The sequence below is a fragment of the Conger conger genome, chromosome 2 (assembly GCF_963514075.1).
Source record: "Conger conger chromosome 2, fConCon1.1, whole genome shotgun sequence".
In the NCBI taxonomy this organism is placed as follows: domain Eukaryota; kingdom Metazoa; phylum Chordata; class Actinopteri; order Anguilliformes; family Congridae; genus Conger; species Conger conger.
The window spans coordinates 64,554,056-64,626,144 of NC_083761.1; the positions used below are offsets into that span (position 1 = coordinate 64,554,056).

Below are 72,089 nucleotides of genomic sequence, written 5' to 3' on the forward strand. Positions count from 1 at the left end.
TGGGAGATGCTGATAAAGATGAACATATTCATTTTGGCAACTTGAGGAATTACTTTAAAAGTTTCATCAAAACTAAAGTCTAACCACACTGGTATTGTCAATTCTTCCAAAAGTATCATGGAAACTGAAAAAACAAACAAAAAAACCCCATCCATTTCAAACTATCTACTAATCCATTGCATATGGCAATGTGGCATTTCCACTTGTAGTCAACATGAAAACATATGAACAAGAGTGAACCCTAATACATACACTTTTTTCCGAGTTGGCCCATCCTTTCATTATATAATACAGCAACAATGGGCAGTGGAGTATTCTTTTAACTGAACAATGATTGAAAGTGGTATTTGAAAGGGAAACACTTGAAATGATATGGATGGAAATTTAGCCCTGATATTAATATTAAAAAGGCAATATTGATGAATATTCAAGTAGCTGATTCACCTCCCAAATTAGTAGGCATTCATATATGTAAAATATATGGCCGTTGATAGTATTTTATTATTTTGCACACCAATGCAATATCTCTCTTGATTAAAGTATTGTGTATTTCACTTTGGAGAACGAGTATTCAATTTCATCCAACACGGGTGTTTGAGCAGTGAAACAAGCCAAAAACGGTTTATCCTGTGGCAATGTTTATTGGAAAGTCATAGTGTTCTTAACTGCAAAACATATTTTTGTGCAGACATCCTCTTAAGCCGTCTCAATGTCTTTGGTATCTTCCTTTTGGAAGGACTGCAGTGCCCATTACTGTACACTTTTATAGAATTAAACTGTGACACAAACCAAACATTAAAACACAACAGTATCAAATATTATACATATCAAATACATTTTAAAAGAGCTGCTTTTTTATCAATTGCAATTAAATCTCAGTATAACTTCAGTAATCTCTGTAATTCATTTCAAAGATGACCATCTAAGAGACCATCTGAGAAACTGCTGAAATCCAGGGTTTAGCTTGTCCAGTCATCAAACACAGAATCTCTGGTATCGTCTGGAATGATGAAAATATTACACCTATTCCATTCTGTGGCTTCCAACCTTCTGAGCCCTGACCAAAAGTCACACATTTATGATATATTTATATATTATAAATGCTTCATACTGAACATAAAACAGCAACAATGGCTCAGACCGGAAGTAAAAACCCTGCGTTATGCAACTCCCGTCTCCAAACGCAGACTGCGGTCAATCCGCCGGGAAGCTGCTAAATCTGGAGCGGACCAGGCAGCAGGAAAGGGCAGGCCTCCCTGGCCCCTGCTAGCCGACCCTCAGCGATGGTGCTCTGGCCCTGCGCAGTGACGTCATCAGGAACACGGCCTGCTCTCAGAGCTAAGATATCTTGCAGCTGTTCCTGGCACAGCTCTGGGAGGGGCTCTGAGGCGCCCGAATCAGTTTGGTCTTCTTCAGGCTGTTCCTCTTGTTGGCGCTGTTGGCGGTGACCGAATAGGAGCGTCCCTGCATCATCCTGGTGTTCAGTCCGTTGGCCATGGAGAAGGACTTAAGGTGGCTCTTTAAGGCGAAGGGGAGGGGGAGCTTTTCCACCAGGTGAACGGGGGTGCAGGACACGATGGAGCGACAGCACAGGTCCTGCAGACTCAAAACTGGAGGGGGAAAGCATTCATTTAGATGAAATGATGTCTCTGGAGTATGGCATACAATCTATCGCGTTTGACTCTAGAACATCACTGCTTACTCTAATACAACATACAATATGAGTAAGAATCCATTAAATGGTTCATGGCATGGCAGAGTTAGAAAGGTCATGCAGAATTATTAAGATACTTTTTACACTATTGCAAATATCTGAACCTTCATGCTTCATGCTAAAATCCAACAATTTATTAAATTATGAAAAATCATGACACTGATCTGATCATGTCTTTAGTCCCTATTAAATAATGTTACTTCAAAACCGAAAACTTGTTCAAATAACAACAAGGGACAAGGAAGCATTGATGTGCACTCTATGGTAAGCAAAGATGTTCTGTGTGGTTGTATGCTACCCTTTAGTCGTGTAGTCTTTCAGTTTTCATCTTATGACCCAGAGAAGGCAACTTGATGCAGAAATTACATTGATATAATCTTGATATTCCTACTGAAAACATGCATTATACCACACAAGGCGGTGCCCTTTTAACAGAGATTTTAAAATGTAATTTTCACCAGGAGAGATTTGAGTAGATTATTTATTAAAAGATATACAGCATGAATGGTTACTACAGTAACGGTAAGGAATACCACATTAAATCTGAGCTTTTCAAGGAACTGTACAAAAAAAAGAAAAAAAGAAATTGTGTTCATTTTGAACAGATTTCAACAGTTAACACTAGGGGGCACAATTTGCGTGGATGTTTCAGAATTTGCCATGCCTATTTCGGGTTCAAATGTAACTTGCTGGGAGAAAGTGTGCTGTTGTGTAATCCAAACCACTCCTTCACATAATTTTCTCTGAGCGCACATTCATGCCAGAGGCAACTCTGTTAAATACAGCCTATGCCTATCACTTAATTAACTGGAGGGCCTACCAGTAAAATAACAATCACGCCCCTTTGCATTATGTTCCAAGGTTACATAATTCACAGAACGGGAGACTCCCAGTTCAATTAGTTTTAAAAAACATTGGTAGCCCAGCTGTTTAGTACAGCTTCTAATGCAGAGCAGAATGATGAAGCGGCAGACTGCTGAAATGTGCAGTACCTTTGTTTGGCCTCCAGAGGCGCTCCATGCCATGGCGCAGGAGGACGATGCGAGCCAGCTCTGTGAAGGATTCGGTGATGTTGAAGTTGCAGAGAGGGCTGACCTCGAAGAAGGTGACGCCCAGGCGCTCTGCGTACACCTGGGCCTGCTCCGTGCTCACCTGACGCTTGTAGGCCAGGTGTAGTCGATTCCCCACCAGGATCTTGGGCACACCTGGGGCATGCTGAGGACACACAGAAACAGCGTGTTTGCAAAACAGCATCCAGTAGATGTAGCACCAAGAATTAAACACCGTCTCTGAATATACAGTACTGTGCAGAGGTCTTAGGCACCCTAGATTATATATGTTTATTTTTTGTATAAAAGTATTATTGTATTATTCTAGGATATTTTCCAAAATATTTACAGACATTTTTGCATTTAATTTAAAAAAGTAACATATTACTGTAAGCAATTGACTACTTTTTACATAAAAACTTGATCAAGGCTGTCTAAGATCAGAAGCAAGGGGCCAACCAAAGTCTGCAGAAGAACTGAGCCATGTTCTCCAACATGCCTGAAACAACCTCCCTGCTGATTGTCTTATAGAACTGCAGGACAGCATGGGCTATCTCAGAGAAGTGATGCAGTTTTAACACCAAAGGGTGGTCACAAAAAATATTGATTTGATTCAGTTTTTAACTATTCTGCCAAATGACTAAAATGTAATGTCAAATGTATAGTATGTTTATTTAGGACCTTTCATTGAATTATTTTTGAAAGAATCTTATCTGTACAGAATGTCATACAGGTGCCTAAGACTTTTGCACAGTACTGTATAAATGACGTACAGAGAGAAAGTAACACAGATGTACTATGCTTCTTTTAAGTTACACAAAGATTTACAACACAGTCGTAGCCTTTTATATCATCAAACTAATCAAACTTGAGGCATCATCAAACTTGAAGCTCACTGACAGGAACTACAGTGTATTCAAAGATGAAATGATTAGTACTTCCTCTACAAGTGTCATATAACATATACTGCGTTCAACTAGAGATTGAAGTTAATTTTGTGTGGTTCAACTCAAAAAATGGGGAAAAACAAAATGTTTGTCCCCACTGTGTGACACTGATATAAACAGTTATATCAGTCAAACCCTGATATAAACACAGCCAGAATGTGTGAAAATAAACACAACTCAGCATATGTAGTGTAACTCCAGTGACCTCTGAGTTTCAAATCTCATTGGGTATAGCTACTGAAGACTATGCATACTAGCAAGGAGCTGACTGCAGCAAACATGGGACAGACTCACCCCCATCAATCGGCACAAGGAGGCATTTTCACACACTTTTTATTTTAATATTTTAATATTGATTTAATATTTATTTAAAATTACACTGTATTAACAAAATGTGAATTTACAGCTGATCAAATAGATCAAAGGGACTAGTAAAATTAACAAGAAAAAATGCATACTACTGCAGTCTGACTTGGGTGGGGAGGACGGTACTGAAATTAATCCTTTTGACTTGCTTTTGCTTGATCCTCTTCATGGTAAACTGGATTTGACCTGAGTGTTCAATATGTTTGTTCTTTTTTCTGAACAGAAGACTGCTGCACTCTTATTTACACATATGGAATTTGACAAAGCACAGCTGCTAAACATTTATGGGCACGTTTTTTGGGGAAGCAAGTCTTACACATCCACCAGAAAGGAAAAAGGTAAAATCTCATTGCTCAGTGCATTCCAGCTTATGTCTTACACCTGCCAATAGGCTGACCGTCTGCTCGACCCCCCTTGGCCCTCTTGGCCTATGTGGCCCCATGGCAAGGGCCAGCACACGTCAGCCTCAGTGGCCCCAAGGCAAGGGCCAGCACATGTGCCCAGAGTCCCTTACTGCAATGAAGGTTTTCTGCTGATAGGCAGGGAAATGTGGCCCTGACTGCAGTCAGCAGTACTATTTACACTCTGCACTGTTCCACTAGCTTGTATATGTATGTTTAAAAAAATATGTTCTTTTCTATGTTCCCTCAAGATGATATTGCATTAGAGTATCGTAGGTATTACATATTTTAGTAACTCTTCATCATATATTTATAAGAATGACATAAATAGATTAGACTTGTGTAATGAAATGTGAAATGTATTTTCTATGTATTGCTATTGCATCACCAACAAACTATGTTTCTCAGGTGTGCTTCATATGGAGATCTTAGAATTACAAGGTTTTAATTTAAAAAGTTAGCGTCATAAATATACTGTTGAGAGGGCATGAAATATTTGTGTGACATTTTACACCAAAATACTGTTTAAAAGTATTAAAAAATGCTAAATGGAAAAGGTTGTATCTTCTTGGAGACCAATCACTTTAGATTCTTGGAAGCTCAATATCTCAAAACCACTCAGAATGCAGATAGAACCTTGTATTTCTAAGGTCACAATAAGAAATAATAATAATAATAATAAAAACACAAAGTTGAACCATGAGTAAAAAAACAACACAGATGGCTTGTGATAAGTAATAACTCATAGGAACATATACAGTACAACAGCACCGTGGGCAGAGTTCTGTGTGGGTCTTAAACTGTGAACAAGAACCTTACCTCATCAATCTCTTTGATCCATCTGTCGATGCCATCAAAGGACCAACGGTTGGTGATGTCATATACCAGGATTACACCCTGCCAGGAAATAAAACATGGTGTGTTTCTCCAAAGCCTAGGATCCTTAGTAAGCTATAATGAGAAGAGACAGTTCACTGGTGTACGTGCTGACTTGGAATTGATTTCATTCGGGAAGCTTTCTCACACACATGACTGTGTACAAAACAGCGCTCTCTTCAGCCAAGTTGTTTCTTGGAATTCTGCACACATCTGAACTATGAACTGTACTCATGTGACCAGAGAAAATTCAATTGGTAGTCCAGAGCAATCCAGCAGAAGCCATTGGCTTCTGAGGTGCTTCGGTAAATTGATGTAAATATTCATTAAACAAACTTTATAAAAATCTATATGATGTTTGAAACTATGGAAACAGGGGACCTGAAAAACAGAAGTATATCCGTATATCTGTATTGGAATGTCAATAACAGCCTGCCTCAGATGATGATTCACCCCAGCTGCTGAAGAGAGGGCAACATGTAGTATGTGTGGAGCTTTGTTGTCAGATTATACTGCAGACCACAGCTATAATCTGCTCACCAAGAATGGCTCAGCCTTCCAAAAAATGAAGAAGAAAATGCACAACAAAACAATGAGCTTGTGCTTATTTCAGTCAGGACTGTAATTCGTTGAATACAACAGTGTATTGTACTCAAAACATCAACTGATTGATGTTCCAATCCATTTTATAGAGGATAACGGGCCAACTAGTGTGACGCAAAGGGGCAAAATCTGTCTATTGTTGCATTGTTCCTGTTGAATCTGCCAGCCCTGGAAACGTAACTCTTTCCGTTATCTGTCGCCTAGAGGCTCATGGGTCATAGGCCTCAGCACTTTACTACAGCAGTTAACCAATGCACAAATTCAGAATGAAGAGGCAGTTCAAATGTTAATCGGCCTATTTCTGCTAATCTGTTCAACATGTTCTGTTCAACGAAGGAGAATTAACAAAATTATTACTGCTATGGACAATGATTTCAACCATACAAAATGCATTGGGTCAGAGAAAACAAAGAACCTATTTAATGTCATATCTAAACTATGACAACAAACAACGGTCTATAATCTAAACAATATTTTGTTCAATTCTCACAGACTTGCCAACTCTTGAGTGGAATTTTACTAACAAAACCGGCGCCATACACTTTCTAAATAAGAGTGGCTGGTTTAAATCTTTATATAAATCTAAATGTTTTCCAGATTGTCTCCGTAATTAATAATTGATAATTGTGGCTGAGTCACTACATGGGACCCTGCACAAGGAGCACTGCTGTGGAAGGGTGTGCAGTTCTGCAGTGAACTCCCTGCTGGTGCAAATGAGAGTAGTGGAGAAGCACTCATCTCCTCCTGATGAATGCCGGTAGCTTGTTTCTGCCAGGTGCTGTGTTGGGCGAAGCTTATGGAACAGTGGCCCAAGGGCCCATGATTAATGCAAACCCAACATGACCCTGGTGGGAACTACAGTGCCCATTAAAGGAGACCTGCTCCTGTGGACAACTGTCAAATGAAACAGCATAGGCTCAAACCTGTGAAGTGATGGATACAGGTTGTAGCCTGCATCCGTGATCAGTACGATACCTTCACCAACTACCAGTGGGTACTGTATACTGTTAAAGTCAATACAGTATACTGCAGAAAGCTGCATGCACTGTGACTTTTCTGGAGAGCTTAAATCTGACAAAAAGATAAAACCAGTGAAACTTGTTTTAAAACATAAGTGGACCTGTGGATTCTTCTTCAAGCCTGTTTCCAATTTGATGTTGGACAGTGTAAATTGACCAGGTCCATTGTTACCAGTTTGTTTAAGACTGATGGGAAACTGTTAAAGCACCCCTTGACATTTTACACAGTGCACTCAAAAGTGTATAAGTGCTCACATAACACATTTATCACAATGTATGCACCCCCCCTCCCCCCTACACACACACACACACACACATACACACACTCAAAAAGCGCTTCAGTCCTCACCACCATATCTCACTCTCCCTGTGACTGTTCACGCTCCTCTTTCCCCAGGAATAGCCCATTAGCACCACTTTCATCACCACAGACTCTGATTGAGACTGTTCTCACTCCTGTGAGAAGCAACTGCAGCATTAACACTTTCGCCTGGTCCGTAATACAGTGGGGACCTGCAACACACACCTATGTGTAATGATTTCCATAATAAACTACTAGAAACCTAAAATGTAAAGTAAAGTAGCCGCCTGGCAGTAAAAACACAGAACCCCTCTTAGATAAAATCGAACTTTGACTGAGACAGCCTCTGCAAGCCGTAGCACTGGGCTGCGCTGGGCTTCGCTGGGCTTGTTATTAGTGGTAGAGGACACGGTGTACCACTGCAGCCCGCTCCCTTGCACGGTCGGGGGCGTCATTTCCATGGTAACCCTAAGCCTCCACGGCAGAGCTTGCTTCGGGCGGTTTGGCAGGTGAAAGTACAGTATCCATTGATCCTGTTGGTTAAACCCCTCCACCAGGAACAAGCCCATCAATCACACGTCTACCATCATCTGTCCTGCACACCTGTCCACAGATTGATTGATGGCCCCTCTCACTACTCCCCCCCCCCCCTTCTCAACACACACCAAAAACACTCTGACCATCTCGCCTCCCTTGCACAGGACGCTGGGCTGAACCCTGTTTATATAAGGAGCAGCAGCGCTCTTACACTGGTTACACTGGTTTACCAGGTCACACCTTAGACCCCATCCACAGCTACAGTAGCTTTAGCTATTAGAAGTTTCTGATGGTGAAAGACACAGACAGGTCTGGCCCATACTGCAGCATCATGTATCTGCAGCTTTGGTCTTGAGCACGAGAGGATCGGTCACAATCTACCTCCAAACACGGTGATGTCATACTCCCGCGCTAATGTGACTATTAATATGTACACACAAAGCAGAAGCTCTCATCCAGGGTGTTATATTAGTTTATGTTTTACATAGCATCCATGTATACAGCTGACTTCATGAGGCAGATTGCCCTGGATCTGACCCAGTTGCCTCCTGGGTAGAAGCTTAGTACTGTACCACCACTGCATGTGCCCAGCCTCAGATCCTGGGATCAAACTTCCATAAGCAGGGTGGCTCCGGTAAGGCCAAACAGACTGATATGGCAGCAGAACAACAAATAACTCAAGGTGACTGGTCTCCTTCAGCGTGATTTACTTTGTGACCAAGTGCACGTACCTGGCCATCTGGTAAACCGTGTTATATCTGAGCCACACATAATAACAACAAGGGAATTACAAACTGACAAAGACCTGCCTTCCCAGGACAACTACTGTATAAGATTATAGGTCCTATTACACAACCAACTGTATATTTTAATATTGAATATATTAAATCACTGCTGTGCTTGAATTCATTCATGATAGAGGTGATTGGGCTGGAAAAGTATCTAATATGAGAGTGTAACCAAGAAGTCACACAACTGATTTAACTAATCAAGGGCATTTTTTGTGGTTTGATTGTCATTAAATCAGATGTGAGTTCCCGGTTACAACAAAAACCTTCTGGCAAGTGGCCTCAAGGACTGGAGTTGAGATAAAATGCTGTATGGCACATCAATCAAGGTGCTGTCTGGGTGCTTTTCTAGCTAGGATGTCCAGCTAAAGCACTGATGAGCCTCAAATTCCAGCTATGACACTCCCTTTGTTGACTGTGCATCAGTTAAAAAAAGGTGGCACAGCTCAGCTGGTGGACTGCAGAGCTACCAAGAGTTTTTCAGGACATGAACTCCGTAACCTCCCAAACTGCTGAAGGATTCCAGCATATACAGTATATAGAATATAGTTAAATAAGGGATGAAATATTAAGTTTCTCTGTTGAACCTGATTTTAACACAAAACACAGGTCACCACTCTTCTTTAGGGTCACTAAGCTGCTCAAAGTGCAACATGGCCAAAAGTAAGCATAAGCGTATTTATTATTCTTATCTGTACATCCATTGTTTTGATTATCTCTGCTCTTAGAGCCGCAACACCAACACATGGCCCTGTTTTGCTACATAATACATTTTCCACAGGAAACACCAATTGTGTACAGCAAAAGGGTGGTGCCTTTTGCTGTACTGTCAGTAAAGATATGACACCCCCAGGAATTTCAATGTGAGCAATTCCACACAAATGACCTCAGACGCAACTGAAAACCCACCTTTTTAATTAGGTCCCTGGGGACAATTATAGCCTCTCTCTACTGGGTTAGGCAACAACACTCACCTGAATAACAAATGATAACATTGAATAACAATGCTTTATAGGGAACAACAATTTTAATGATTAAAAACACTGACTCCACCGGTTCTATAAGGTAAATCTCAGAGGTGAAGTATGTTGTGAAACAATGAATCAAGATTAGCACACACACACACAACACACCATACCTGTGCTCCTCTGGAGTAAGACCGGAATATGGTGCAGAATCTGCCTTGACCAGACGTGTCCCTGTAACAGAACAGTACAAGGGCTGAGTAGCCATTATGCACATAAAATGCATATTGATACCTTCAGGTATAGACTGCTTTCCACACACTTTTCTTTGGCTCAGCCATTGAGTCAAATATATTAGTGGACACAAACCCTTAATTTATACATTCAAGAATATTTACAACAATGTACACTCAGTGAAACATTGCAAGCATGCAGATGTGGTCTGTTGTCTGTTGTTCAGACCAAATATCAGAATGGGGAAGAAATGTGATCTAAGTGACTTTGTTGATAGGGTATCTCAGATATTCTGATATCCTGTGACTTTCATGCACAGCAGTCTCTAGACTTTGCAGTGAATGGTGCGAAAAACAAAAAACATCCAGTGAGCAGCAGTTCAGAAGGCAAAAACATGTTGTTAATAAGAGAGGACAGACAAGAATGGCCAGATTGGTCAAAGCTGACAGGAAGGTGACAGTAACGCAAATAACCACATATTACAACAGTGGTATGCAGAAGAGCATTTCTGAACACAAAATGCATCAAACCTCTGAGTGGATAGGCTACAGCAGCAGATCAAATCTTAAGTCTAAAAAATAAGTCTAAAAAATACCTAATAAAGTGCTAAACCTAATAAAGTGTATTTGCATTGAACATCAGAAATTGGGATGTGTAAATGTGCGAGTTAGTATAACAGGGTTGGTTAGCAACCACTTGTATATCTGGACAGTCTCAATTTCATTAAAGACAACAGCAACAGCTACTTCAGCCTTTATTCCAAATCTCAACAATTAAGCAGTGTCTGGTTTAAATCGGCAGTCAGCATTAACAAACCTTTCACAGAAAATGTGCTTCACTACAACAGAATATAAATTACATGAGCTCATTGCATACTCTTAATTTTTGTGTTGATTTGGAACTGGAAAATCTGTTGGTTTAGACTTCTAAGGCTCTTTAAAAATGTTCACAACATTAATACAAGAGAGGACTTAGAATGAGCAAATTGTTTTTTGCCATAATGTATGGTTTGCGGTGCACACAAGTATATAATATGACTTCATATGAATACTATGCAGTTGCCATTTCAAATACATTAAGTAGTGTATATCGTTTGGGTCCAAGAAAGCTAAGCCTCATACTTGGAGTCAGTCTTCAGCAAAAACAATCCCATTATAAATGGAATACTAGAGGTTTCATTGAGAAGCAAATATTATGAGGATTAACCTAGAAAATAAAAACATGAGGTGCTTGCAATCACTTCAGGTGTTTATTTTTCTTCAGAACCGACACTGAAAACAACCTCCTGACTACTAGAATGTGAGTTCAACACAAATGCACCCCATTCACAAGTTGCATCCTGGTATAATTAGATTAATTATATAATGATAGGTGAGAATTCATTTTACATTCTCTTTCGACAACAAAGTCATTAACTGGTCATTAGAGGCACAGGAAGTATTGGAGTAGCCAATTATAGATTTTTTTGCTAATTCTATAAACATAATTCAGCAGCTGTTTTGCATCCCAATGCCATTATGACTAAGCGTAACCTGCGTCCATGGAACCAGCACCTAATTAATTATTTTAAGCTACGGAGTCATGACATAAAAAAATGCAATGCAAACATACTGGAAAAGGATGATGATGATTATGATTCTGATTCTGATTATTATTAAGATATTATTAGAAATATGTTAGGACTCAATTATGCTTAGCACGGAGAATCTCCATTCATAATTTAATTTTGTCTAGGACTAGGCTATCATCTAGGTGTTATCATATTTTAGTTGTAAGGTATGTTCTTGATAGTCCCACACATCTGCACTTAAATTCATTCTTCCATCTGTATTAGCCATCTTGTATGTGCTGTGGACTACAAAAGATGTATTGCTAATTCATGCTCTATCATGTTTAGTATTGCATAGATTTATGTAATTTGCCATATTAGAGCAACAAATCTGCAGGTCTCTCCAGGTGGGCAGTGACATTTTTAAAATGCTGTTTTTAACAGGCAACGTCAATGAAGCTAATAATGCAAGTTAAATAATTAAGCTTATTATTATTGCACTGTTCAGAGATTCTGCAGTTAAAGTAAAATAAAGGCAAATATACTGTTAATGCTCATCCACTAATACTGACAGATCCTGTCAGAAAACATATAGAATTGGTTAACATAAACAGCTTTATTTATTTCTAATTATATTGTGAATAAAACCAATATAATTACCATATTCAATACTTATAATCAATACTTCCATATTCAATCCATACAACATTTGTTGAAACCTGATAGAGGTTAATCTAAGCATTGTGAATAACACTTGATATGGCCCAGGTAAAAATGGACCTGTAATTTATGTGCACTTTATGGGCAAAGGTGACCCAAACGGCCCATTTTTGGTCCTTTGCAGTTCAAACAAATTGATAAGCCTTTTTCTCATTGAACCCTTTTCCAGTGTTTTCCATGAAAGTCGACAGGCAGTAGACAGGCTAATTAAAAGCTAGCATCCCCCATTAGAGATGTTAGAATGATTCATCCTCGCAGCTTTCTCTCCTGTTCCATCCATCAAAGATGTTTTATCGTGAGAGCTACATCATTAGCAGCAAGCCCTAATTTCTCTACACTGCAGAGAAAGATCTTCTTTGCCTGATCTGGGCATCATAGAAAGGTCTTATATTCCATGAGAGAGAGGAGCAAGATTCTGCAAGATTCTGTTTTGGCTGTTTTTGTTCCCTGCTGTACTAATGTGTTAAATCATTTACACAACTGTGTTCAGCGATGTTAGTCTGTTGTTGGGAGAAATGGATATGGGGAAAAAAAACATTCGCTAAGGCACTGCATCCCTCTGGACATCATAGGCATTTGCAAATGAATAATTCAATATCCACTTAACTAAAAGTCTAAACTTTATTAAACAAATAACTGGATGAAGTAAGACATGTAAAGTAAAATGAATAGCTGGATGAAGCCAACGTAAAATGAATGACAAAAGGAAATGAATAGTGCCAACTGCATTCTACAGCCAGAATGCTTTTGGTCGAGCAGATCTGTAATTATATACTAAGAAACAGAATGCACATGCTTTGCATTTTCTTTCTGCTGGATGTATTTTCATGTGATTCTGTCCCTCGGAGCAGATTCAAACACAACCCCCACCCCTCATCTCAATGGCTCTCGTGCCACAGTCGTGCCACAATACGCCATTCTCTCAATAATGAGATCAAAATTAAAAACATATTTCAGGAGGGGAATAAATACTCCAAGTGTCACCAAGCAGGCCATTCCACTGTTACCTAGACCTGCAAACTGTAAGTCAACAGCTAGACAGTTTTCCCTTTTCTCATATGACAAATGAAAAGAATACACAAATCACCTGTCAGCAGTTTCTTAATGCTCAGGAAAATAACCCCTTATACAGTATTGTACAGTATACCACACTCCCAGATTCATCCTGTGAGCGAGATCCCAAGGGATCCTGGTATTTATTCAGTTTCTAAACCTTTCTGTTGATTCTTTTTACTCCTTGCAAAGTTGTCATATACAGTTGCTTCAGAAAGTATTCAGACCCCTTCACTTTTTGCACACTTCACTGTGAGGTAAATGTTATTTTAAATTGATGAAATTGCCATTTTTTGCCCATCAATCTACACATAAACCATAATGAAATGTTTGCAAATGTATTGAAAATCTAAAACTGAAATCCCTTTAGACCCTTTGCTGTGGCACAAATTGTGGTCAGATGCATCCTGTTTGCTTTAATTATTCTTGAGATGTGATAAAATTAGAATGATTTTGAGTCCACCTGTGGCAAACTGAATTGATTGGACATCGTTTAGAAAGACACGCCAGTGTATATAAGGTCCCACAATTCACCCTGCATGTCAGGACAAAAACCAAGCCATGAAATCCAAGGAACTCTCTGTTGACCTAAAATTGTGGTGAGGCACGTGGTGAGGCATAGATCAGGGCAAGGGTATAAAACAATTTATAAAGCTTTGAGTGTTCCCAGGAGCACAGTGGCCTAAATGATGGAAGAAGTTAGGAACCGCCAGAACTCCTGGAGTTGGGTGCCCTGCCAAACTGAGTAGGAGGTGACCAAGAACCCAACGGTCACTCTAACAGAGCTTCAGAAGTCCTCTGCAGAGATGGGAGAACCTGCCGGAAGGACGACCATCTCAGCAACGCTCCATCAATCAGGCCTTTATGGTAGAGTGGCTAGACGGAAGCCACTCGAGTAAAAAGAGAAGCTCGAAAACGATTTACCTGTCTGACGAGATAAAATTTTAACTCCAAGATCTGCCCAGGATCTGCCAGGATCTGCCAAGAATAACAGGATAAACTGCCCAAATCCAGGTGTGCACAGCTTGTAACTTACCCAAGAAGACTCGAAGCTGTAATTGCTGCCAAAGGGGCTTCTACAAAGTATTGAATTAAGGGGTTGATTACTTATATAAATGAAATCAGTTTTTGATTAAAAAAATATTTTCACGTTGGCATTATGTTATTGAAAAAAATAAATAAATAAATCTATAACACAATAAAGTGCAAAAAGCAAAAGGGTCTTAATACTTTCCGAAGCCATCTGTTTTTTGCATTTACAACTCTAGAACTAATGGTTAAATGCAACAGCAATTCTTGCCAAAGAAACAGCCATTAAATAATGCCAATTCTCCAAATTTACCAGAGTTGTAGTTTGACCCTCCGTCCATCGAGCAGGATGGTGGTTGTCTTGTAGTCGATTCCTGTGAATGACAAAACAGGAGAATCAAACAAACTGAGATAGCCCTTACTGGTAAAATGACTGCGTCAGCGTGTCACCCTTAGAGAATCATTCTCTGTGGCTCGATGATGCTGCCTCACACAGATACTAACTCAGCAACTGATGGGAAGAAGGACATGTAGTAGGGCTTTATATGGAAAATGAGGAGTACATTGTGGATATTAATTTCATACATCATGTTGACTCAGTTGCATGCATGAAAGCATACATAATAAGCAGTATCTCCAAGGGAACCGGCCCCCCTCTCCCCAATATCTCAATCTGCCCATCATCTGCGTAGGCCTGTCAGTCAGACATTCTGTTCCCCTTCTTATCATAATCATTTCAAGCGCACTGCTGACAAATCTGACTGCAACCATGAGGATCTTCCATTGTGTAATTGTTGCCAAGGATAGCAGTCTGCCTGATTTGAAAAACCAAGACGTCACTGGTGACTACGGCTGACAGGTCATCACTGTGACTTCAAAGCTCTGGCTTGGGGGTACTATCCTTTGAGCGAAGCCTTCACAGAGTGCATGCTTCAGCTGTCCCGGGGCAAGCCCAACACCATGCCCAAAACTGAAGCTCTGCTGAAGCCCTCTGGGAAGTGTTCAGCAAGGGGTCCGTTAAGCTCATCACAGCAACCCGCACTAATTACACCCCAGAGCTCCAGCTCACACACACACTGTACATACACACACGTGCACACACACACACACACACACACACACACACACACAGCCCTGAATTACATTCAGGAGCCCCACAAAGGCTGCACATTCTTACATAACCACTCTATTTTATTTTCTGGAAGAAAAAAAAAAATAGAAACACTGAGTAATTCAATTCAAATCCTTTTTTGTGGAGAAATATATCATTGTGTACCTCTTTCTGTGGTAATAACTTTAAAAACAGAGACATGAAAGAGGCAAACCATTAGAATTGCAGACCAGGACAATGAGACACTGCAGCATTAAAAGGAAATTTCAGAAAAAATCTAAATACAGCGTCAGTAACATAATCACCACAAACAGAGGGCATTCCCCTCCTCAGTCATGTGACCTGTGAGGCATCTATGGTAGCGTCAGGCTTCCTCTTCCCATGACCTCACCTTTCCAGCCATGAACCCAGCCCACTGGGTGTGGAATTTACCCAGAATGCCCACCTTCTTCCAAGAGGCCTGAAGGTGAAAACACAGCAGGGTTCTCAGGCACTGACATCACAGCGGCTGAGAGATGCCTTCACTTACAGCACGGATCACCTTCCCAAAACTTCAGGAGCTGTCACACATCCTGACAGGATGCCTGTCCAGAAACTGTATAGTGCTGAAGAGTAGACACTCTCGTGCCTGCTCTGGACTGCCCTAAGGGTCTGATAATGTTTCAAATGTCCACACCTGTCCCCTGTGGACATTACCAAAGCACATTACTTCCACCCTTACGTATGCAGTTACAGCCATTCGCAAAATAAAAATCTAATTCAGACTCCGAGTCCCTTGCCCGGTAATACTATCTTGTAATAATGTAATGCATGTAAGAGGCACCAAGTCAAAAATATGTGACAAGAGCAGAGTAATACATACCATAGTATATATTATATAGAAGATTAAATTTATAGTTTGAGGTTTTCAATGAATGCAGCAATGACATCACCTACAGCGGTACTAATTAATTACATGAAATCTATTACATGGCAGTGGGTAATTGGTACTGTAGTCTTGTGAATTAATTACCATAGATCCAAGATTGGACATGGCTTTACATTCTGGGAAATTGGAAACAGCATTCACCAGGGCTTGCCTTGATTCTAAGTGCCATATGGTTGGCATGCATAAAGAAAAGTGAGTTACAAGAGACAGCTGCAGTAGACTTCCAACACCTGGGAGGTTAGAAGTCAAAATTCCACAACGACTCTGGAAACCATATCCCGGGTAACCACAATCCCCATAGGTCTCTGAACACATGATGTTATCGCCGTGGAATGACACTCAAGTGTGCGCATGTTTGTGTGTGACCGATTAAATCCTCCTTCTCATATTGCTGCAACAATGGGCTACTGACAGTGAAAAATGTTGATATTGTCCAACGTAATAACGTAAGTTGTGTGGTCCCTCATTAAACAACAAACATAACAAACAAAATAGCTGATCCGCCACCACACACTATCACTCAATTACATCACACTACAAGCTTTAGTACAGACATGGTCATGTTTACTTGCTGTGCTATATTCATGGATTAAGGTACTTATGGGTGATTGACATTCTAACACCTTCCATATGAACCATTCACTAGAATAACAGTCACTAACTTGCTCAATGCCATGCAGCCTATTGAACATTGGTTTTAGAGCAAGGCCTGGTCGAGCCTAATTTTCAGATGGCAAGCCCTTAACTTACCGGTGGATAGCCGCTTCAGGATTTTTAAAAGTATTTAAAATGGCTGGAAGTAGACGAACCCAGTAAGTACCGTACATCCTGAAAGTTGATCCATGTTTACTGTCCAGTTTGCAACTAGCTTTGGTTTTGCTATAGAAGATGAATAAGGAAATCTTAAAGTCTTTTTTGATTCCACAATATGATTGCTTTGAGCAGCCCACAGTTTTCTAAATAAAATAACCAACACCATTTGCTAGTTTAGTGATCTGTCCTATGTCATGGGAAGTATCTGAATACAAAGTAAGAATCGGTTGCGAGTCCCATTCAATCCAAAGATATGGATAAAAAAACTGCGGCTATGGAGCAATGGAGAGACATGTTGCATAATAGTAATGCCCTGAAATGATATTTCAGATTAATACATGTTAGAAGAAACCATTTTGAAGTCAAGTCTGTACACCTCATCCATCAGATTGTATTATGAAGTGAATGTTCTTGGCATGTATCAGTGTTCAAGTTCTGAACTCCACACCCCCAGGCATGATTCATCATACTAAATTCCTCCGGCAATTTGGGTGGGCTTATTCCCAAACAAAGTGCTTTTATGGCCAAGCGTTACATCTGCAAGTATTAAAAAAGCCTGGCTTGAGGGTCCAGGTCTGGTCAGCTGGCGAGAGCACCGTGGAGATAAGGTTGCACACTGTTAATAATACTGCAGATATGGTTTAAAGGAACACCCAAAGGAGGGAGAGTGTGTTGCAACGATGTGAAATGTTTCTGATATCACACAACGGGGAGACAGAAGCTGACCTAATTTGTTGCATTCTGCTTTTGTTTGAAGATGCGGTTCTGTAAAACACGCGCGCACGCATGCACGTCTGTATGAAAAAGCCGTAGCACACGCTTAGGCACACGTGCCCGTGTTTACATGGAGACACGGAGGCAGGGCTGGTGCTGAGGCCCTATGAATTATGGATGGTGGAGGAAGGTGCAGCCGGTTCTGCGTGGGGAGATGAACCCAGCATCTCTCTACCCGCACGTGCGCGCACACATGCCTGCCAACGCTGCTGGAGACTCAGCGCTCTGCATCGGCTCTGCCTCTCAGGCACAGCAACAGAACGGGCAGGGGCCTTAAAGGGTCGGTGGGAAGACAGCAGTGCTGCAGATGTAGGATCCACCTGACAGAGCGCCTCACACAGCAGCCACAGGAAAGGCACGCATTGCTATGGTGAAGAGGCAGCGAGAGAGGTTCTGTGCTTCTGTGCTGCTGGGTAAATGAGATTGTGCGTGTGTGTGTGTGTGAGCAAATTATGTCATTGGTGTGAGTGTGTGTGTGTGTGTGTGTGTGTGTGTGTGTGCGTGCGTGTATGTAAATTACGTCATTAATGCAAGCATGTGAGGGTGTGTGTGACTGCATATATATCTGTGTGCATTTGTGCATGTGTATGTGTGTGTGCATGCATGCATGTGTGTGAGCGAAACATTGATGTGAGAGTGTGAAGGTGTGTATGACCGCTTGTGTGTGTGTGTGTGAGCGAATTACATCAGCGATGTGAGGATGTGAAGGTGTGTGTCACTGCATGTGTGTGTGTGTCTGTGTGTATTTGTGTGTCTGCATAATATACACATTACTGTAATTGCCAGCTAAAAAGAGGGCAGTAAAGGAACTGTTAATGATAAACACGATCAAATGCCATTGTGTTATTTTATGCATTTAATTGGGATTAATTCATCTAAGATAGAAACATTTGTTTAGAAAAAGAAAAAAGCATTAAATACCAACAGCTGTACTGCCATATAGGCATGCTATTGTATACTCTACCCTGATTAAAGAGGCGATTTTCCATTAAGATTTCAGCATAATTACATTAATTTTGCACAATGCAAATCGCACATATGGCTATTTAACTACAAGCCAGGTGTTAAATGGCAAATGGTCTCAACAAAAGTAGCAAGCTACATTTCATTCAGTTTCAATCACATTCGGAACATAAAATGAGGGCAAAAAAATGCATTATTAATTTCCCTGTTACACACCTTTTCTTGACTGCGTGGGTAGCTATACTATGTTGATTCATTCCATGCGACAGAAATAAAGGCTACAAACACTGAGAAGTCAAATATTCATGGTATGACGCTGTCCCAATTGGTGTTGGCCTTTTTTCCCTAAAGGCCTTCTGTTCTTCCCTCATTAGCAGGCAGTGCTAGGCTTCCTCAGCAAGCCTTCACATAGACTTGATAAGCCTTAAACAGCAGAAAAGACCAATATCACACACACACACACACACATGCATATGCAAACACACACACACACACACACACACACAATCAACAGGAGAGTGAAAAATCAAGCCGCATATAAATAACTGCACCGCACCCAGGAAGGCCATTTTGGATTATGCTATATCTGTTGACAAATCTGCAGTGACGGCCCGCTCAAGTACATATGCTATTAGCAGAGGACTTGCTAACAATAACTGCCTTTTTTCTTGCCAATACAACCACTAGTATAAGCCCTTTAATAGCAATGATTCTTTAAAACAAACTGTGCGGCCTGTTATTGTCTTCCCTGCCTTGCTTGGCTGACCTTTTTTCGATCCGCAATTTTTGTGTTTACCCAGAGAGGGACAGAGTAGGACTGAAGATGTTGCGTAACATCCAGCCAAACTTGTGTCCTCTGCTATAGTACAGCATAAAATTCGAAGATATGAAAAACATAAGACCAACAGGAACACTACACTATGCCAGAATGAAGCTACCTCTGTCCTTTTATAGTTAGGTAAAGTAAGGCTTAAAGAAAAGAAGCAGGGGGGAGGAGGAGAAGAGGGCTCTCTGGCTCTCAGGGTTTAGTGTGTGAGTCAGACGGACACCGGGGAGGCACGCTCCAGCCCTCTGGTGGCACACGTCCAGCTGCCTGCAGTGCCAGTTGTTCTCCCGCCTCTGTGCGACAGGGTGAGCGTGACCCAGCGCGGGAAGCAGTCTCCTTACGCAAGAACTCACGGTGACTGTGTTAGTAATGCTTACTGACACGTATAAAAACAAAGCCTTCTGTCGACTTCTGCCGTCTAACTGCAACACTGGAGGGCTACTTACTGCCAACACTTTCCACAGGCCATGTGAAGAACCCAGGACAGAAGTGCATGGCTTGAGTTGAATGGGACACAAGGACTGATGTATATCAAAACAATTCTTTATGAATCACATTCCCATATCCTTTTGCAATTGCAATCATTTGTGCCAGAGAGGGTGGTTTGATTATCTTACGGACACTGCTGTCCATTGAGCACGTTGTTAATAAGAGAGGTCAGAGGAGAAGGGACAGACTAGTCAAAGCTGACAGGAAGGTGACAGTAACACAAATAACCACACATTACAACAGTGGTATGCAGAAGAGCATCCCTGAACACACAATACATCAAAGCTCCAGGTGGATAGGCAACAGCAACAGATGACCAATAAGTAAAAAAAATAAGTTGAATAAATACCTAATAAAGTGCTCAGTGAGTGTATACACATAACTATCCTGCTGATACGACATCGAATACTATTTTAATACCAGATTATACACCACATTTAATACCAAATTATTTCTATTGGACAAGTCATTGATTTTTACACTGAGAAAGATATATTTCTTAGTGTCAAATTTCGTTTTCGTACTGCATGAAACTCCCTCTCATAAATCAGCTGGACTTGGACAGGGATGACAGTCCTCGTGGCCTCCTGACTGATGTCCGAATCCGGTAACAGATGAAGTGGCAGCTCTATGCCCATTTACAAGCACACTTGAGGGCCTGCTCGAAGACACATTTGAACAGCTAAAACACGAGAACCTTCAAACTTGCTTGCAAATAGATACCAGTTCTTAGTATCAAAATAATAACAAAAACAACCGTTTGATATGCCTATTCTTACACCAATATGCTGGAGTACAAAGCCAAAACTTTTTTAATTTAACTGTATATATTTCACACAAATATTAGTTGTATTAACTGTGCTCCCTCATATTCCTGGATATCCCCTGAATCCAATCCCCTTAAGTTTTCTCTTCAGCATATGAAAAGCATGCTCAATTTGTTTCGGATCGGGTGGTTGACTTGGCCACTCTGGAATTGACTATTTTTTAGCTTTGAATAACTCCTGTATTGCTTTAGCAGTATGTTCAGTATCATGACCTTGCTGAAGAATTAACCACCGGCCAAAGAGTTTTGAGGCATTTTCTTGGAATTGAGCAGATGATTAGACACTGCTCAATTTGTGATCAAGGCAAATCAAGACATAATGGGTCTTTGTCTCAAACATTATGGATGTATGGATATATATATATTTCTATATAAGGAGTATACATATGTATATGTGGCAAGGAACGGTGAGTTTCCTGGGTGGAAGCACAGTATACTATATGGCTCCAGATGTAATGTTCTGCAAAACAAACACAGCTGAAAATGTGGCAGCCCCGCTTATTTACAGCCCCTATGTCCCAGAGAGCGTGAAATCAGCGTCCACCTCCACGGACAACCTTCCCTTCTGCTGATCCCACAGCGGCGTGAGGAGTCGGGAGTGGAATGAGGGGTCAGAGGACGGTCCGAGGATGAGCTTCTGCTGATCCCTGAGAGGTGTGTGAGGAGTCGGGAGCAGAATGTGGGGTCAGCGGACTCTCTGTGGATGAGCTTCCCTTCTGTTGATCCCAGAGCGGCGTGTGAAGATTCGGGAGTGGAATGAGGGGTCAGCGGACTCTCTGGATGAGCTTCTGCTGATCCCAGAAGGGTGTGTGAAGATTCGGGAACGGAATGAGGGGTCAGGGGACGCTCCGCGGATGAGCATTTGCTGATCCCAGAGAGGTGTGTGAGGAGTCGGGAACGGAATGAGGGGTCAGCGGACTCTCTGTGGATGAGCTTCCCTTCTGCTGATCCCAGAGCGGTGTGTGAAGATTCGGGAATGGAATGAGGGGTCAGGGGACGCTCCGCAGATGAGCTTCTGCTGATCCCAGAGCAGTGTGTGAGCAGACAGGAGCGGGGTGGGCTCGTGGACTCTCAGCTGACTGCTCGGAATGGCAGGAATCCCTCCTCCACCGGTGCATTCATTTCACAGCCCAGGGGTCAGCTGCCCCTCAGAGAGGTACCCAGCCCTCCGACAGTCTGCACTGAGCTCCAGAGCCACGCCAACAGATAGGCACAGTGAAAGCCTTCTGAGTTTGTTTAACACTGTGATTTGTGACTTGCAGGGCTCTGATGCACTTCAGCCAAGCTGTGCCACACTTCTGGTAGCATAAGTGGGGATGTAGTTTGACACTAATGCAAATCAAAACGTATGAGATTTAGGGGGATTGGGATGACATCCCAAGCGGACTTCAGTGAAACATGGCCGAGATCACATTTAGTGAATCACGGGGCTATTTGGAGGCAGGCATTCCATTTCACACTGTGCCCCCCAGCATTTGTATCCACAGCAATGCCGGACTGTAGAGTCTCCCCTATGCATTTGTCTTTTATTTATAAGCTTGCCTCTGCAGGGCCATGCCAGTGCACTGGGGAGACATGCTGTGCTTCTCACTGCAATCTGATCTATGAAATGAACCGAAAAAAAAATACTGTATAAATATAACCCTGGAATAAGCAAAGCAAACAGAAAATGTGCTCCAGAAAACACTCACACAATTCACACAGGCACTGTATGAGTCTGAGGACATGGTATAACAATAAGAAGTCCATCAGTTTTGCCATTTGAAATGGCTATTGACTGGTCTGGAACATTAACCCCTTGAAGAGTTGGTTTTTTGAACGGCTGTGGTTGCATTGCATTAGAATAATCAGAACATCCTAATCACATATTTGTGATCTTACACATTAAAGGGTTAACAACTCAAAGTGTGAAATCCCAGGGATTACTCTGTATTTTCATGGGAAATGGAGAGAACATTCTTTACGCTTTGAAGTCAAATTCACATAAATAATCTTCTACCAATTCAGTCCAGAATTTAGGGTGAGTTATGGATTGTCCACTGTAATATCGATAGGGATTACCTTTCTGTATTATATAATGCACCAAATCATTACAGTACTGTGACTCAATAGAAACAGGTGGAATATGCCACCATGGCCTGGCTGCCTGTACTCTGGGAGACAGGCTGATTTGGGTTTCCCACCATGCACTGCCTCCTTTGGCTGATGAGCCCAGTGCCTCATCACATACATTCAAAACACACAAACTCCAACACTGGCTATTAAAATGTGCATGGCCCCAGAGGCTCGAGTAAACATATCCTCAGATATCAATGCACTGCATAATTCCTGCCCTGAGATAGGAAATCTTACGCAGTAAAAAAAACAGGCAAGTGTGGACAAATCACAAGTTACCACCCGGAATAGACATGGTGGTTTCGATGAGATAATTGGTGTGACTTTTCCCTGCTTTTTGCAGAGCTAAAATCCCCATATCAAAGGACATTATGCAAACATGGAGTCACGGTGCCATATAAAGAGTCTCTTTTTTTTGGCTTTAAAGCACAACGGCACTGTAAAACAGCAACTGCGTCAGTACCTTCCTCTCATACAGAGTTAACAAAAGAACAAGGTTTCATGAGCCAATGCCAAGTGTCGCTTAGAGCAGATGTAAATTTCCATCTTCACAGTGTAATTTATTGCTTATTTCCAGTCTTTCCTGTAACACAGAGGGTTGAACCTGTGATTGAAAAGCATGAAACGTGGTTGTATACTTTCACAAGCACATTTTAAGTCATTTTCAAAGCTGCTTGTGTGTCAAAAAGCGAAGCGATGTGTCCCTGCCAGATACTACATTATCCGTGGCGGCCCCTGCCAAGAGGCCATGTTGTGTTGATATGGGTTTCCAGCAGGAGCAGGACCCTGCTGCCAGGAACTGGCTGTGCGAGGCTTTACGAGGGCTCAGGGGATGTCAGGACAAAGATCCCAGTCACAACCTGCCAATCAAATGCGACATCACAGCATATTACCCAATACCTCTTACGTAACGCTGGAACCTGCAGCGTGATTTTATAGTACGTACCATGTGCTTACTAAAACCACAAACCACAAAGTTAATAAAGGAATAACCTGGGTCAATAACTAATGATGGTGGTGACAATAATGTGATACCTCCCCCACTTTTAACCAGGTTTTGAACAAACAACAAATAATGAACAAATATGAGTACCTATTTTTGTTTCACTATGAAATTTGTCTTTTGGGGATTGCAGTCCATCTACCACTGCTAAGATACCTCAACGGACATATTCTCATTTACATTTCAGAAGGAAATCTGTTTTAGCATTGTTTGTACTGCATTTGGTGTCCTCTTTCCATTTCGGTTGACACAGATCTTCCTTTAAATGCAACACTGAGATGAAATTATATGTAAATTGGCTTATTTAAAAACTACACTGACCAATTTCCATCCAAGTCCCATGCTAGGCACATGCTCCGTATGTATGGATGAGTAATCACTTATTCTACCTACATTGTACACAGGAGTACCCAGAAGCCTGAATCACTGGTTTCACTTTCCAGAAGGATTCTGCCAGACAACTGGAGGAAGAAGGCATTCAGGCAAGGAGGCTTCAGTGATACTTAAGTAAGATATTTACTTTATTAACGGAACATTTGGGGAATTAAGATCATTCCTCTCACAATCCAAGTACAAAGCTGATGCAAAGGCATCTCCAAAACTTACAAGGACTTAAATCCAGTGGGCCACTTTCCGCAATGTTAAATAACTTCATTAGTAACACTTATGACATCCTCTACAAAGAAATATGTTGTTTTAGAGGTAAATTGGATATTTGTAGCTTTGAATAAAATAATCCTGCCAGTGAAGCAAGTGAGTGGAACGACTTATTTACAGTGCAGGCGTAAATATAGAAAAGAACACAGGCGCCTTGCTATATTAAACGAGAAAAAACATTTATTTCAGTGCCAATTTGTTTTTAACAAGGACTAAAGTAAGCTGACAGCTCACCATAGAGACAGGCCGCCTGCAGTTTCCACCAGGCCCAGTCCCTCTCCTCACACACCAGCCATCTGTCTAAGAGATGCAGCAGATTGTGCTGTATACATGTGTACCTTATTCAGCTGAGACACTCTCTCTCAGGAGGAGATAAGCCACGGGACTCATCTCCCTCGTAGTCAGAGGGAAGAAAATGCTCCAAATGAACAGTTGAATCATCCGTTTACATTACGTCACTGCATTTTTTTTTTTTGTCCCCAGTTCCGTCTGGAATTTCAAGGAATTCAATTGTGCTCTGTGCTAGCCTTATGCAGGCGCTTACTGCGTACACTCAGCTGTTGCCTTAGAAACAGACTTGAGCCCCCCTCACGTATCATTATTTATTGATCTGCACATGCATGCAGCAAGTGCCCCCAGTGAATTAATCTTTATTTTCTGCTGAAGACGATACATATTTGCCTTAATATCTGAAATACTCCCCCCCCCCCCCCCCCCCATTCAACAAATTGACACTTGTTTGAAATATATATTTTTAATTGAACAATATTGGCAAAATTACACTTTGTCCTTTGCCTATGGATGGACCCAGATACCTGAGGGTGGAAGCTGTGAATGTCTCTGAATGTTGACCTTGATTAGGGTGATCCTTGCCTGTAATTTGCAGGCTGCGTGACATTTCAGAGGCGTTAATCTCATTTACTTCCAAAGAGAGGCAGCTGTATATACAGTACAGCCTACTGTACATCTCACATTAGTGTGCAAAAATATGGGCACCCCTGGTCAAAAATCTTTTGACAATTAATATCTAAGTGAACAGAAGCAAACCTGACCTCTAAATGGTACAATGTTAAACACATTTCTTAAAATGTTCATTTTCACAGTTTCAAAATAATTTAAAAAAGGAAAAAGGCCCTGTGCAAAAGTTGGGGAACCCTGTCAGTCTTTCAATTCTTGCTTTTGTAATTTTCCCCCATTTTCCTGGAAGAACACCTCAGAAATATTCTTTGGCCTCCTTGCATGTACAGCATGTTTCAGATCTCTCCACAGATTTTCAATAATACTAAAGTCCGCGGACTGTGGTGGCCATTCCTTTTTTCCTGGATGTACCTCATGGTTGATTTCGAGGTATGCTTTGGATCACTGTCTTGCTGGAATTCCCAACTGTCTTCAACTTTGGACTGACCTTTGAACATTAGCCTCTACAATTTCATGATATTTGTTGGAATCCATTCTTTCTACCACAAGCTGTCACACAACCCCAAACCATAATGGATCCACCTCCATGCTTCACAGCAAGGTGTTCTTCTCTACAAAGGCTTCATCCTTTTTTTCTCCAAACATACCTTCTTTAGTGGTGTTAAATTTTTGGTTTTGTCAGTTTTTTTTTTGTTCCAAAAGGCTTCAGGCTTCTCAATTTTTTCTTTTGCATACTTCAGATGCTTAATTTTCTGCAGAGGTCATTCTTTCTTGCAACTCTGTTGTATTGTTGTGGTGTGAACAGCTAGACCTCTGTTTCTCTTGGGCCAATCTATCTGAAATCTTTCTTGGGCTTCCAGACCTTGCCTTGACTTCAACTGTTCCATTTATCTTCCATTTTTTAATAATGTTTCTGACAGTGGAAATAGGTAATACATTGAAAATAGTTCATCTTCATTCTGAAATCCTTGGACAACTGTTTAGAGGCCCCCGTGGTTGTTGACACCAGACACAGCCACTGCATTTGGATACTTTAGAAGTTACAGAATAAAAAGTTTGGAATTATACTCACCTGACTCATTGAAACCCTAATGAGCAAATTGGCCTTAATTATCTTTTTAACAAGTAACAAAGAACACAAAAAGGTTCCCAAACCTTTGCACAGGGCCCCTTTCCTTCTAATAAGCAGTAAAAATGTTTTTAAAAAAGCAAAATAAACTTGCTTTAAAATTTGCAGAAAGGTCTCATGTTAACTCATGTATCATTTAGAGTTCAGACTTGCTTTCGATCACATACAGATACATTGTAAAGGACAAATCTTTGCTTTGCACCCCATGGTATGGTTGAAAGAAATAAAAAATTAAGACTGTCCAACTCTGTATTCTTTCTAACATATAATTTTCCAGTTAAAGAAGAAACATCATGAGCCTTTCCATGTGTTCTGAGTTAAAAAGCAGTTGGAAGATTGTTTGGAAAAAAAAAGTATGGCACCAATGAGTCTAATAACTGTGGTTTATGGGCAGATTCCCTCAGCGAGGAGAGTATTCAACATGTCGATGCCTGGGGTCACTTCTGGTGTGAACTCAGCAGCCTGGCAGAATTAATTCACTCTGCAGGCATGCTTCTAGGCTTGAGCAAGCTGGCCACATGAATGCTTCAGTCAGACCCACAGAAGTTTGTGTGCTGTCAACCTAGAAACCTTCAGCCAGAGAGCCAGAATAGGCACTGGGCTTAGGAGGCTACTCATATAGATGAGGGGAAACTACAGCTCAGCCCAAGTACTCTGAGGGAAATCTCTGTCATACTGTTCATACTAAGCACCTTCTGGTCGGAAAGCCCAATTCTACATCCTACAAAATCATCCCATTCTACACCAATCTAAGCCTCGTGTCTGCAGCAAACAGAAAGTGATGCTTCTGGCATAACTGTGTGAAACTGATGAGGGAGAAATGAGTCAGGATTAAGTAACATAGTCCTGGAGCTCCACAAAGTATCAGTCCATTGACCTGACTTGTTTCCTGTCATAGTTACATTTTGTGAGGATCTAGTTACATTTTGTGAGGATCTCAGAACTATTAGTCAATTATGTATTTCATTGGGTGTATTTAATTAGAATATATTTAAGGGACAAAAGCAGTATTAAAGAAAAAATCTCAATAGATTTTTCCCATCCTTTGTAACGTAAATCCAGAACTGCACATCTGTACATGGTCAATATGTCAAAAAGATGAAAGCACACTTGGAGGCCATTAATGAATGTGAAATATGAGATCTGTTGGATTCATAACACTTGTTTGTCTCATGCTTCAATACATGCTAAAGGCCTGGCAGCGGCAAAAAGAAATGAATATATTTGGTACAAAGAGACTGTTCCACCAGATCCCCCAAAAGGAACACAAATATATGTAAAAAAAAAAAGATTAATAATAATAAATAAATAAAAAGAGAGGACACGTGTCAAAGACAGTCTCTGTGTCCTGTCATAACTGGACAGTAATAGCTGAAATTTAGCAGCAGACTTCCCCGCCAACTAATTTGCAAAATAAAAATAAAATCCAGCAGATAATTATGAGCTCCACATGTCCAGGGGGTGTATTCCCACTCCTGTCACCTCGACCACACAGCCACATGAGTGAGAGAGCTGGTAACAGGGACATGTCTATTTATATGGCGTTACTTGAGCTTTGCTTCTGTGTGATACATCCGAAAAGATGGCCAAAAAACCTTGTTAAGTTGTAAGTGTTGTGCAAGGGTAAACAAAAAAAAGTTACTATAAAACACCCAATTGCTGAAAACATTAACTTGTCCTTCCAGAAATCACAAACAATGATCGTCATGCACACTTCCCATAAAAATATTGTAATGGATCATGTTGCCCTGGCACAGAAGACTGAAAGAGTTATTACTCTTAGAGCTGGGGTTAGAAATGGCAGTGAATAGAGCACAATTCAAAGACAATGCCCAGAAGACAGCAAGCTCGAAAAGGTTACCATAATAAACCAAAAGCAGAGCGGACAGAGATTCATATAATACATGAAAGGGCACAAGAACTCTACATTTGCTTGCAAATCATACTTATTTACATGAAATATTTCTAATAATAATAATGAATTATTATTCTGTTAAAGGACCTGCTTTCTGGGAGACCAAAATGAAAGATTCCACCATGCCAGAATCACAAGCATAAAAATAATAAGAACCATCACAGTTTTCACTGCTTCCAGGTGAGAAGCAAATTAAAAGTCTGTGACACACAGAGTCCATCGCCTCCTACCCCGCCAATGTGTGAAGGTGTAGGTGAGGTCACCCCTCCCTTTTGGAATGCTGCTTCCCTATTCGGTGCACTGACACTTGTCACTACTTATAAATAACTCACAGCTTCATGGGAGAACAAGTGAGCAAATGCGCCCAGCAGTCTAGCTCTCTAAATAGGGGCCTGCCACCTTCTGACCTCTCTCAAACAGTCCTAGTTAAATCAACAGCACAAGTGCCGGACACCAGAAATATTTTGACCTATGTCGAACTGATTAAATCCTTACAAGACCAACCAGTGCATGTCACATGACAGCGCAGCTCACCTGGCACACCGAACTCAGATCAAACTTTCAAACTGGGCATTGCAGATCAGGGGAACGGCATTGCTTATTTCTCACCTCAAATGTTCTCAGAAACTGGATTCTTTTGGAGAAAAAATTCAAAATTCCACCATATAATTATGTTGTCCCAAAAATCCAAGAACTGCAGTCTACCCAATCAGAAATCACTCGTCCCCTTTTCTTGTTAATTCCATTGGCCGGAAACCCACCTACCGGTACCGTATGTACTGTATTATAACAGACATCTTTTAGCACAGTTGTCAGAAGTTAGGTGCGTTTCTTGAATCCGATGTGGAACACTCGTATGAGCCCTTCGTAAAAATACATTTATGAGAAAATGTTTTTGCACGAGGCCCATTCTTTCATAAATAATAATGAAGTCCACTCCCTCTCAAACATGGACATACAGGTACATCTTTGTCTGTTCATACACTATCCGTACTGTGTAAGAGTAAAGCATAAATCCAAATCGACTGCTCAATGAACCAAGACAGGAAATAGAAATCTGCTAAAAACAGAATCTCAACTTCTCCAAACAGAGCCTGAGAATGACTTGGTACCCTGAGATACACCGTTAAAACAAGGGAGTGTGCTGGACACTCAGGGCTTTGCAGGGTTTGAGACATGATAGAACAAATACCATTTATTTCAGCTGTACAGAATTTTACAGAGCAGCTCAGTTATTTACACAGAGCTTATACATGCCTCTCACTGACGTTATCATGTACAACGCTCTCTTTTGCTGAAAAATCCTATATGTGTAACCTGCATCATAAATTACGCTCGTCAGAACCGTTTTACATAATCTACAATCTAACATCGACACAAGCACACACATCTCCCCTGGTTTCTTTAGCAACTGTTGCTATGTATTCCTCAGTTTGGGCAGACGGACAAGCTGTGACTGTCCTGGTATTTAAAGTGACATCCGTCCACATAAAAAAAAAAAGGCTTTTCAAGTTTCCTCTATGGGGAGAATCTATTATAGCAGTAGGTAGGAACATTGTGGACCGCTCACCCTAGAATGTTCTCTATAAGCCTGGCACCCTAGGCAGAATGGAGGAGACATGAAGGTGCAGCACACTCAAGGTAATGTCACAGGAAGCACAATGCAGCAAAGGAATGGCTTCACTATGCTGACCAAAACCTTGCACAACAGAGCAGCCTGCCAACATTTTTGCAAAAAATAAACATTCTTAACACAAGACGCAAAGCCAGTGTCCAGCTGAATTCTAATCATGTTAAAAGTACTCAGTCTAATGATAATCCGACTCAAGCCAATGCCGTGTGCTACTTTCATGACCAGAACTTGGTTTTGCAATTCTGGCTCATAAAACGTAGCCCCGAGTACAGCGAGGGGCGCTTTTCTGTGTTCCATCTGTCTTACATCGCTGGCAGATTTAGTCCCTCAGAAGCACTCCATTTCATATGGCTAGCTGATTTCATTTTCCACAGCAACCGGAGCCAAAGCGGGAGACAAATGCCAACATCATATTTATTTTCTTTCCATTGGATTGTCTTGGAGCACAATGCTGAAAATCTAACCTGGGAAACGTGGGAATGGTATTACGTTTATTGTAAAAAACCCAGATTGTTCTATACAGAAAGCACGGGCAACGGACACAATGACCATACCTGTCACTGCCCTTCAAATGACAGCCCAGTCACTGTTCTGCATGTTTTTCTAGTGTTCCTGAGAGCATTGAACCTTTATGAGATCAATGCATATAATATGTACTTCAAATCACTTTTTGTTCAAAGCAAAGTTAAAAATAAAACATACATTACATCGAAAACTGTAAAACACAAAATACCTGAAATGATCAATGAGACAGGAATTCCACTAGAGATAAACTTCCAGCAATTTACAGTATGTAGGATAAAGAAGCACTTTCAGATGCAGTACACTCTGTCCCCTGGATAAAACACACAGAGATTAGACAGAGACCCACGTGGTACAAAAAAAAACTACTTGATTCCATTATAGAAGTGTGATGAAATTCAAGACATTATTTTGACATATAAATATTAAGAATCCAACACAAAGGCATTGAGTCACTTGAAGCTGAACGAGTTCTCTTTCCAAGACTGCTGCCTCTGCACTGCATCGCTTGCTTGACTGAGATTTCTCACGATAGAACCAACAGGTTTGAACGTGTCACACAAATCCAGAACTGCAGGTTATCTGGCACACTGCAGATGAGCCAATTAGCATGCAGATAAAATAACTGAAAGATTTGACACCTTCCCTCTGATTACAGCAGAACTCAATTGAACCTCAAATGAAAACATAGACTTAATTTCTCATTTTGGGTAAGATCACATCAGCATAGCATTGCAGTACTATTACTGCACAGACTGTATTAGATGACCAATGTATATGATGGTGGGCTCCGGTGTGGCTGCTCAGTACACACTGTCTGCAGTGAACATAGACACGGTGCTCCAGTTTGAGCCTTAGCGACGTCATTATCTAGGGTGTTCAAAGAGGTGGGAGACTGACTACGCATCCTGCCAGAGTGTGGGTAGGTTCAAATCAGTAGACCCTGGGTAACTGCTGCATTATTTCCTCCCGGTGCTACATCGGGTGCCCATAGGTTTCCAGTCAGTGAGAGATGCACCTCTCATCCTGTTGGCATGGGCTCTGCTGTTGCTGCACTGTGTACTCTAGCCTGTAAAAGAGTAAGATCGCCACAGGCACACTGGTGAGTAACGTTACATCACTCCTCAGCTTTGAATGTTCCTTAAGCAAACGTGGGTGGCAAAGCAGTGACTAAAGAGGCGCTATTTGATGGGAGGGGAAAGAGGGGAAGTTGTCAGAAAAACATGTACAAGAGCCTGTAGGGCAGGACATTCATGTTCCAGCTCAGGTGCATGTAATTGTCTTTGTACTATAAGCATATTATCCTTTAGACGTGCTATTAAGGACATATTTGCGCTTGTTGACGCCAATGCTGTGATTTGTACATCAAGTTATTTCACTAAGACTGCAAAATATAATAAAATAATCATTACACTTTAAAGTGTAGTTTGTTTACACTGATCGTTAGCAGCTTCACTTAAAGATATTGTGAAGCTGACTTTATTCTCGGTGGGAAGCAGACTCCCTCACTCCCAGGGCGCATATTCTTCAAACAGAATATTCCGGTAACTCTTTAACCCAATCATGGCTTTGCATGAGAAACCCTTTGCCCCACATACAGCAAAGGTTCCCCTCTGCAAAGAACACTCCTTCCACTGCACCCACAAACCCACCTCAGCACTGCAACCCTGACACTGGGCCCCATCAATGGAGAAATGTTTCAGCTATGTATGCAGCATGTAGCTGTAAAAATATGTGCCTATTTAAACTCCACTAGGGCAGTATTAAAGAATTGTTCTCACAGTCAACATAAAAAAAAGCACATTAAAACATGGAATAAGCATGGAATGAGCAGATGTCAACTTATGAAAAAACTATTACAAAGAGCATTAATCTAGGAGACCTACATGGTCTCTACAGCTTGGCATGCAAATTTGGTTTGTAAAACAATATATTAAAAATAAGTAATACATAAAACAGGTTTAGATGACTGTGTATAATGAGCATGATATTTTCAGATAACTTACTGCATCAGAGGTGTAACAAATTCATTGTCTCTCTGGTACATGCATGTCATGTCTCCATATTGGCCCATCATATCAGCCATAGTTTTAGCATCAAGCAATCAATGCATTGGTTTCAAGCTATTATTTACCACACCAAAACACACCCTAATATTATCATGCACCCCTGGGTATAAAAACTTACAATATGCAAAGAAAACAATAAATGATACTACAAGTGAAATAACAATAGTTTTCTTGCAAACCAAGTACAGCATTATACTGTACCACTTCAGTTGCTCTACCTGTGATTCAAAACAAACTGACATATGGCACATTTTACGCAGCAGATTGTATTTTGTGAAACAGTCCTGCTCTGATCTGTGATGACCATTTTCATTTGAATTTGCCACATTGTATTCCTAATTCTTATGACACCCGAATCAGAATACACCCAAGGCATTTCCTATGTCATGAGTGGTATAAAAATACTGCTCCAAAAGCCACAAACAGGGGGAGCTTGAAAACACATTCAGATTCAGGAGTGTAGGTATTTCCTCAAATGTGGCCAACAAAGGGTACTTTTCTGCAATTGACATAAGTAACAGCTCAGCAAATAAAGGCAGATTCTACTGTGGAATTGTAATGAGCATGTTTTTCAGTTGAATCCATTGAAACAGTATAACCCTTTGTCTGCAGTGCTCTGGCAGGCTATGTGACACCAATTAGAATTGCAAACTATTTAGAGTTCAGACATTGAAAACTGCAGTGCGCTATCACTGCCTGAAGACAAACCGTTTCACACTTCTGTTGTCCAAATCCTTTGCTTTTGAAAGTGCATTGTGCATATGTCCTGTTACATTAGTTCTGCTGTATAACCTTTCTCATTCCCATAGGAAAAACAACTTCATTTAAACAAATAAATGGGTTTTATTGAAATAACATCCCCCAGGGAGCATGGAGGTGAAACAGAGGGACAGCAGACTGCCAAAGGGGTCCACCCCAGCAGAGCAATAGTTCACAATGGGGGAAAAACAACATTCACAAGTTCAGGACACCCACACTGACACAGAAATCCAGGCACAAACATAACTCATAAACCTCCTTGACACCATGGCAACAGTCATCAAACTGAGGCTGCTACATTCTCTCTGCAGGCTCATTCCATGTAAAAGTCTCATAATATCTTCTTAGGTCGTCATGTCAGTTGGTGCACTTGCTTCTCTTGTCAGTGAATGTATTTCTATGGCTTGGGCCAAATGTCAGTTTTCTATCTTACATTGTGATTTCTGTGGTAATGTGAAGATTTTGACTTTGCTCTTCGTGGTGCACAGCACAAAAAAGACAAGCAAAGTACTGCACAAAATGTGAGCTCAGTTCACACCCCAGAATATGAACTCAGAGCAGGCCTTAATGGTGGCAGTGGAGTTAGCTACAACCTTAGTTAGTCTGTACTGGTGTTCTGAGAATGGGGCAGATAAGTGAAAGAGCTTTGACATAAAGGGCCACTTCAGGGCTATGTAAGCTGAAACAGAACTGAACTAATCTGTCATTTTGGTGCGATGCATGTTCAATCAATCAAGCCGATATTGCATCCTATTCTTCAGTTTGTTCCCACGAAGAACGCCACCCCCGACAACCAGGCACAGAGGCCAAAGTTACATGCACTGTAGGTCACCTAAATCCCCCCCCCCCCCTCTCTCTCACACACACACACACACACACACACACACACACACACACACAAGCATACACACAAAAACAGTTCTAAATATAATGTGCTAAATTTACACAAGAATGGTATAACCTCACATGGAAGTCTGTTACTTACTTATTTTAAGGCCACTAAGACTATACGAAATCTTGAACACAGAGACATCACATTTCAAACACGTGGACCTAACTTTGTAAATCTGTGCTGAGCTCAGGCATCAATACAAAAAGAATCCAGTCATTTTCCCACGATTTCGTCATGCTTAGAGAGTCCCATTAGCCTCGGATTTTTTTGAAATAGATAGACCGACTGGCCTTTCAAAATAGTATAGCATGAATCAAGTGCACATTTATCAACTAAAATACTAGCTAATGATAGCTGCTAATAGTTCAACGGGAAACTAAAAATGACATATACTATATTTAAATATCTAATATAAGTATGGATGCAAAAAAATAATAAATATGATTGTGACCCCTACATTTTGTAGCAAATAAGAAGTCACTCACCCATGTTGTAACCATAAGGTGATTCACTGGATCCATCCTGAAGACTTGCCAAGATCTCCCCCTTCCCAACATCACTGTCTCCAACCAGCAGAAACTTCAGCAGAAAATCGTAAGCCTTTGCGGGGCTACTTCTGTGGGTCATCCTCACGACATGTCACTCCTGTGTCCCATAATGGAACACCCGCAACTTGTTGGTTCACTTTTCAGCGTGTTTAACGTCGCCTATTGGGACTTTGTGAAAGAAGTTATCTATGTGTCACTGAACAAGTTTTAACATGTACAAGGTCGCTGTTCCAGAAACATCGTCTAATAGTCTATGACGTGTTACCGAATATTTTCTTCCTGAAATGATTCAATTCAGCGAAAGTTGGTTCTCGCAACAGTAATATTCGTTGAAGCAATCCCACCTGTACAAATTGAGGAGTAAACAAGTCTGCGTAGTCTCTTCAACAACGCGTATGTTTGCAAAACAGATCCGTGTTTATATGCAGATAACACGTCATTTAGAAATGATGGTAAGCACTGCTGCAGTGAACGCGGACAAATGGCATTTTCCTGAAAAATGTCGAAAGCTAAAAAAAGCGTGTAACATGTAGCCTAAGTTTGCATTATGTCATACACCACCAATAAGATAATTCCATTGTAGTGAATTGATACAACGGTCTATTTCAATATTTCACCATCCAAAAGCCCAACATTCCACATATAGTTTATTTGGAAAGTTTAATTTGCAGGTCTAACCCTGCCACGTTTATGTATAGACTAACTGCGAATTAAAATAGTACCTGACAGTCCCGTCTCAAAACCGATAACCACGCTGTTCGCTTTCACTGTCCTCATGCGTTTTCACTGTTTCTTTCACAAGATACAGCCTTCTTCAGATAGCAAACTAAAGTCCTGCCCATCTATTCTATGGTTGGTTCTTCAATTGAGTTGCTAGGGCAGCTCTCTTCGTTTAGTAGTTATTGAATACGCCTGTCAAAATCTACAAAAGGCAGTTTGATACAAATGAGGGTGTGGCTAAAGGCGACGCGCACGGGTCTGGACTGCTCCCGCAGAACGTTACTCGGGATCAGTTAAAGGATTTTCTTGAAAATGGTCAAGATAATGATTTGGATTTGCTTAGCTGATCCTCGATCAGCACTTCATGGCGCACGCAGCAAGACGCGGGGAAGGGGTGGGGTTTGGTTTGTTGTTGTTTATCAAGGCAGGATCGTTGACATAGGCTAGTTAACCCCTTAAGTGTCGGCCTTTTCTTGACACAAGCTTAAAAAATGACATACCCAAAATAAAATAGTTACTATTCTTGAACCCTTTTGACTACAGGCATAACCGACCAGCCACAATGTTATAAAACCACCTGCTTAAACCATTTTTTTCATGATTAAAAAAGGCTTTAAACTGTATAAACTTGTCTATGAACACGAAATATTGATTTATATGATATGTGTACTTATATAAGCAGATAATCATAAGTGAATTGCATTCAGAAGTTACATTTGTAAATGAAAATTGAACTATTGTCTTGTTATTTCAATATCTTGGTAAGTACTGGTGTTCATGATTATGTCTATCTTAACAGATGCTCCAGGACCTGTAGAATTTTTCATATTAAAAAGTAAATAAAGATCACCCGCCTGCATCAGTTTCACCCTTCTTCCCTCCATTGGAGTTGCATGGTACTGCATGCGATGAAACTTATGTCGGAATAGATCCCATGCATTTTGAAATATGTTTTTTTGTTTGTTTTTTAATATAAAAAATTCTACAGGTCCAGGAGCATCTGTTAAGATAGACATAACATGTTATGATATGTACTGGTGTTGATCATGAACACCAGTACATACCAAGATATTTAAATAACAAATCATTGAACCCCCACCCTTCTAAAGAGTGAGTTGAAGAGTATGCCCCTAGGCTCCTGGGGCTGAAAGCGTGATCTGACCACTAGGGCCCCTGGGCCCCTCAGTACCTACAGTGTAAGGGTCCCAGGGTCCCTCCGCACTTAAAGAATGAGCTGGCCACCAGAGCCCCCGGGCCCTGCAGCGCTTACAATGTGCGGCCCCTCTGTGCCTAAAGCGTGAGCTGACCACTAGGGGCCATAGGTGTGAGTTGACTACTAGGGCCCCCAGGCCCCTCTGTGAATACATTGAGTGTAACACCTGTCCCTTTTGATACATACAGTGTATGCTTAAAACAAGAGCCTCTCAGAGTCTCAGTGCTTGTACAGCACGCTACATTACACTGTGACATGATACAATATTCATTGTTCAGTTCCTTCTGCACAACAGGACAGTTTGAAGGGTGTCATATTATCATTTGTTATTTGACTTACCATAACTAGCTATATTTTAGCAAGCTGCCCATTTTCCCTAGCTAGCTGCCCATGTGATTTAGCTTGTTAACAGAAATGAGTTAGCATAAAACTTCATTGGTTAGTTAGGTGGCATTTGTTTGTGGGTGGTATGTGTGAAAGGGGTATAAGATGAAGGGGTAGATAGCGACAGTCGGTTGAATAAATGTTAACCATTTCCACTTGGCCCCCCATGTTGTACAAGTCCTATAAAAGTGTCAATATCTCAAAAACTATTTACTGCAAACGCATGGTTGAAGACTTAAATTAAAGAGGCTAGTACCATTCATAAATTTGAGACAGAACAAATGTATGTCAGAGCATGTACAGTGTACACAAAAGATACATACATACATACATACATACATTTTTTAAATTTAACAGTGTAAATCTCAATTTCTAAGTCAAGGACCAACCCAAAATTATTTTGTATTATGGTATCTACAGGCATTGAAATTCCACATGACTTTTCCCAAAACTGCACCCAGATGTCCTCAAGTGTGGAAGTTCAAAACGGAAACATTTTATGTGGTCATTGATAAGATAGTGGAATGCCTTGAACATTGCTTTGACGCTCAGATCAGGTGTCTAACAGTGATATGGAAAAGGTAATGCTCTCTCCACTGTTTATCCATCAGACCATGAACTTTGCCGACAAACTCATCCAATTCTTTCATGTCTGTCTCTGAGGGTGAAAAGGGCCCAACTAAATTGTTGAGACGTTGCAGACATTTAATCTGCAGTCAGTGTTCCCCAAGGTTTCGTGAAACTTCAGATTTTTCTAATTTTCCAGTGACAAACAGCCAAGGTGAGCGGACATTTTTCCTTTTAAGCAGAATAAAAAATTAGCTGCAGAGTAGCATGCACCAAATATGTCTCTGCTCATTGCCACTCATGTCAATCGAGTCAGACCTTGTCAGACAGCTTGTCTCGCTTTTTCAGAGCTCTATCATGTTAATGAGGACTAACGTCTTTGAAATACACATTTTCCCTTTGTGTAAATAAGACAGCTTCAGAGTTGCTCTAAGGTGTATTTCTTGACTTTGAAAAAGGTAGGCTACTGACTCCTATAGGCTTCAAGTCCTTATACTAACATAACACGTTATGCTAACATGGAAACCGAGCCAGTAAATGCACAAAAATGAAAATTAAATCGAACATCTCAATGTCTGGGTAAGTTGGAAAAAAAGGTATAATTTCCAAAATGTTGGTGTATTGCTTTAAATGAACGGACTACTCATCGTCACAGCGCTTGATCAAAGTTCCACTGCTGCCACCTAGTGTTTCACTGCGGTTTCCTAAACTTGCGAAAGCTTGCAAAGCTGCATAAGCTCAGTGTTTCTACCTTTCCTTATTATTATTATTTTTATTATTATTATTATTATTAATCTTTTTCTACTGGCTAGGGTACCTATGGCACCGTGCGGTAAAATGTATTTGAATTTTGGCACACTGATTCCATGATTCGTCCACCAAAATTCATGTCTCCAGCTTGAGTGCTCTAGCACCACCAACGGGGCAAAGTTGGAGTTACGTTTATGTATGTAAGTTTTGAGCCGTACGCCCAATTTATAGAAATGACATACCGTTGGATTCCTTGGATCAAGCCGAGTTCAACGCCATATTCACGTCAATTTCCGCCATATTGGATTTTCTGAAAGTTTTTTTTTTAATGTACAGATAAAACATTTTGTCCAATCTTCACTAAACCTGGCACAGATGATCTTCGGACCAAGCTTCACGAAAGTTATCAGATGGATTTTTCATTTTCAAAAGCATTCGTCTGTTACAATCCATCAAAATCGGAGACGAATCCCCCAAACAGGATGTGAGGTCATATTTCAGCAACGCTTTGATGTGTTGACATTAAACTGCTTGACTGCTTGGCCCCCCTCAACCTTGCTTGCAGGTTTAATTAACAATGGTGGTCCCTAGTGAAAATGTGTTGAATGGAAGTGAATAATTCATACATTAGATTCCTGTATGAATCTGTAATGAAACACTGTCCAAAGGGGATTTTTGCTGAGAATGATACATTTCCTTCCAGTTTCAATGCAATTTACATGTTAAAACTTAAATGCTGATAATTTTTGCACAGAACAAGACCCTTTACTTCATGTTGTCCTTTGGTATTTTCAGATACAAATGATGTTGATTTCCTCCATCAACTGTTCAGATTTCCAAGGCTTTCTGAATGCAATGGTCCAATAAAAACACATTAAGGACAATTAATCAAGCCCTTTTTGAAAGAACTCCTGAGAGCTGCTCGGTGGGAGCTGGTTGGTAGACCCAGTTGTGTAACATAAGATTAATTGTACTGGCAGACAGATGACAGCAGTGTATTAACTTCATTAGTGCCTGTTGCCTTATTCAGTGATGGGCCCCACAGAGTACATATCACAGGTTTCTGGGCTTATCAGTACCATTTATGCTTTTTATGTTATGGTCCATTTTGCAGTGGTCTACATTTTTCTTTCCCCAAACAGATACAAATAAATAAGGAGTGCAATGTACAATATATGCAGGCTGGACAAATATGTTTTTTTGCATTCTGTACAATCAAAACAATTCAGGAGGTTGTATGTACAAATTGTTTTATATAGCACCGTTTGAGATCCAGGTGTTCGATAGATATACACTGAGCAATTAACCATGTTAATGATTACATTTCCAATTTGCATTTGTAAATTACAATATGTAATTTACATTTGTAATGAACACACAGATTGAGACACTAGTCCCACATTTATCTGCAGCGACAGGTGAAAGGGCAATTTATTTCAGGTAAACAATTTCAGGTGAAACATTGTAAATCGATAATTTATCACACAGGCCAAAATATTCACAACTTTGAAATCGTATGACCCCAAACAACAACAACAAAGATCTTAAACTCTTTAAATATTCACATACACTATGTTAATGGTCAGGCCATTTCACCAGTTATAATATTCTCTAACAAGGCAAGGCTGCTGTTTGAGACCTGTGGATTCAATATTTAATCAGCAAAGAACTGATTTGGTTTGGTATTTTGATGTTTTGCACCACTCAGCAATGCTAAAAGCTTTCCTCAGCTGTACCCTGGGAGGGGTAGTTTCTGTCCTTCCTTAGCTTCAAAAAAGGTGTAGGAGAGAGTGATAGTATCCACCTTTGCCATCCTGGGATCCTCGTCAAAATCTGGGTCAATATAAAAGAACACAGGCATGTCCACTTCCTCCTGAGGATTCAACCTCTGCTCTTCAAAGCAGAAACACTGAGGAAGAACAGAAAGACATTTCAATTCCAATAATGCCACTCCACAGTTCAGGTTTTGACCAACAGCAAAGCTATCTGACAGAAGAGTATAGGAAGAGAAGGATAGTAGAAGCTAAACACCAATATAATGAATAATAAACGGTGCCATTTGGACTGCATGAATGTGTGTGCTTATAACCACAATGTATTTACAGTAGCAGGTATAAAATAGTAAATTACTGAAAAGTTTCTGCATTAACACTAATCATACCACATTTGATCAACAAAATTTTCAAATGAATTACCTTTCTGAAAAGGATATTGTATAATAACAGTCCCATTTTAGCAGGTTGGATAAACTAAATGTCCACAAGCAGCACAATAAAAGCAGTGTCTTGTAGTGACATTTCGTCTTATTTTTGTGTGAAACATTCATTTTTGCCTTAAATGACTTTGTTCATGCACCCACTTCCATTAGCTTGATTTCCTTACAGTCGCTGTCTACATTGATCACAAATGTCAATATCACACCTGTTGCTGCATTTTCATACCTGAATTTTGTTAAAGTATTGTCCGGCATCAAAAGGCACAACGTTGTAGGTGGAGATTCCAATGACTGGTTTATCTGTGGGATTTCTAGCTTTATAAAATGCCAGGGCCGTTTCCCCAGGCACCACCTGAAAAATAGAAATCATGGTGAAGATCCACTCCATCAATCATATTTGGAGCCAGCATTCACCTTAATCGATTATGGCATAAAATGATGATAACTAGCAACAACTAATTTAGTCAGGCTTATCTACGATATTTCGGTGGTCATTCCCTTTAACCAGACCCAATGTTAAAACACACTGAAGGGGTAACAATAGCATTATACATAAAGGGTAGGTCTATACTAAAAACAGGTGTAGTATGAAGCATATTACTGACAGTTAGCATAAATATTGAAGTAGAACGCAGGCCGAGAACTCAAATCACTGCATAATACACCAAGCAAATCACCTCTTATCCGGACTTACATATATCTCAGTCTGCTGAGGTCGGAAATTCCACTGCATGCTGGCATGCACATCAGCGTTAAAGGTGATCCTGATGATGCGGTCTTTGACAGGGGTCATAGTTGCAACTTGCTCAGAGTCATGACCAGCAACTGCAGTCCCACCGAGTCCTGAAGCCTGAGCCACAGAAAGACACATTAATATCCAAAGATACACAACAACATGCAACAGAAAGGGCTGCACGACATGAGGAAAATATTCAATATACGTTGTTGAATATTGCGATAACAATATGACTTGCGATAAATAAACAAATATTGTGTGAACGGTTATAACGTCTTTTTGCTTTAGGTACACTGCTAGTTATAACTTGCAGATACAATAAAAACAGCACAAATAATAATAATACTATAAAAATGGAAGTGCAATTCTGAGATGTCATGGCCAGGTACAGACTCTTACTTGCCTGGCAATACAATCTGTAAAGAGGCACTGCGGCGTAGGACATGCCAACCATTCCGACTCCCGCAGCAGCGATATATGTGAGGACAGTCTTATTTCTCTTTCGCCACTCCTCCTGCTGGCTCTCGGTGTGAGGGTTTCTGCGACCCTTAACTCCCCGAATTTGACTGCCCACACGTTGGGGGGCCTTCCTGCACAGGATGCGTTTTGCAGAACTGTGCAGCCCTCTTGAGACTTCCAGGCTGTAAAAGCCCCTGCTGCAGATGCACTCATTTCGGCAAAGTGATAATACAGAGGTCTTTGACCAGCACAGGTTCCCACGTAGAAGACGAGGCAGTAGCATAGTCAGTGATGTTCACATTCAAGCTCCTTGAACTAATTCCAGGTCCAGGTTTTCCTTAAAAACAAACAAGCACATATTATGCATTATGCATATTTTTATGATAATAGTTACACAACGAAGTACATTAACATTTATGGCCAAGATCATGGATACAGTAAGCCAACTAAGCACATTCCATGATGTAATGTTACCTTGCTAAACAAAATACAAAACAAACGCAGTAATTATATTAACTGACACTTTTAAGAAATAGTTATTAACCAGCGAGCTACAGTTATAGCAAGTTCAAGTGCTAGCAGTATTTATAGTGAACCAATCAACTACAGAATTTACGCAGCCACCTTCCAAAAAAAAAAAAAAAAAAGAGAATGATCTCACGCCGAACTTTCACTCTCTTAAGCGGGGTTGCAATGCTCAGGTAATTTAAATACATTAAAGAATTGACGTTCACGTAGCAAGCTAATAATGTGTCCAACACACCTCGTGAGCCTACTGCACCGTATATCAATACGTTAAACGTTAGCTAGGTAGCCTATTTATTGTCGTAGCTAGGTAACAAAGTTAGCAAACATGTCACAAAGAAAACGACCCGACAACTCCTGTCCACCAACAAATCTATCGAACGAACGGTATTGAAAAATAAATATATAAAATACTTTGTTCCACAGCTTAAAATACCTCTTTTCTTAAGATCCCTGCTTTCACCCTTCAAATTTCACGCTACCAAACACGAACCAAGACGGTCCCTCACTTTAAAACCTCCCAAGCAAACAAACCAATTTCCCATTTGGTTCCGTGGAACTTCTTCTTCTTTTTGAGTTCTTGGCGGATTACATACCGAGAATAGTGCATTACCGCCATCTACTGATCTGAATTGACTGTCCAGATAAATCTGTGAACGGCTGCAAACTACAATGGATGATGTTATTATGGTATGTATTCAGCATCAGCAAAATTACACAAATCAAATGGATTGCAATATCAACTTCAGTCAAAACATTTCCATCTATTCCTGTGTGGAGATTGAATGGGTGAAGTTCAATTCATTACAAGACTCTGAGCTATTGGGTCAGGGTCATTGATGACATCAATAATTCCCTGACCTAGAGGCCAATAAATGTTAGTCTCATTGCATATCTCCTCCAATTGTTTCATGAGATTTTTGTATAGAGATTTTTTATAGAGAGATTTGTAATCTGAGCTGTATTGTGGCACAGTAGATAAGACTGTCGCCTCACAACAACGTCCAGGGCTTGAATCCTTGAATTCTCTGTGGAGTTTGTGTCTTGCAAAATTTCAGTGTAAAGCCAAAACAACAGAAATTGTACCACTGTCCAAATACCTATGGACTGCACTGTATCTCTGTACCTCATTTTGCCCAGATGGCCACAGTGAGACCGTATATTTACAAGTGATATACAGAATCCAGTTCTGGCAGAAATCCAGCAATCTCTAATTATCTCCGGCCAAGATTGTCAATGTATTGCACGGGACTATGGAGAGAGTCCGCATGGACCCTCATTCCAACAAAATTCTAACATTAATTTCTCACCCCATAACTGACTGGCACGAAGACAGAAGCCAGCTGGTGCTATATGGAACAGCAGGTCTGAAACCAGTTATAGATTAGAGTCATTTTCCATCTAGGCAGTTTACACTGTAATATGCTTCAAGTTTTCATTTTGGGCAGAACCGACTGCTGCCATAGAGCAATTAGTGCAATACATCAATGCATAACATATATGAGATTTCACTTTCGACTCCTGGCTAGCTCAGCATCTTTCACAAGTGATGTTTAATGCAAGTTTCTCATGAATCCAGCATTTTCCTCATTTGGACCTGATTGCCAGTATTCCACTGGGGTCTGGCCACAGTCTGTTATAGACCCTCAGAATGCCAAAACTGTCAGACTCTTGTCTCAAACATACTTTACCCCAGTTCTACTTAAGAGCAGAGAATTTAACAGGGCTGAGAAGTCTGCCTTGATGAAAATGACTAACGCACTCTGGGTAACAGCTTAATGAATGTCATGAGAAGCACACGTTGAGCATGTCAGAGACTCATTCAGATACAGGGAATCATAATTTTAGTAATTCTGATCAGTGGTAGAGTTGCACATCTACTATTTATTTCTGGTTGAGGACTGCATTTTATTAATAACAATTTTGTGTTTAGCACTGTTAAATGATTAGCAATTTTTTAGCACTCAAAGTCAGCAGATTTATTCAGGATTTGCAATGTTTTCAAAAAGGCTGTCAACAAGACTATTGAGCATGGCTAGTGGACCGAACTTACTTACCAACCACCCAATATCTTTAAACTCTACCCATCATAAAGATTTTACTCCCTACATCGCCTCACAGTTGCCTCAAGGTAACATACCGTGTCTATACTTTGGTGTTCTAATTTTAAAAAGCCTTTTGTCTCAACATAATCTTGTTAGCTGGGGACAGCCAAGGTTTGTGTGTGTCATGCACTGTGATTCAAGAGTGGAAATGTGTCATGTATAAGTCTGGTATAAGTGTCCATTGTACTGACCATAGCATTGGCATTGTTGACTTCACAGTGAGAGTAGGATGTAGCCTACAGTATGTTCCAAAGATGAAACTTGTCATGTTTCCTAAGAGGTTGGTTTATTAGGATATCATTACTCATGGGACAGCTATAAGTAGGCCGGTGTCAGGGCAGGTTACCCTTGTGATCACACAGACTGATATTCCAGTAAATCATGGCCTAACTTTTATGCACAGTAGTAATTTAATATCCCATTACATCGTAAGGTGGAGACCTCTTTGTTCTGGCAAAATTCCCAAACAGGCTCTTTCTGCCTGGCAGCCCGATTATTTGAAAGTCAGAGTATCTAACTGAATCCTTGATCTCTCTACTATAAATGATGTGATGTTAGCCTGCTGCTCACAAAGCCTCTGTACACTAGGGCAGAGTTACCAAATTAAAGGAAAATGAGGTAAACAAAAACATGAATTAATTCAGCTTATGTGGGAAAAACATTTAAGCTTATTTACATGAACTTTATTTGCTATAGGTATAGCCTGTTGTATAGGAAGAACCTGCATGACCGGGTCACCACCGCAATGTTCTTGGAGAGGGACAGTCTGCTGTCCATCACCACGCCGAGGTTCCTTGCACTGGGTGATGGAGTGAGTGTGGTATACCCGAGGGAAATGGAGAGATCCAGATGGGGAGAGGTATTAGCAGGGATGAATATCATTTCAGTCTTACCTGGGTTGAGCTTTAGATGGTGGTTGTCCATCCAGCTCTGGATGTCCCTCAAGCAAGCAGAGATACCGGCTGAAACCTGTCTATCGGATGGTGGGAATGAGATGAAGAGTTGGGTATCGAGTGGTAGGATAGCCCATGTGCAGTGATCACAGGGCCAAGGGAACGAGTGTAAAGAGAAAAAAGAAGCGGGCCTAGGACTGAGCCCTGGGGAACTCCTGTGGCAAGGGGCTGAGGTGTCGATACCGTACCAGCCCAGGCAACCTGGAAGGAGCGATCAGAGAGGTAGGACTCAATCCAGTCCAGGGCTGTGCCACAGATGCCCATTGCTGACAGGGCGGACAGGAGGATGGAGTGATCCACAGTGTCGAAGGCAGCAGAGAGATCTAGAAGAATGAGGACAGAGGAGGGGGAGGCTGCTCGTGCGGCATGGAGTGATTCACTGACGGAGAGGAGCACAGTCTCTGTCGAGTGGCCCAATCTGAAGCCAGGAGAGTTGAGTAGAAGCGGCTCGTTCTATGGTTTTAGAAAGAAAAGGAAGAAGAGATAGTGGTAGTTCTGGATGATGGAGGGATCCAAGGAAGGCTTTTTTTAGCAGTGGAGTGATGTGGGCCCTCTTGGAGGATGCTGGAAAACAGCCAGAAGACAGGGAGGAGTTGACAACGGAGGTGGCAAATGGGAGAATGTCTGGTGTGATAGTCTGGAGAAGAGAAGAGGGGATAGGGTCAAGAGCACAGGTTGTAGGGCGGTGGGAGAGTAGGAGTTGAGAAACATCAGAGTCTGTAAGGGGGGAGAAAGTGGAAAAGGAAGGGATGGGCCTAGAGGGGGGGAAGGGCACAGAGAGGGGGGTGGTGGTTGTAAAGGATCTGCGGATGTCTGTGACCTTCTCATCGAAAAAATCAGCGAAGTCATCAGCAGCGAAGGAGGACTGAGGTGGAGGAGGCGGTGCGTTGAGGAGAGAGGAGAAAATAGAGAACAGTTTCCGGGGGTTAGAAGTAGAGTTCTGAATTTGTTTGTTTGATAGTATTTTGCTTTGGCGGCAGTGACAGCGGAAGAGAATGCCGCCAGAAGAGACTGGTAAGTTGTGAGGTCTGAAGGGTCTCTGGATTTTCCCCACTTCCTCTCCGCTGCGCAGAGGCTGGCCCTGGAGGTACGGAGGGTGTCAGATATCCAAGGACTGGGGGGGGATGTGCGAGGTGGCTTTGAGACAGGGGGACAGAGAGAGTCAAAGGCGGAGGAGAGAGATGAAAGGAGGGTGGCAGATGCAGAGTCAGTGGGGAGTTTGGTGAAGGATTTGAGAGGGGGGAGTGAGGCGGTGACCGTGGTGGCAAAGGAAGAGGGTGAGAGGGAGTGGAGGTTATGGCAGGCTGAGGAAGTGTGGGTGGGAGGAGGGGGAGGAGGGGGAGAAGGATGGGGAGGAAGAGGGAGGGAGAATGAGATGAAGTGGTGATCAGATGTATGCAGAGGGATAACCGTGAAATCGAAGCATGAGCAGTTCCTCACAAAGACAAGGTCTAGGACAGGGGTCTGCAACCCTGGTCCTGGAGAGCCGCAGGGTGTGCTGGCTTTCGTTGTTACTTGGCATTAATTGATCAATGAAAGCCGTTGATTACACAGTTAACTCACCTCACCTGGTTTCTTGGGTCTGAATCGGTTCCTTATTTTAAGGTGGAGACGAAAGCCAGCACACCCTGCGTCTCTCCAGGACCAGGGTTGCCGACCCCTGGTCTAGGACATTGCCTGCCTTGTGGGTTGGAGGAGAGTGTTGCAGGGAGAGGCCGAAGGAGTGGAGTAGGAGTGGATTTATCTTTCCTAAGGCTCATAAGAATCCTAAGGCTAACAGAACAGGCTAACAGAAATGCCTGTCAAACTAAATCCAGAAAGACTTCAGAGAAGACATCACTCAGATATGAGGGTCAAGTTGTTTATTGGAAAAATAATTTAAAAAGTTCAAACATTAATTCACTTTTCACTTGGGGTCCAAATAAGACTTTTTAAATATTGGGTTGGACTGCGCATTATTGTTTATAAAGTAACCATAGTGAAACCAATAAATGTGTTTTGTGTTTTTCAGGACTATAATGGGGCCTCATGGCATCACTCGTGCAGTGCAGAGGAGGGAGTGGGTAAGAGGTGTGCCCATTCAGTGTTGCAGATTTTGACCTACTCCATTTCATTTCATTTCACATGCTGGTGTGAAAATCATTGGAGGCTACCGGAAACTGACAGGTGAAGAGTATAAAAAAAAATTTGTAGTTTGAAAGCTACTCCACCCTTGTGAAAGTGATGTGATTTTGGTGAACATCCATGAGAGGGAGACATAACCTCATTCTTTATTAATGCTTTTGCAATATGACTTCCCTTCTTTTTTGTCTCTTTCAGGAAATAATTCACAGAACTAATTAAAAAATACGGCTCTATCAGCAGCACTGCCTCTGGACAAACCTCTCCTGCTCTCTTTTCTACAGGTTAGCTGTGGGAAGCCAATCATGCCCCTTTAGAACATTTTGCAGAGACAACCCAATGTCCATGGCATGTTTCACCCTTATTTATTCCTTTAATCACACGTGTAATCACACCAGTACCGATTCAGAAGGTCTACTTTTACCTTGCATTACTGTCTGCATTGATTATAAGCCCTGTGACAAGCAGACGACATATGCCTTTTAAGGTAAGCTGATGGGCACAGCATCATCATCATCATCCTCCTGATCAACCAGCCCCCGCTCCTGAGCCCTAAGAACCAGCAACAAATTACAGCTGCACTGCTGCAAGTTTATCTGTCACAGGAAGTGGAATCCTTTTAGCTTTTCAATAGCCTATTGGAAGTATTCACATCAAGAAGAACAATACACCAGCTTGTCTGGTGTATTGGAACCTATGAAAGTGCAAACCCCGCTGTCTGGTCCTTGTGGTTGGCTCAATTGCTCTAGGCAAGATAAACCAAGCACAGAAAAATATTTGAATCCAAATGAATTGACTCTGTACTGAATATCTTTGGAAGTTCATGACATGAGTTCAGAAATGGGTCTGTGGTACTGGATGACAAATTGAGGAGCACTCCATATGTATAGCCTACTACAACAGAAAATAAGCTTTAGAGTGCTGTGTATCATTTCCCTGGGACTGTCTGCCTCTTAGCCTGACCTTTCATTCTTCCTTCTCTTCCCTCAGTGACAACAACATTCAGTTGATATATGTTGCCAAGGGAACAAGCTTAGGCCTGGTCATCAAGGGTGGAGCTAACCTAGCCAAGGGCCCTATGGTGCTCATTCAGGAAACTGTTGTCGGGGGGAGACTGCCAGAAGGTGACTCCATTTTGTTCCTATTCATGCATAAAGGACAGAGTTGAGGTTTGTTCATTTGACAAAATAATGATTTAAAAAATGTTGCAAGTAAAGTAACTCTTATCTTTAGATGGTTCAGCTAATGGTTTTCACCAGAGAATGGTTCCTTCTCCAGAGAAGTTGTTGTATTCAGCCCAAAGCCCTTGCCTCTGCCTTCATCCCACACACTTGCACCAGACATATTACTGAAATGTTGTTAGTGCAGCCATCTGGTGTTCATATAAAGCCATTTTGCTTTGCTCCTCTGTTTGCAGAATTATATCAGGCTTCATTTTTTAGTGAAATAGTATGCTTAAAGTGAATATTTTCTGCTTATTAATAAAATATATGAAAACTTTAAAAAACGTACATACACATATACAATGTATTATATTCAAATGACACATAACTGGCAGTAGCGTTGTCCAGGGTTAGAGAGGGTTCAGTTGGCTAAGACCTGCATCTCATCTCTCTCTTTGTAGAGACCTCTGCTGGTTGATTGAGCACCTGTAGTCTACTTGCTGTAGCCACACTTGGAGTGTCTTCCTCAGGCTCATGTCTGTGCAAGCTTAGCTTGTGCACCATAGTGGAAAAAAAATCAGCTGGTAGCATCATGTGCTTTGGAGGAGTATGTGCTTGCCTACCCAAGAGATGGAGTGGAGATTGCAGCATGCATACCACTGTATACAACTGGACTTTCTGAATATGTTCCTCTAAATACCAGACACCTCAGTGGGAATAGCCTTCATCAGGTGGAGGTCTTCCTCCGGGTCCAGTAGTGGGCTCCAGAGCCCCATCTCCCTACAACCAGCACTAAACAGGATTGGCAAAAACAGAAGCCCATGGGGTTGAATGTTCTGCCTCCTCCAACCACTCTGGTTCCTAACATGTCTTCAACCCCCAACACTTGAAGTGACACCTTGTCTTCTGTGAAACTAAGTCCAGTAAGCCTGGAGTAATTATTTTCTCACATTGTAGTGTAGCAATGGGAAAAGTATGATTCATAATGGGTGGGGCAGCAATGCGCTGTTAGTCATTGTTTATGACATGCTATGATATCAATTAGCAAGTCATTGACATCACATAGCTTCACCAATTCTGGGGGGTGTGAAGCCTGCTAAGTCCTTAGCATGTGTATAATCAGCAGACTAGTTAGAATGGCACCAGTGCATATAGAGCATGATGCTGGGGTTTGACTGTGCCTTTGTGCTGACCTGCTGCAGGTCCGAGTGGTCCCTGTAAGGACAGAGCCGGCCACTGTTGCAGACTTACAATACTGGTATTGTTCCCTGTCAGATCTAGTGACACATGCTGCAGGTGCATGTGTGTGTGTGTGTGTGTGTGTGTGTGTGTATGTGTGTGTGTATGTGAGTTATGGCACATCTCACACAGGTGGTGTTTTAAAGCTATGCTACCTTTTCATAAATGAATTTAAGATCTCCAACAAACTGATCTACTGTATGTCAAACTGATATTGATACACCGTAGAATCTTTAAGAATCTACCAAGCTTGAAAATGACATAAACTAAATAAATGTGATGCAGGGCTGGGGGTGTCCACTGTATCATGTGGTGAACAGACTAATCAACCCAAAAATGACAGAAATTCACAATGACATTAAATTGTTCAATTGCTCACCCACAAATATGTGGAAGAAAGGCAAATCGAAACCTACAAAGTGGAGCAGAAACTACTGTACTATACTGTACTGTACTGTTTTCCCCCACCTCCTGTCAGTCCCAAGAATGGCTCACTTTTAAGCCTGACAAACAGGCCTTTTATTAAGCCCAATTATACAATTGGCAGAAGCCACAGTGATTACAATGAACCACAGCTGCTGCCATACCTGTGGGTGGGACCAGTGCTGCGCCCTCAATATTTACAGTCAGAATTATTCTAAATATTACCAAAACAATGTTACAGTAAATACAGATGCTTGTGGCTATACCTGGTGGGCTAAAAACCACAATGGAGCCATAGCCACAGTGCTGGACAAATCCCCTTTAATTCTGATGACAATATCACAAAACAATGAGCATTCTGAATTGTTTTTTCTAAACTACAGTATGTCTAGGCAGATTTCCAAAGATTTGCCATTTCGAAACTCCAAAAGGACACATGGTAAGCACATTATATTATGGCTGTTGTACATCAGATGTAAAATACTATATATTTTATTATAAATAATCCTGGAAGAGGTTGGACCCTTGGCATGAAGAAAATACAGACTTTACACTCATTTAGCAGGTGATGTCCCCCCCACTTGTTCTGCCAGTTTGTATATAACAGAATGAGGAACCATAGTCATTAAAGCAAAAACCGTGTATGTGTATTTAATTGTTGTTTGATCAGATTGACATTGAAATTGAAATATTCAACAAGACAGATTCCATGCCATTGATATGACTATGAACATACATTAAATTCAAATGCATAACTTGTGGATTAATACTAATGACATAAATACATTTCTGAATGGTGTGTCTGTATATTGTCAAGGGAAGAGAAACTCAAGGCAGGGGACAGGGCAGTGAGGTAGAAAAGAGATTCAGCAAAGACCTTTCTCATTGAATAAACCTGCTGGTTTTTCATTGGTCCAATTCACAGAGCTGAAACATGCACATAGGAAATCATCAAGCTGTATGTATAACCATTTCTGCAAAATTCAATGATGTAATCTTTTGATGCTGATGCACAGAGGGCAGCCTGTAGCCTAGTGGCTAAGTCCACGCAAGGCCCTTAACCCGACTTTGCTCCGGAGGGGATTGCCTCCTTAGTGTAATCAACTGTAAGTCACTTTGGATAACTGCATCAGCTAAATGACAAATTATTGTTATTTTAAGATGTTCTCTTTCTTTGTTCAATTCAAGGCAACATAGCCAGAGGGAGACAGCCTACAATTACGAGATTCCAGTTCATAAACAACGTCATTTATCTTAGCAGACAAGTGTACGTATACACACACGGATACGTGCCTATACTATGCGCGTACACTATGCATGTGTTTGTTAACCATTGCTGTGATCTGAGTGGATGAGGTTTTCACTGAACTTCAGTCAGTTCTGCAGAATAAGAGCCTGGCCATGCTGTGAGCCCTCATTATGTGTGTCTGCATGTTTAAGTCACACAATATGCAATTACGAGCAAATGCAATCACTGTCCTAAAGTCAGAATGTTGCCATGCCAACTGCAGGCGGGAATGAATGGATTAAGGTTGTAGGTTTGTTCCTTGAGAATTGATGAGGTGTCTGGAGGTCATAATTACTTTAAATTAAATGGAAAATGTCAGAAATTGAGCCAAGATTCAGTCTAATGCTATGTACTGGATATGGTTTAGATAATAAGGATCATATTCAATTCTCATCCTCATATATAAAAGCTCATTGAGTGATATACGTATATATACTTGTTCATTGTGGTTGGAGAATAGCAAAGTTGCTGATGTGCTTATTATGAGAATGTTCGGGATTTATAATCTGTACGGAGATCTGACATTGTTGCTCTAGCCCCTTCTTTCTCCTCCTTACTTCTGCTGATTTGAACTCTTCCATATTTTGCTATCGATTCTATGGTCAGTACTTCCAGTTTTGGTTTATAGGCAAGCGGGATGTACATTATTCTTTGTGGTGGTCATTCTGGAAGAATCTTCCTATCAGTTGTATTGGGCTTACTTCTTTAAAAAATACTGAGGAGCCTTGATTGCAAATTCGTTTTTAACCTTAAAGTTGACAGAGTACCTTTTAACTTAAATGTGGGCCACAGTGGAGTTAAATGCATTAAACAAATAAGGTAAGCTTGGTATGTAAGTGCAAGTTAGTATGGCTGAAAAGCACATTTTCTGGAAAGGTAGGTGGGCATTGATGACATTCAAAAATCTGGCGAGGGCCATAATGAAAATGTCTTTTTCCTCTGCTGTTAAGAGTGGGCGTTGTTGCCATAGAAACTAGGAAACTGTGAAATTACCATAATAAAAAGGTACTTCTCAGTCAAATTAATTGGTGTTTAACACCCTTTAGATAATGATTTATGAACTGTGCAATGTATGGACTGAAGGCTCATTACTTGTGTAGTGGAGCTGCAAATGTTCTTTTCGCAAACCATGACCAACCCACACATAAACACATTATGCATGTGTCTTTATCTCTTTTTAACCAAAAAGGCAACCATGTTAGTTAATATTGCTTGGCATTTTGAAAAATTGTCTTGTGAACCCCCAATCTACCTCACTGTGAGCTAAATGTATTGCAGTACTTATAGCTTAGCTATAAAGGCTCAAATATATTTTATATTGGAAAGCTGACCAATGGAAACATACCTTATCCCTGGCCTCACTACTAGTACTATTAATAATACGAATACTACTACTAATACTAATACTACTACTTATAATAATAATAATAAAGGGTCAAGCTGCTCATGTAGCTCTAAACCATACAGTATTATGTTGTGTAAAACAACAGACAGAATTTCTGGTGAACACAATCTTAATTTTGTGTACAGAAGATGCTGATGATGCTGATGCAGGGATTAAAATACGATTTGTGAGTTGAGAATTAGAAGGTTATATCTGCGGTTTTCAGATATTGAGCTTCAAAAATTCCAAAATGAATGGCCGCCAAGCAGATACAACCTTTTAAATTCATAATTTTTTCCTACTTTGAAACAATATTTTCGTATAAAACTTCACGCATTAATTTAGTGCCCTATAACCAACATATTTATGATACTAACTCATTTTTGTCAGTTGGAGCCTTATAATTGTGGATTTACTGTAATGGTGCAGTATTACTCTAGCTGCATTTTTACTCTAGTTGTGCAGTGATTCCCCAGGGCCACAATCAGGTCAGCCCTCCTGAGTTTAGACTTCTACTGCCGAAAGACACAATTGTATGTAACACAGGGATATTTTATTGTCTATGAATGTGCACTATGACAGGTATATCACAGGGAGACAGCATAATCTCTGTGGATGAGCACCATGAAAGGTATATCACAGGGGTACAGCATCATCTCTGGATGTACACTCTGATAAGTATATCACAGGGGGACAGCCTCATTTCCGTGGATCCGCTCTTTTATGTGAGCAAAGACATACATATTTATTTACAGCTTCTGGCAATGTCACAGAGTATTGGATGGTATGAGGTAGGCAAGTAGAGTGGAACAGTGTGCAATCATTAAGTGTAAAGTCATGTTGGCTGCAAAATTCCACCTGGGGAAGCATGGAACATTTCACTTCATTGTGTCTCCACCCTACAGCTATACATTGGATAGCCATAGTCATTTTGATTAGGTTTTGATTAGGACAGTGTCATACAGAACATGCAGCCTGATGAAAAATATAACTTCAATTGAAAAAGATTTTTTGACAATAATAATAAGAAATGGCCTCAGTCCTATTACTGAGGTATGAGAGCGTGTGCATCTTCTGTATCAGCATGTGCACCACAGGGCATTTGGCTTTGAGCTGGTCCTCTTGCTAAGGAATGTTTGTCCTCTCCTGCTCCCTGAGTCTTGGTATTTTTGTATGTGAATGACACCAATGTGTGTTTTTGCTGTGTGTGTGCTTGTGTCTGTGTGAGTGTATGCTTGTGTGTGTTTGGCTGTGTGCGTGCGTGCCTATGTATGTGTCTGTGTGTGCTTGTGTGAATGTATGTGTGTGCTTGTGTATATTTGTCTGTGTGCACATGTGCCTGTGTGTGTGCGTGGGTGTTGTGTGCAATGTGTGCCTTTGTGTGCGTGTGTGTGTGTGGGGGGGCAGTGTGTGTGCATGTGCATGTGCGTGTGCGTGTGCGTGAGTGTGCATGTGCATGTGCATATGCGGGTGTGCGTGGGTGTGTGCAGTGTCTGCTGTATGTGCTTGTGTGTGTGTGTGTGTGGGGGGGCAGTGTGTGAGTGTGCATGTGCGTGTGTGTGTGTGTGTGAGTGTGCAGGTGCATGTGCATGTACGTATGCGGGTGTGCGTGGGTGTGTGCTGTGTGTGCCGTGTGTGCCTGTGTGTGTGTGTGCCTGCGCATTCACACATGGGATCATTATAAGATGTGGAAAGCCGTCACTAGGAGGACAGAAGTGGTGTAGAGTGTTCTGTACCAGGTAGTGGGTGGACAGTTTTATATGTGTGCTACTTTTGCCGAGCTCTATTATAGCCTTTACAGAGGAACCATAAAAAGCGCTGTCACTGTGTTCCTATCTGTGAAGCACCCTAATCCTCAGGAAAATGGCAAGTGCTTCTGTCCGTGGAATGATGGGCCAGACACTGAGTGCTGTTGATTTTTGAAATGCACAATTGACATGGCTGGCAGGATTTTGCTGCTGTTATTTCTTTATTTCTTTGCCAATAATGAGTTATGACACTCACGGTATAAAAGTAAAAGATATTGTTGCATGTACATCTAAGCTGAATGTGTGGAAACAGTATTACACCTTTAGTATCAGGGCTGTAAATGTTGCATTTTTAGTGCATCTCAATTATGTACTAGCAATGAGTATATTAATTAATTACTAACCCAAGGAAGTTATCATTATGTGATCATGTTTTATCATGTTATCTTAGTTATGCTGCATTTTTTATATTTTGAGAATGGTGTACAATTGAACTGTCCTTAATAATTGTGATAATATATATCAGTTCAAATGATTTTGTCTGTGGTGTGAGTATGTTATTTTGTATGTACGAAGAGCACATAACCCAAGCACTGATTGAAGTAGAGGATTTACTTTGCTAATTATCATTGAGGTATTACATTGTTGAATCCCTTTTCACAGAATATTTAATTGCATTTATATGTAATTGTGTGTGAATGTGTGCATGTTTGCGTGAGTGAGAGAGAGGGTCTGTTTTTAGATCTTGTCCGTGAACAAAACCAGGTCTGCTCCAGTTTGTTAGTACATCAAAGCTGGAGCCCAACATATAGTGCAATAATCAGTGAACATTACACCGAACATTACATTTTATTATCAAGTGTAAGGAGGATACTGGGAAAAAACTGAGCCAAACTAATACGGTCGCTCAGCATTCACGCTGTATGTCCAGGCAATTTATCGGCTTGATGGCTCAAAAATAAACCAATTTATGCAGTTAAAGTCATACCATTGTCTATAAAGAAAAATGTTAAAATCAAACAAACATCTCCACGAACTATGTGGCTCTCTGCCTACATGATTTTCCTAGGAATGTTTTTCTGTTCTCAGTTGCTGCAGTTGAGTTTAAGTAGGGCAGCGATTGCTTCAGGCAGGGATCATCAACATCAAATCCGACCCTAAAATACAAATACAGCCCTGGTTTTATTTTCTGCCGGATAATTAACTGAAAAATTAGTGCTACTGATTGACCCGGCTCTTCACACCTGACTCCCAGGTAAAGGGAGGGTGGAAAACCAGCAATTCTCAGCTGACAAAAACCGCGGGTTAATGTGTTCAGAGTGCTCTGCACTTTCTCCTCTGTTAGTAGCTTGCTTAGTTAAACTAATGCAAATATTTGATGTTGAGAGAAGGGAAAAAAAACACTTGAAATCAGCACTCAGAGTATGCCTTGGTAAGATATTTGGGGCTGAGTTTGGTGCAGACTTCGTGCTGCAGAAGTTGTTCGATGCTTGTGCGATCTGCAGTGGGCATAGCGAGGTAGACGAGGGACAGATGGCACATGGCAAGCTGCTGGGGGAAGGAAGTGAGGGAGGCAGGGAGGTGGCTGCCAGACTGCTCATTTGGAAGGTGTCGAACATCCTGCCTGTCTGGGAAATAATAATGTGAGCAGCATACTAACAGAGGAATTCCGTCTCACTCTAATGGATTTCGGTGACTGAATTAATTTAATTTTCTTTGAAAAACGGTGGTTGCATACTAGATGACACACAATACAATATTTGGTTCACAGAAATGAAGTTGCCTGGCTGTGCCCACTGCTCAAATGTCGCTTGTGGTGTCATTTCCACAGAGAAGTTCTTTATTGGTGATGGCGAAGATGTTCAGAAAGACCTTTCATGGCATGTTTTCACACAAAGCAAACATGTATTAAAATCCTTTTTCCAGTCTGTGTCTCCAAAAGAGACCAAGATTAAAATTTCTCAATTAAGCAAAGAATATACCTAAGCTTATTATTTCAGATCTTTTTAGGTAAAAAGCTGTTTAATTTTCACCACAACTTTCAAAAGGACCCTAATACACACTGCGTAGTGATGCCCAATCACTATGACAGCACAGTTATACTGCAGAAATGAAAGTGGAAACTGGCAACATACGTGTCGGTGGAGAGCTTTCTGCTTTCTGCGGTTTGAGGAGTAAATGAACGATGTTGGAAACGTTGTGCATAAATACTCACAGAAGAAACAAAATGTTTCTGCTGTCCCTTTCATTGACAACCAAAATACTTCCTGCAGCATTGTTTTCTGCTGTAGGAAATTCACATTCCTCATCTACTCAGTACCACTAAAGCCCAGATGTGTTCCTCCCACTCCCGCTTTGCACACAGCCGGCTTCTGCGCCATGTTTACTCAGCATGAACAGCTGGAATGCTCAGGCCCTACAGATTGTACCCCTTTTGTAGACTTGCACAAAATGAAAGGACCAATTCATGTCAAGCTGATACACTATGTATTTTCTTTTTATTAAAATTTTTTTACTCATAGCTCGCTAGTTTTCATGCCCTCAGATCACTTATTGAAGCCTTTTGAGAAAAGTTATCATTTCTCTAACCTGCCTGGATTTTTTGTTCGCAGATCTGCTTTCTGCTAGTGAAAGAGCAGGAAATTCGTCCACACACAAGAAAGCTTCAGTCCGCTCCAGCAGCCACCTAAAGCTTGAAAAGCTGCGGCAAGTCAGTCACAATTAGATGATTCCCAGCCTGCGTTAGGTGAGACCAGCTGTAGATAACGCGATGTGACGACACAAGCTTTCAACTGACTCATCACTTGATAAACCGGATAGCAGTGATTTACAGCGCTGTATGACGAATAGAGGGGAACGGAAAAAACACTCTGAGAGGTGCTTGTGAATCTGGTAATAGAAAGGTATGTGAAGAGTAGTGACTGTGTCTTTAGGCTCTTGGGAACCTGGGAATAACACCCACAGAAGAAGAGTTGTTGAGAGAGTTGCTCACAGATCCGGCTGGTACAGTGGCCAGCAGAGGTGAGAAGGGAGACCTCACTTTACCACTAAGCTCCATTAAGTGCATTGCATGGAGGCCCCTTATAAGTAATAGTATAAGAAAAGAAAAGTTAAATGTAGAGTATTTCATGCAGAAGCCACATTTTCACAGTACAACTAGAAAATCAATTCAGTGTTTTTCTTCAGATGAAACATCTCCACAAACAGTTAGTAGATCATTATCATATGCAATTGTTCCAAAAGCTTATGCCTGCTGGTGTGACACAAGTTTATTGTTTGAATTTTTTCATTTTGCTGTAAATGGCGAAAGAGCAGAAATCTTGCAGTAGCACTTACCAGAAGCAGTTGGTCTTTCATATAAATCATTAATTTCTCAAATAAATTTGGTATGTCCCTCCAAATAAAGCCATTTGGAAATGGAAATGACTCCTAAGGAAAAGGGACGGTTTGGCTGTAAGGTGCCTGGTGTAATAAAGCATGGCTGGTAGATATATGCACGCTTTGAGCAGATGTCCTCCTTAGCGTAGACACATCTGAGTCTGTACGCAGACTTGCAATTAGTTGCATGGATTTGTTCTGCTAAGAAATTAAAATACAATTTCTACAGATACTTATTTTTCTCAAAAAATATGTGGAGTGGGTATTTGTTTTAGTCCTTATTTGTCAACTGGCACAACGGTGTACATTTTAGCGATTATGGAATAAAGGACTGAATCCTGTCCTTTCTTGATTTTCCTCTTGTGATTTCATCAAAATCAATCTGATTTAAAATGTATAACATGGCACCTAACTGGAACAGCTGAGTCAGAGGGCCTCCACCGTCAAACGCAAGAGGAGGTGGTGAAGGTTAATGGGAAGCTTTTGTTGAGTGTTTAGTTGCTGGTGCAGTGGGACACTTCAACAGGGCAGTCACTAGGGGGCACTCTGCTCATACACCTGGCTGAGAGGAGTGGCTGTGTGGTGTTGAGGGGGTCCTGAAATCCGACACTCATCTCACACCAGTTCATCCCCTTATAATGGGACACTGTGTTCTGGTACAGAGCTATGTAGGGCCATTCATACGATATCATATCTCCAACATAAACACTAGAGTCTGCACAAATACAGAATTATCAATATTCTAATCTCATGCCATGACACACGCAAGATTGAACATGCATTGAATCATGCACTATATTCCTTATTGTTTTTCTTCCTTTTTGAACATCCAATACTTTGATTTCCAACTCTCAGAATGTCTATTACCAGATTGGGTAGAAGGTCTTGATTTTGGTCTTATCGTTGATCTACTGTATGTCTTTAGATGGTTTAATAAAGCACAATGTTTCCATAGCAAAGCAATCTTAATATTGTGACAATCAATAAATTGCAACAGCATACACTCAGTGAGCAATGCATAACCCTTTTGATGAACCAAAACAACCATGAATCTGTAGCATATACTGTGGGGAATATCATTTATTTACCACCTGGCTACATTAAAAGTGAATGCACAGAAAAGCCATAATGGGTGTATTGGGCTGTAGACAGGGCTATTCTCAAGGTAGCATGAGTTCTTTGAGTTCTGCGCTCTCTTTACAGTTCTCTGAATGGTACTCCAATCAGACAGGATTGCTGGCCAACGCCACACCAAAGATTTATCAATCTGTGGGCCCCAGGGGCTGCGGATGGGCCTTCATGATTTAAGCACATTCAACTCTGTAGCAAGCACACTCAGTGAGCTGAGAAGCAGGGTTCTGAGTTGTCAACTGTAGTCTCGATGAGGCAACAGCCCCGGTACCTGAAACATCCCAGGCCCTAATGCACTGTAGCCTTGTTGTGGCCCCTACTTTGACAGGAGCCTGTTGTGCAGCTTTTTCATTGCGCACATAGAGTATGTGGGTGTATTCTGCCATGAAAGCTCTTTTCATGAAAGTGAGGGATAAAAGGTTCACCTCTTTGTCACACTGTCTGTCATGTTTGATTCCTGGGGCCCGGCAGAGGGCTGAATTGAACAGTGCTGAAAGGACCCTCTTACAGCACATTGGCAGAATGGTTCTGAAGTTTTAACACGTTGATGCGTAACAGAGCAGTGCTTTTGAAGGGATCTGTGGTTTCCAAAGCACACTATACAGTTTTTCCACTACCTACCTTTTTGGTCCAGATAATTGAACAGGTCAGGAATCTTCGCTTTCTCTACAATAGGGCTGCACGATATATTGTATATTTGTTGTCATCGAGATATGAACATGTGAGATATGCAAAATACTGCTTGAACTGTGATGGATAGTATTTATTTTAATTAGATGGTCTGTTAAATTGATTGGCTGTTCATGTTTGTTTTGTTCAATGAAAGCATATATGAATTAATGGGCCTCATGCAAGATCCACTTGTATGAACAGATTTGTTATTAAATCGCTTTTATCCCTGAAAACGAGTGATTTAAGAGAACTTTAAGAGTCAATATATTGGTTGATTATCTGATTCAGTGCATCTCATTTTTAATATTTGGTAATGAATTCAATTAATGCTTATTTGACACATTATATGTGTGTTTATGCAGTGTGATTAGCATTTAAAAATAGAGTGCTGAAATTATAAAAAAGTACTACCTGCCTAAAAACTGTATTCAAAGTTCAGGTCAAAGTGGCGATCATGAAAATGTCAGTCACAAAGGGATCGCACCTGTCATATAGGACTGCTCACAGTTTTATGTCACTGTGCAAAAGGTGGCATTGCAGATAACCATCCTGTGTTAATACGACTTTATTCAGTCAGGCTTCGTACTTGATGTGCTGAATGAACAAATGTCAGGATATAACAGATATTGAACTTTTACTGTGAAAAGTGTTTTGGTGCAGGTTATTAATTGATTGCCCATCTCACAAACATGGATGGTTGCTGAAATGAGTCAATCTGTTGAAACACCATGAAAACTGCCAACAATTTAGCAGATTATTTTAGTCACATTCAGTGAAATATTCAAACAGAGTCGGAATGGATTCATTGTCTCGAAGGAGTCCTTCTTCCACAGTTATCATCACCATAGTGAGCTTTCATGTGAAAGTTAGTTTATTAGATTGCCATTTATTGTGTTATTAAGACTTTTATGGGGAAATTATAATATCTCGAAAGCTATTTACATTGCCAATTACATGTTAAATGTAAAAAGGATTAGTTGGGTTGTCCTGATATTTTACTACATTGAGTAACAGTTCATGATTGAAATATTTCTAAAATATGAAAAATACAAAAATGTAAAATGGAAACATATATGCATGTATACTGTATATAATATTTTATCGTAGTGATGGAAATTAGAATAACACACATAAAATGTAATAAGAAAAACAGTCATCAGAGAAATAGATGTTCATATTTCTGTTGGGCCAAAGAGAAAAAGTATTGTTTTGTAACAGGATCGCCACTGTGCATGGACAAGTGAAGCATAAAAGCAAGACATTCAAAGGTAGAGCTCTGTATGAGGCAACACTGTTGCTAACACAGAGTGTTGTATTAGTTGCACCGGGTGGGTTCAGAGAAACATGTTTGCCCTGCCCATGGCTGTCCTTCGCCCTGCCCATAAGTGAGGTGTCACAGCTGCACTTCAAAAGCTCCATGCTGTGCTTCATTAGCTACCCAAACCCTTAAAAAGACCATTCTGGGAGAGCAGAAAGAGCCCATCAGTGCAGAAGAGTGTGTCAGAGGATGGTCTAATCCCCGGGGTGCATTTCACCATTGACTTACTCCCAGTCACCTTCCTCACCGCTCACAGTCCACTCTTCTCTCTTCAGGCTAAGATGTTTAATTACAGAGAGACATGTGAATAGCCACACAAATGTTAAAACATTCCCCACAATGCCCAATGCTCCCGTATCTCTTCCATTCATTAGTATACCCAAACAGGCACTGTTGTAGGAAGATCTTTCTTTCAGATGGACCCGCATCCACTCTCCCCAGCACAGCATGAGATAATATCATGAGAGGTTGGATGAAATGAGAAAAAAAAGAAAACATTGATTTCATAACATTTAAGTGGCGTTGAAAGTATCTTGTCTCATATTTTTACAAGCATTAGGAATGGGGGCTTATAATAGAGCTGTAACCTGGCATGCTGAGGTAAACAGAGAATAGTTCCTGGATGTTTAGTTACTTCCTGTCTGTTGCTAGTGAGCCAAAAATGTCTGGTGTAGAGAATGTTTTTGTAATGTTAATGAATTGTAGAGTGCCCTCAAAGTAACTACACTAAGCATGAAACTGTACAAAACTGATTATTATCCAGAAATATTAACATTTCAGGTGGCATACATTTACGGCATATCTTGTGCCACCATTACTGCTATGTGGCCGCCATTTTCATAGTTGTATTTGTTTGACTTTTATATGGAAAATAGGAAAGACGGTTACACTGAAAACAGGTGTTGTTGAATGAGACAGGCATCACGGTGTCAAACATATTTTGCCATGATAGCTGGATCTATCAAGGATCCATAACATAAATATAAGTTATGTTTTTTAAATGAGGTTTTTGATTTAAACAATTATACCTTTCCTCTGCTCCTATAGTCATCGATGTCATCCGAGTGCGCAAAGCATCCTGCTATCTCCTCTCCTTGTGAACAGATTTGTGTGGGTGTTGCCCATATGGGAACAGGCCTATGTGGTTGTCTAAATATAAATACACCGGAGTGACCTACATTTTCCCTGGCACCAAGAGTGTGCCATATAGAGTTACATTCAGCGGAAAGCACCATGTGTAGGGGGTCAGTCTTTACCTGACATATTTGGAACCGGGAACACTCATTGTAAACATTATCTGTGCCTTCTTTAAGCTACACTATATTCAGTACATATTGCATCTTTGCTTTTGTCTTCCTTTGAGGCATAATGTACCTGGTTATGCCAAGGACCATGCATTTTATGTAACTATAGCTTGAGCTTTTCACTGTACCATAAATTATTCTTTTATGTGAAATGAACAAAAGATTAATTACATCACAATTTGCTTTTCATGCCTTTTGTAGAACTTGATGACCCGATATGGCATGGTTAGTGATGGTCCATCATTTTACAGTCTAAATGAATGATGGCTAATTAAGGCTTTTCATTAAGACGTAGAAAGGTGGTTCTCTTTTTGCTTTCATTTTCCTAAGGTAAGCACCTTCCTTTCTTAGGCTAGGATGGTCTAGGAAAATAAGCTTTCTTTGTGATTCACATACAGGGTTGAAGAGGCTACTAGTCGTCAGCCAGCATTCTAATTGGTCATCACTCTCTGACTGTAAGGGGCATGGAGAGGCTATCCACAGTTTCCTAGGAAACAATCAAAGAGGGTGACGTCTGTGTCAGGTAATCGCAGAGGTAGATCAGCTCATCCTATGCAGCTCAATCCCTTCTCCTGCCTGCTGGCTTGCAGCCTGATATCAGGTTCATGTAATATCACACAGGTCAAAGCAATACAAATCAGATAAGACACTAAGGGTCGTCTAGCAGGTATTGCTGAAGGACAGATTACTCTGCATGGTCATACTGTATAGCCTTTGTAATGTGACTGTTATGATTTATTTGGATACACTGGAGTACATGCCATGAGAAATTACCATTGCTGACACTGAAAGTTTAGTGCAATATTAATACATGCGTTCTTATTTAGAAATGTGCAAGAAGATCAGCAGTTTCTGAGATACTCAAACCAACCTGTCTGGCACTAATAATTATCCCATGATCAAAGACACTTTGATCACATTTCTTCTCATATTTGGTCTGAAAAACAGCTGAACTTCTTGACCACGTCTGCAGGTTTTTATGCTTGTTGTTATAGTTGTTGCCACATTATTGGCTGATTACATATTGGCATTAACAATCTGGTGTTCGGGTCTTGCTAATAAATTGCTCGGTGAGTGTATATTTGCCTTTTTTTTTCTACAATGCATTGCAATATTATTTTTCTATAAGGGCTGATCTTAGACAAGGACTTTGAAGAATAGCATGCAGAAGTATGTGCATTAGGTGAGCAGAAGTGCTTGCCTTTTGTGCTTGGATGGAGCTTATTCCATTTTACACCCAATTTCATCACACTCACTAGGTAGATTAAGTCCTCAATACATTCTAATGCAGTATATATTGGAGCAATTTAGCATGTTCAAATCTGAAAGAATGAATGGGTCTTTTAAAAAAAGGTTTGTTTCGTTCCATGTAAGTGCAGCAATTTTTATTGTATTTGTTGGGTGGACAACTCCTCACAAGACACATATAGTGCACATCATAATTCTTATCAAACAGCATGATATGACGTGAACCCTATTTTTATGTGCATTGTAGATTTTATATTGGTATACCTTAATACCGGAGAAGTTTGGTCTGAGGAAGAAAAAAAATGTATGACTGCTAAAATATGTAAATGTACAGCATTTGTGACTTAAATCTAATTCAAACAGTGGCAAGTGCTACTGGAGTTGCCTCTTTTTGTGATTTCTTTATGCAAATAAAGATACTCGGAGCAAATAAACAAAACCTCTGGAAGCTATTCAGCATTAGAAAGCAGCAGGTGTTAATTAGCTTAATGTAATGAAACTCAAAGAACACAGCAAGAAACCTTGCGTTTGGTATATTAAATATAATTATGTTATCTATCCAAGCAAGCCAAAGAACATTCTGCATAATTGCATTGCTATTTTTAACTCGGACCTTTTACTAGTTATATATTCTCTAATTGGTGTTTATAAAAGAGTGGAGTGACTGTTAAGACCAAGTAATTTGAAAGATAAACATTAAAACATATAAGAGATAATGATCGAGTCAGTTATGAAGAAATAATTGCCCAACAGGGTGATGCTACGTCCCGACTCGTTTACCACACCGAAGGGCAATTATTTCCTCATAACTGACTCGTTCATCGGGTATTAGCCCGCTCATACCACGGCTAACTACAAGTAATATAGCTATGGACAATTTATTTTGAGTTTAGAAAAAAATATATTAATTGAAACGCAATGGGAACAGGATAAAAAATGGTCCCTGTTGCTGAGAAAATAATTATTCATGCAGCTTAAATGTGCCTGCTGCGACTAAAAGCCAACTGTATCACCGCTAAAGAAAGTTCACTTGCGCACCATTGGTGAAAGGAAATACGACGTTAGGCTGTTCACTAATGTTAGCTCACAACAATAATAGAAAGCAATTTATAGAAATTTGATGCTGAATTCCAAACAGAGCCCTTCCCATTTTGGACTGAAGCACAGAAAGACTTTAATTTAATTGAGTTTTTCAGCACATCTGTCAAAATCAACTAGCATTTCTGATTATGTGCAGCCCCCCCAAAACAACATATTAAATTTCATGCTAATGGTAGTTTACAGAGAATATTAGTATAGCTACTGAACGTTTGTCCGGGCGTTCTGTGTCTTAGTATATTCCTCTATGCTTGCGGCACTGTCTGTTTTACAGAATTAATTACAGACAATAAAAGTTTGGTCATTCTCTCCTCACACACTCGTGTTAAGTTATGTTATTAATTCTGCCAAGAGCTCTTTTACATTATGTTTGAAACATGGTTATCTTTCCGATAATGTAAAGTGTAACTCAATGCAATGAGTCCATTGTTTCTATTGATCACTTTGCATTCCATCCGTGCCAATATCCATAATATACGCACGACTGAATGGAGTCTTCTTTTAATATTCTGTAACACATCTTTTAATATTACGTCACGTTTGTAGATCACCGTTATCTACCTTGTAACCGAAATGAACCTAACGTTGTCGTAATTTTGCCGTAGACTAGTAGTAAAACAAAATTAGTCATTTTAAAGGATCCAATCGGGGATTTGTAATGGAGTAGGGTAGGAACGAAAAAAATACAACTAAGGCAACATCCACGGATCGAAATACCAGCAAGACCACCAAACCTCGGCTCATAACGACGCTATTACGTATTTAATTACCTGCACGTTATCTGACAGTGCCCAGATAAACGTCTACAACAAAAACAAATGACTTTTGTGTCAGTGTCGCAAGTATAACGTAAACTAGCAAGCTAGCTAGCTAATGTTAGTGCAGTGGGGATACATTATTGCAATAGCGCTGCGTAGCTAACGTTTGTACAGTGGGGATACATTATTAGTAGTACCTAAGGTTAATACCATTGCTTAGCTAGTGGAGTGGGAATACATAATTGCTAGCTATAAGATACATAACGTTAGCAATACCGTTGCTTTGCAACCAATAAACTAGCCTACTGTTCAGCGGAAGAATACATGTACCATAAAACATAGTTACATTAAAAATACATTAATTTAAAGTTTGTCCTGACTTTCTTTGAGTGAAATTTTGAAAGATAAAAATGGTAACCGTTGTATAAAAGCGGTATGGAACTCGAACCTGTGGTATATTGTGGATATTGGCACAGCTAGCGGGTGTAATGGCACTCCGCGAACCACCCCGCTAACTGTGCCAATATTCACGATATACCACGGGTTTTCGTTCCATAACACTTAATTAATGCGCACCCACGTGACAATCAGAATGCCATTTTTTGCCCTAGGTGGTTGGTTATTTTTCAGTGCTGTGGTTTAAGCTAATTTAAAATATTGTTCTGAAGTTACGAATGATGCGATTTTAGGTATTTGTAATGACATGATGCACTTTGGTTATGGCTGTTCTGTCTGTTATGTCTACTACTTATTCCTGGATTTGTTGTTTATAAGATTATCAGCTGACCTATGACTTCACAGCTTAGACTTCATTCAGTTTGTCATTCAGTGAAAGGTGTATAAATATACTATGCATCTGGTGTACACAATCTGTGTGGTATTTTCCAGTTTACCACTCTTTATGAACGTCTTTATCAATATTCTGTGTTGTATGGCCACAGTGCTGCATTCATGTTTCCCCTTCAGTTTCACATGGATCCCTCACACAGTAATAAAATTGTAAAACACAAATGTTAGTGTCCACCATGATCAAGGGAGACCCAGATTTCCTTAATGTGACATTTTTCAGATTTCAGGTGGGTGCGGATGTACAGATGAGCAGGGATATTCCAAGATAGTAAAGTCATACAGCTTCTTTTAGTATGCCTTTATTTTAGGAGTCCATATTTTTTTTCGACATGAACACAGTAGTTCTGCAGTACATAACTGCACAGGGTACTTTCAACATCTGTTGCATAAGCTGTTGTTTGTGCATCAGGTTGACTTGACTGAGAAGAACAGACATATCTGTGCTTGTCTCACAACCCATCATGCAGGAAGCTAGCAAAATCATTAGAATAGCCAATGCAACAAAATGCAATTAAGCAAAACAAAGTGAAACCGGAGCAAAGTCTCCCACTCCATTGTTGACATGTATGTAAGGAAGTGATTTAATGATGGGCCCTTTAGGGGCCTCTTGCCTGTGGCCTGTGGTGTGTCCATGCAGGCTCTACTGAGGCGGCCCCCAGGAGCTTACAATGGAATTCTTCTACTTTTGTGATGCAATTGCTGTACAGGATGCAAAAGCCGCAGTGGAGGAGACTGAAGCTCTCCAGACCCGGGTCCACCGGGCAGAGGCTGCTCAGGAGCAAACCCAGGGAATGGAGCTGGACTATGGAGAGGTCATCCACCTGCTGGAGGCAGGGATAGCTGAAATGAACTACAAGGTATCAGCAGGCTGGTCTGCGTGTCACTTCCTGCCTCCTCCTGTGCTCTCAAAAGAATCCAGCCCTGGTTTTCTATATCACTTGTTCCCTGTAATGTAGGTCACTGTTTGCTTTGTATTATTCAGTAACTGAGATGATATGCAGCAAAGGGTTTAATGTTATCTTTGTGGTGTTTATTTATGAAGTTATTTTTGGGTGAAAAGCAATCTTATAGGTCATGAGAGCATATTCTTTAGGTAGTAGTATAGGTAGTTATTCATTTGGTCATAATTTCTCTTTGCTGACATAGAAACACCAAAACCTCTTGTTTTTCTCCATTGTGATTTCTTACAGTTAATTCAATCTCCAATGAGCTGAACTTCTGATGCAAAATAACTTATATGTGACAAATAATACTCCTGGAGCATCTCAGATTTGTCCAGTTAGGCTGTGCCAAAGCTATTTTACTTTTACAAATGTTGGTAAAACATTTGGGTCACACTTCAATAAGGTTACTTGATTTGCCATTAACTAATTTCTTACAAATGAACTACTCACACATACATTCATATACATTTCCCTTAGCTAATGCATTTGTTAACAACTTAGTAATAGTTACATTAATATTTATACATTAGCAAACCATACTGAAGGATAAACATACAATTGGTTAAGCATTGGTTAACAAATACATTAACTGTTTTTCCATTCCAATATTAATTGGCATTGAATAATGGAGTTGTTAACATGAATTAACAATATACAAGTACATTAATTAAGCTGTACAGATTCACTTCTCAGTCATTAGTTAACAACAATATTAGTTAATGTTAATTCAAAACACTTTACCAAAGTTTGTTAAACTGACCTTAGCTTTAGGTAAGAATTATTATAAGAGGTGTCATATATCTGAGAAAACCATAGAATTTTTAAAAATGTTTATTTAAATTCCATATGATTTTAATGGTTTTAAGTTTTTTAACAGTTTGTTGTCAGTTAGTCACAAACTTGAATGCTGCTTGCATACATTGCTGCTTACATTGATCTGCCTTTGAAACCAGTTGCCACACAGGGTTCCACTCATTATGTTCTGTATCAGTAATTCCATTGCATGTCTCTACCTCAGATATTGAAATCAATCTGTGCTAACAGGTTTGAAGATAATACATGTTAATGTATGTCAAAATCACAATTTCACAAGAAGTTTCGCATATTTACTGCAACAGTCTGTGATTTTAAGTTTGTATTTAAATTTGAGTTTGAATAGTATTTTAGATTTTTCCTATAATCCTGACCACGGGATTTTCAGTTGTAAACTGTGTCCATGTGATTTTATATTATTTTGGCTAATTCAGTTATTGGTGCTTTATTTGCATAAATGATTCCCTTTAATTGGAGACACTGCTGTTTAATTGAATCACACCAAGATATTGTGAAGAAGTTAATTATTTCCAGCTTCTCTGTTAATGTGGGTATATGCAGGTCAGTATTAGGTGTTATTAATCTAATTTCAGTTTTGTTTGTTTCTAAACAGGAGGCACTAGGTTTTACAAAAGGAGTTACTGCACTGGAGTGGCAGTTATGTAAGTCTGAGACTGCTAATGAAGGCCTCGAGGTGTCCACAGGGAAGCTGTTGCAGTTTGTGGAGGTAGACAACACACAATGTGGGAGTGGCATCATGTATCTGCGTTTTAAAAATGTCAAGTTAAACCGTGACCTTTTCGTGAGCTCCTAAGACAAGCTCTTTTAACCTCATGTTACACAATGTGCCTGAAGCAGGCTCACATTGAAGTTAGGGCTTTTCAAACCCTGTCTCCCTGAACTTAGCTGAGGCCTCCTTAAAGTCTCTGTCTTGATTTAACTGATTAAATCAGTATTTTTAAGAAATAAGGGCATGTGTTTTTTTTTTTTTCTCAAACTCTTTCAACTTCATTCTGATGATGACAGGACTTTCTGAACAGTAAAAAATACAAACTTGCATTTAATTGGATAATTATATTGGAAATACGCTTTCCGTCTGTGGGAGATAGTCATAATATAGTGTGGAGGTAGTTTGCACATTAGTAATATGTAGCAGCTATGTCACTTACCTTTGCTCTGCTGTAGAATTCGATTTGTGTAAAAAGTAGGAGAGAGATGGGTATTTTGTCACATGGGTAAATTATCACACTGTTCATTCCTCCAACACAAGAGGCACTACATCAAAGATTTGGATAGTTATTTTGTGACTTGTTCTGAGGTAAACTTCTTGTTTACAGGTGATCAAAGTCAAACTAAAGTAAAGTACTAAATAAGCTTCTTTTGTCTTTTGATGCTATAGCTGCAGTCCTATGTTAAACTGACCTTGAGATATAACAAACATTAGCACATATGTCAGTTTGGGGCAAGTTGTCACATGTGACAATGAACGACATCAATATTCTCAATCTTCACAGACAAAACCAATGTGACAACTTACCTGACACAGTGTGACCACTCTGTGAGGTAACTACCTCACAGACAGAGCAGGACAGTGTGGTCATTTTAAATTACCCAAAACTGAAAATGGGGGGTGTTAGTGAGGTGGAGATTGAAAACAGTAGTAGTGGGGGTAGTAGTGGTGTTTAGCAACATCGAAAACTGTCAAGCTGTCAGTGCCAGTACTACTGTGGTAAGACTATGAAAAAGGTTGAGGTTTGCTTTTCATGGTTTTTTACCACAGGAGCAAATTTACACTGTGTTCATTTTTAGAACTGCAAAATACAGATAAATAATCTGTTCTGGATTGATTCCAGAAAGAGATTCCCTGCAGGAATTGCACCACAGGGGCACAGCAACTGGATAATAGAGGTTTCAGGGCTTTATTCCTGTGCCTACTCTGGGCATCCCTCTGTTGAAATAATTTGGGTTAGTACACCCACAACACAAAACAGGTTTTTTTTTATTTTAATCTGATGGAAGGGTCACAAGTTGCTCTGATAATGGCATTATGTAATTACTGCACATGTTTGGTGTCGACGCTGACAAATAATTCACTTGCTTGCTCTTAAATCTTTTCTGATATACTAGCCCAAACGTCATTTTCTGTTTGTTTTATGGTGATAGGGCTGAATGCAGTGTTCAGTTTGTTATTTGGAAATCTATTGTTTGACCAATGACTGTTTTTATGTTTTTCAGCCTCGTATTTCTCAGCCTCATAACTCTCAGCCTTGACTCTTACTGGCACAAACACCGATAACAGACTCCAAAGGCAATCAAAAGCCTAGAATCAAGACTAGATACTGAAGGCTGTCTTATACCTGCACTAAGGAGGTGATTGAACACCTGTGAATCCATTTGTCCCAAATATTATGGTGCCCTGTTTGGCCGAGACATATCATGTGGGAGTGAATTATTTTCGTATAACCTTGCTAACGAGAACAGATCGAACAGTTGTGCAGAATCTTTTCACATATAAAATATCCAACAAATGTCAATGCACGCAACATGCACTACACAATGCATCTCAAATTTATGCAAATAGTCGAGTTATAGCTGACCTGGTGACAAATATGTTACTGTAGGCTCCATTGCATTGAGTGAGGCTACACTTTGCTTTGTCAGAAAGATAACTATGGAAGATAACTACATTCAAATATAATGTATCTGAACTAAGTGAACCAATGGAAGGGAAGTTTTCTTCAGTGATGATTTAGTTGGCTTTTAGTTGCATCAGACAATTTTCGGCTGCATGAAGATTTTTTTCTGAGCAAGAGGGACTGTTTTTTTCTCCTGTTGAGTTTCAATTAATACATTTGTTTCTAAACTAAAAATAAATTGTCTATAACTACATTACTTTGGCAAGTTAGCCATGGTATAAGCAGGATAATACCCGATGAACCAGTCAGTTATGAGGAAATAATTGCCCTTCAGTGTGGTAAACGGCCGCACCACCCTGACGGACAATTATTTCCTCATAACTGACTCATTCATAGGGTATTATCCCTTACGTATTTGTTTGGGACAGCACAGTAAATTTTGTTGCTGCCAAAGCAGCATCCAATGCATCCATATGCATTGTATTAGTAAAGATAATTTAGTTCTCCCTCCTGATTCCCCCCGCCCCCTTCCGATATCCCTCTTGTCTAACCCCAAATCATTGTAAATCACTTTGGATTAAAAGCGTCTGCCAAATGACTAAAATTTAAATGTAAATAATTTCCAACAGAAGTCTTATTTGGTGTTGATAGTTTGGGGCATTGAGGGTCTATCATCATGCACTGTCCAAGATCATAATGGTTCTGTTCACTTCCCCTGAGGTTCATTTTTAAATGCTGCTTAACTGAGGTAAAAAAAAAGGATCAGGATCAGATAGAACTGTTAATTGATACATATAAGGTATTTTCTTCACAGGAAATCATCTGACTTTTAATCTACCTGACCTAAAATGTAAAGCCCTGAGGATCATGTTTTTGTGCCAGTCACCAATGGGTCAGCTCAGATAA

General features: G+C 40.5%; 2 protein-coding genes across 2 annotated transcripts; both read right to left on the reverse strand.

The window, feature by feature from the left end:
- Window positions 1–621: 621 nt before the first annotated feature.
- On the reverse strand, window positions 622–35,894 carry rab40b (RAB40B, member RAS oncogene family). Its single transcript, XM_061231222.1, has 7 exons — window positions 35,764–35,894; window positions 34,979–35,209; window positions 14,465–14,525; window positions 9,740–9,800; window positions 5,297–5,374; window positions 2,707–2,929; window positions 622–1,610 (listed from the first exon to the last, which is right to left on the reverse strand). The coding sequence occupies exons 2-7, from the start codon at window positions 35,118–35,120 to the stop codon at window positions 1,339–1,341; spliced, it is 837 nt and encodes a 278-aa protein (XP_061087206.1). The 5' UTR covers window positions 35,121–35,209; window positions 35,764–35,894; the 3' UTR covers window positions 622–1,338.
- Window positions 35,895–39,842: 3,948 nt separating this feature from the next.
- On the reverse strand, window positions 39,843–43,164 carry LOC133122466 (cytochrome c oxidase assembly protein COX11, mitochondrial). The gene is made up of 5 exons (XM_061232449.1): window positions 43,047–43,164; window positions 42,030–42,422; window positions 41,585–41,740; window positions 41,117–41,242; window positions 39,843–40,584 (listed from the first exon to the last, which is right to left on the reverse strand). The coding sequence occupies exons 2-5, from the start codon at window positions 42,366–42,368 to the stop codon at window positions 40,402–40,404; spliced, it is 804 nt and encodes a 267-aa protein (XP_061088433.1). The 5' UTR covers window positions 42,369–42,422; window positions 43,047–43,164; the 3' UTR covers window positions 39,843–40,401.
- Between the last annotated feature and the right edge of the window lie 28,925 nt (window positions 43,165–72,089).

Coding starts and splice junctions, on each gene's coding strand:
- rab40b (XM_061231222.1), bottom strand. CDS start 35,120: ATGACCCACAGAAGTAGCCCCGCAAAGGCTTACGATTTTCTGCTGAAG. Junction 9,801..14,464: donor AGGGTCAAACTACAACTCTG/GTAAATTTGGAG, acceptor GTTCTGTTACAG/GGACACGTCTGGTCAAGGCA. Junction 1,611..2,706: donor CCTCTGGAGGCCAAACAAAG/GTACTGCACATT, acceptor TTCCCCCTCCAG/TTTTGAGTCTGCAGGACCTG.
- LOC133122466 (XM_061232449.1), bottom strand. CDS start 42,368: ATGCTACTGCCTCGTCTTCTACGTGGGAACCTGTGCTGGTCAAAGACC. Junction 41,741..42,029: donor TTTACAGATTGTATTGCCAG/GCAAGTAAGAGT, acceptor TCTGTGGCTCAG/GCTTCAGGACTCGGTGGGAC. Junction 40,585..41,116: donor AATACTTTAACAAAATTCAG/GTATGAAAATGC, acceptor GTTCTTCCTCAG/TGTTTCTGCTTTGAAGAGCA.